A 64133-nucleotide genomic window follows, 5' to 3' on the forward strand; every position below is an offset into this window, starting at 1 on the left:
ATAAATGCATATACTCTAAATTCACAAATGATTATGGTGTTGTTATATGTTTATATGTCGATGACTTGCTAATTTTTTGTACAAACATGAAAGGTGTATCTGAAACTAAAGAGTATCTAAATTCAAAATTTAAGATGAAGGACTTGAATGAAGTAGATACTATCTTGGGAATTAAAGTAAAGAAACATAATAGGGGTTACGCTTTGTGTCAATCACATTATATAGAAAAATTGCTTGTTAAGTTTAAGTATCTACAAATAAAAGAAGCAAATACCCCTTATGACCCTAGTGAAACTTTGCTTAATAATTCTGGTAGGTCCGTTGCACAGCTTAAGTATGCTAGTGTGATCGGAAGTTTAATGTATGCCATGCATTGTACCAAGCCAGATATCGAATTTGCAGTAAGCAAATTTTCTAGATACACTAGTCATCCAAGTACTGCTCATTGGAAAGCAATAAATAGAATTTTTGGTTATCTTAAAAGAACTATAAACCTGAGTTTAACTTACTATAAGTTTCCAGCAGTACTTGAAGGATATTCAGATGCAAGTTGGATAACAAGTGCTAATGATAATAAGTCTACATCAGAATGGATTTTTACAATTGCCGGAGGAGCAATATCTTAGGCTTCGAAGAAGCAAACATGTATAACACATTCAACTATGGAATCTGAATTTATAGCATTAGCGGCAGCAAGTAAAGAAGCAGAATAGATTAGAAATTTGTTATTGGAAATAGAGTTGTGGCCACAACCAATGCCATCCATTTCTTTATACTACGATAGTGAGGCTACTTTGTCTAGAGCATACAATAAAGTATACAATGGAAAGTCTAGACATATTAGCTGGAGACATGAATATGTCAAGCAATTAATAACTGATGGAGTTATTAATACTATTTATGTTAAATCAAGTAATAACTTGGCGGATCTGTTAACGAAAGCACTTTCAAGAGCTTTGGTAGTTAGTACATCTTGTGGAATGGGGCTAAAACCCTTTACTGAACATTAGCCACCAATAATGGTAACCCGACTTTGTCTAGAACATCACTAGTTTAAAAGTTTAATGGGTAATAACAAGTTATTGATAAGTGGTTGTAAAAGCACTGAAAATTAATATATAGCTCATGCCAGGATGATCAATGCAAGTCTGCTACGTTTAGGAGGATGAGTTTTATCTCTTAATGAGGTTATTTGTAGTTATGTCTATAGTAGTAGGGACATGGGAAGGAACCTCACCTATATGAACATAAGTGGTATCGCTTCTACCAAGAGTTGGGTTTTCTCTTGTAAATGTTTATGAAATCAGGATGAAGCACAAAGCCATAATAGTGCTTAATTGGTTCAGAAATTTCTTTAACGAAATAAGACAGAATTATGTGAGAAGTGATTCCGGTTTTAACATAAGAATAGGTGGTCTAAACTTAGGTCACCATCACATTCATTATAACCTTGAATTACTTACACTAATTAAAGGTTTAATTTGAAAGACACATTTATTGTATGCATGATTATATCAGTATGCTTGTGATTAATTATAAAGAGAGAATTTTTATAATATAGTTTACCATATTATTGAAATTGGGAAGGATTGTTAGAGATTTCAATAATTATTATATATATATATATATATTAATATATAATATATGGATATATATGACCTAGCGCTGCTATGATCCGCAGCATGTGTGCGGCAACATATGTATAGAAAGGTTGGATTTAATTCAACCTTGTACCTTTTGATTGAATTGCAACTTTTGGTTAAAAGACATAATGATTACTCAAAATGTATGAGTAAAATTAAAAGATATAATTAGTCAAGTTTATTTTCTGAAAATTCTAAATAGAAGATATGTCTTTTGGGTAAACACTATTTAGAAGGGTTGTGTATCTTCAACTAAAATGAAAGGGCTCGATGAACGGGTACTTTGATGTCTATAAATACATGTTGTGGCATAATGTTTCATACACAAAATTTCAGAAATTTATTTCTACATTCCTTACTCTCTTCTCTCTCCATCACATTCATACAATTTCTTTCTAGTTATTTCTAAGGGAATATAATTCGGTTTTGCTAATTGAATATTCCATACTTTGTTGTATCCTGGAAGTGATTTGCCAAGAACCCTTTAGCAAACTCATTCGAGTGGGGGCAAATAACACTTTAAGGAAACGATTCAAGTCATAACTCAAAGTCAATCTTCGGATTATTCTCCATAATTCTACATTTTCTCTAACAGAAAACTCAAAATTTTCAGGCTTAATGGTCGATCTGGGTGAAATTTGGTGGCTTTTGTTTATGGTGGTGAGAGGAGTACCCTAGTGGTGGCATTGCTCAGGTCGAAAATGTGTTGAAATTTTGCCAAGCGAATCGGGCTAACGGGTTAACTCGCTAGCTGGGTTTCTAAAAATAATAAGCCCAGTTACAAATTGGTCGGGCTTTTTATGATAGACGATCCAAGTTATAATTTTTTTCCTTGCCTTTGTTTGTTATATCTTCCTCATTAAAACTTCGTTTTGCGAATGGTTTTTTGCTTTCACGCTCATGAGATCGAGCTCTATCCAACAAGTCCAAGAGTGACCCCCTAAAAGTTACAGATTTTTATTGGCTAACTACGAAAAATAAAAAATTTAACTTACCAACCAAAGATCCAACTTTAAAGAAACTAAAATAAAATCATGTAAATATGAAACGTGAAAATTGAATAATGAAACTCGATGGCGGGATTTTCATACTTCCTCACGCGCACGAGGACAATTTAGGCCAAGTTTTGGTGTGTCTCTACATGTTTTATGGTTAAATAATGTAATAGAGGCAGTTTAAATCTTGTAAATGATATGTTTATAACCAATTTATTCCTCCACCTTCAATTTATATCTTTTATAAAAAGAATTGTATAGTGTTTCAGAGTATCAGATTTTAAATCTTGTCTTTATCAACTAGAAGTGTTATGTCCAAAAGAATTTTTTTTAACAATAAACAAATCAACAATCTTGGTGGAGTTAGAATTGAACTTTTCATCTATAAGATTTGGACTTTTTCAATTAAAATTTATCTTAATACACCCCCACATGCTTTCCCATAATAATCTAAAGCCAAAAATGGTTAAAAAAATATTTAAAAAAACCCAAACTAAACACCCAACCGAAGCAAAAATAAGGAATTGAATTAAAAAAACCAAACCAAACCGAATTAAATGTATATTAATTTAATTATTTATTTATTTTGGGTATTCATTTTTTAAGCCAAATTCAAAGTAAAATATTAGTATAATTTAACAGAATTGTAGCGCAATTTCAAGCCCAAGTATAAAAGTCTAAAAGCAAATAAGAAACACTAGCCTATCCCAAGGGAAATTATATTTGAACCATATAACTTTTTTTACACCCAACTTACTTTTTACACCCACATTATTTTTAGGGAACTATTATTGGCACTCCAAAAATTTCATTTAACACGCCTCACAAATGTATTTTTCTTTCTAAATATAGAAAGTTTGGAGTGCTAAATGAAAATTTTGGAATGCTAATAACAATTTCCTATTTTTAGTTAAAGAATCAATCTCACTTTTAACCCAAATTTACTACCTAAACTACCCTCACAAACCCGATTTAATATGTAAATTTATCTTTGCACCCATTTAATTAGAAAATAAAATCCCAAATGAGTGAATTAAGAATTAAGATTTTGTCATGGCAACCAATTCTTATATATCGATTAACCAGCAGCATCAATTTGTTTTTATAAATTTGGCGACGCGGTTTGTAGTGCAAGGCGGTTAGGAAACGATGCCACCAGACTTCTCTCTCTCTTCAATATCTCTCCCTTCTTCCTTCTCTGGACACGGTGCAAACCTTGCATCCCCCCAATCCTCACAAACATCTCATCTTCTCTCTCTCACAGACCTACAACAAACATCGCTCAAATACAAACTCGACATCCCTCACTGGAACCCCCCTCAAAAGCTTCCCGAATTCTTCGTTCAGTTACTTAACCTCCTTTACTCCTCCAACATCTTCTTTCTTTGCAACTTCTCCCTTTCTTCTCTCTCTCTCTCTCTCTCTTCTTTCCTGCAATCGGTTTTCTGGGTTAGAGTAGATCTGGTATTGCTTTCAGGATTGGGTAGTTCAAAGAGATTTCTGGGTTTCATTCTTTGTTGTTAGTTAAGTCAATCATATACATTTGTATTTGATTTGATTGGGAGGGGACAGGCAAGGAAGAGGAAATGGATCATGCATCAGAATTTTCATAATTTTTTAAACCAAAATAAATAAATCTCAGGTTTTGTTAAAAAAAAAAAAGTAAGTTTTAACGAAAAGCCCACGATACTGTTCACTTTAACGAAAACCACATTTTTACACTAAAAAGTCAATCCTGGTGCTATTTCATTTACCCTTTATTTTGTCTTTATCGTTAAAAGTCAAAGTTTTCAAACCCTTTTTGTACGTTTTCCTTAAAAAAATTGAATCGAAACCAAATCAAACTGAAAAACCGAACTGATAACCAAACAAATAAAAAAAAAAAAAAAAAAACCAAACCGAACAATAATTTCGGTTTGGTTTTCGATTTTGACAAAAATCCGAATCAAACTAAACGTAACCTATGCCTAAAATCACAAACCCATTTGAACTTTAACAATAAAAAAAATAAAAATAAAATAAAAAAATTCCACACAATCCCAATCACTGTTCTAAAAATCCCCACCTATGCCACACTTAGGTGTTAGGCGTTTGAAAATTAAGAAAGGATGCCTAGACCTACTGAGGTGCCCATCTAGACCGCTTAGGCCGCCTAGACCCGCCTAGGTTGCGGCTCACTTAGATAGAAAATAAACTTGTTGAATACTTAAATGAACATACATTATATGTTTGTTCCCACGTTTTCATTATGTTCTAATAGCTCACAATAGATATGTCATTCCATTTTCTAGTTTATGATGAAAATTATATATATTTTAAGTATAAACATACACTTATTTACACGAAATATAATAGATTTATTTAAATCAGCCTATTCTGCCTAGGCGTCCGCCTAGGCGCTAGGCCCCAACCCGCCGTCCGACTAGCGCATAGCGTCTTTTAGAACCTTGATCCCAATACATACAGGCCATAGTGTCCCACATTTTCTTATGCAACCAAATATTTGTAATATGGTCTTAATTAAAAAAAAAATATATATATATATTATAATTAAAGGGAGGCGAATGATTTGAAAGTTATAATAATTTAAGAGAGATGAAGACACATAAATGAAAACTCAACATCTTATCTACTAAAATATTATACCAATGCAAAATAAAAAGGTCCCAATACATACAAGTCAGCCTCACAGTTTCCACGCTACAGCCTAACTTCATAGTCACAAGAATAGCCACCCCTATTGGCTATATGCCAAAAAGTATGTTAATGCCAATAATGCCATCACAACATGCGTGTACTCTAGGGTGGAATTCTTGCGTCGAGGTGCAAGGATATTCGTGGATAATGCTATTCAGTTACGGTCAAATTTTTTTTGTGGTCCTGTGATGACATGTCACTTTCAATTTGATCATTTTTGACGAAAAAACTGTTAATTCAACGTTTGTGGTGAGCTCTGTTAGCAATTGAGGTCCAAACCCAAATCCCCGTGGTGAAAGGCATTGCAAAATTAAAGGATTCAAGACAATGGGTGAAGGGCATTGCAGAAAATTCAATATTTACGTATGCCCTCCGCATATGAACTTCAAGAGCGTAAGAAATTTAAAGAATTAAAATTCAAAGAAGATTAGGAAAAAAAAATTGAAAGGTTGTGTGCTGGTCGACTATGGCCTGCATCAAACCATACTACAAATTGAAGATAAAATTGAAAGGCATATATGCAATCAGACTAATACAAATTATACAAGAATGAAAATTCAAGTGATGCTAAAACTCTAACTCATGATCAAAGACGTGTTGGCATTGAAAAAAAAACAATGGTTTATTAGAAGTATTAGGATTTTCAAAAGAAATTAAATCATACCTAAGAAATTAGGCACGACTTCACATTCACCTCTTCTCCTAGCCATTGGCGTGGTTTTGTAGGTTCAGTTTCACTCTTCGCGTTCAAGCTTTTTTTTTTTTTTTTTTTCTGTAAAATCTAATTTCAGTTAAACCCTAACTCATACTAGATGTCCATGGAATATGATGTAATTTGGATTGAAATGGCAAATTTGACCCTTCATGTGATAGTCACGTGAGTTTATTTAACAAAAGACTAATCAAAGTTTAGATTTGAACCTCAATGGCTAACAAGGCCCACCACGAGGGGTTAATTAAAAGCTTTTTCATCATAAGGGTCACATTAAAAATGTTGTGTCACCACAGGGACTACGAAAAAAATTTGGTGTTCGGTTAATTATACAAAAGTTGAGTTAAGTAGATAACCACATAGATATCGCTTCTAAAAACAAATATTTGGGGTGATCCTGGTACCATCAATATATAGAGTTATTTTTTTGACAAACAATATTATCTCTACTAAGACCATCTCCAATGGTGACCTAAAACCTAAAAATATTTAGCCCAGAAAATTTAGGTTTTAGCTCAGAAACAGCTTTAGAATTATTTACATATCATGACATCGGCGTCTATTCTTTAGATAATGGAAGATTTGAGAGATACTTTATCAAAATTCCAACAAGGCTTCGGACCATCAGTTGGATTGTTCCAAGTCTATGATACACAGACGATTTTGGGTTACATATCTAGGCATTAAGTACTTTGTAATTTTTATCATTTTATTAGCCAACTTGAATTACTTATCTACTAATTATTATTTTAAATATAATTATAGTTAAATTAAGTTGAAACTTTGACCCAACATCAATCACCACCACCCTTGCCCACCCCATCAATCACCCTCTCCAGTCAAACACCATTGACCATGAATCCTCTGGTTGTTTCAATGCTTACCATTGACCATGGTATTCTTTTAAAACCCTCTTATCATTCATCATCAAATCCTCACGCACAAGGTAATTTTCAATTATTCTTTTCAAATTAGAATTAATTACCAAATTAATTACAAAATATTATTTACATAATATTTTGCAATCAATCCCACAAATCAACCACATGTGGCCAGTCTCAATTATCCTAATAGGGTCAGTCACACTCCTATATATAGCCCCACATTTCTCCAAAAATATAAGTTCAATTAATTCCCAAAAATTCTTAAAACACTTTCTCTCAAATTCTACCTTTGGCATCGGAGATTCTTCAGCCAAAACCCCCTATTCATCATGAGCGTGTGAGGTTCTTGAACTTGATCTTAGGTGTTGATTATTTTGCAGATGCATTTTCGTCCAAGAAAAAGAAGACGGAAATTTACATCCACATGTGTGCAAATTGATTTATATATTTTCTGTCCAACATGGTAGTCGTCGTTGAAGATTCAAAGCAGTATTCTTCTTCTTCCTCTTATTGCCTTCTTTTCCACCATGTCCATCCCATAGATATTTTTTTGAGGGGTTGTCTACCAGTCTATACAATAGGTATGCATCCCACCTCCGCACGATCCTTTTTGTTTCAGGAGTCGGTTTCATATGTTCTTTATGATTTTGTTTTCCCAACATATGTTCTTTAATTTTACCTTTCAATTAGGTAACAAAAAAAAGGGCTGATTATAGCCATGATTATTATTATTGTTAGTTTTTTTTCTAACAAAATTGTTAGTCTTAATTTCTATGCTTTGCCATATGGATATAAATATATTACCTGGTAGCAACATATTTTAGTTAGGAGTTTCATGATATTATATAGACGTATTTAGATATCAATTGAATATCCATGCTGCGATTTTATGTGTTCATTGTGTTCGACTTTTTGTTTTTGTTTGTATAATAAACATTTTTGCTGAAACTAAATTTGTGCACCATCATGTGTGGAGGAGATGCACAAACTCATTTAAGATGTAAAAGAACAAACAACCGTAAGCAGCCAAGGACCAGGGGTGCAGGTCAAAGGCTCTCTGATGGCCAAGTTAGTAAGAAATATATGAAACTCAAGCTATAGGCAAGAGAATAATTGTGCATAACTATGTTATCATATATGAATCTAAGAATGGTGTATTTATACTAGTCGAGATAAAAGTCCTTTTAGAACATGGAATTCGTATTAAACTGGGACAATCTTAGATTATACCTTGGAGTAGATATTGCATCTTTTTAGGAGTATGATTACTTCCTGCCCAAGTCAATCCTTAGATTGTAAGGATTTCAAGAATATAGGAAACATGGCTGATTCCTTATTGGATCAGGTTTATGTGTCTTACGGAACAAGTATGGTCAATCTTAGCGAAGTTGACAGACTTCACTCACTGCTTTAAAACAGGATGATAGTGACAATGCTGCTCCATGATCCATATATGCAGCTTCGCTGCCGAAGTTGTTGAGTCCATGATCGGGCTTCTGAGGTATTAGTATTCCGATCTGCCTTACTCCAGCAATGAAAATTTATGAACCACAATTATGGTATTCCTAAATAGTAGGTTAACTTGCTGAGAAATTGATTTTTTAATGAATTCAGTGGGGGACCATGATTTTCCAAGGCCATATTGAGTCTAATCCGAATGTTGTTACCTTAAAACTTCGGTCATACACTCACCAACTCTAGCTTCGGGTGGAGCTGTATCAGACAAAACAGGGTGCTACCATCACTCTACTCTGGGGCACTTGGCGGAATCCTAATGACTCATTTGGATGACCATGCTTGTTCCATACGTGATCTGATCCGAATATGGATACAATCAAATCATATAAGTTTCTTGGAGTCCCTACAATCTAGGGATAGGCATGCGCTGCAAGTAATCACAACTCCTAAGAGGATGCAATATCTACTTATTAGATATCCTTTAGGATTTTGTGGCTTAGAACGAGGATTATATCCTTAAAAGGTCTCTCTCCCACACTATAAATACACCCACCTAGGGTTCATCCATGGTAACACAATCTATACACTTAAATTCTCTTGCTTACTGCTTGAGTCTAAAAATCATTCACTTACTTGACCGTTGGAAAGCTTTTGGCATGAACACCTATCTCTACCCCCACCCGGGTTTAAGGATTGCTCACTATTGTTTTACTGTTTTGCAGGTTGCTCAAGTTTACTCGGATTTGGTTCCAACATTCAGGTATTTGATGTTAGCAAGCATTCCATATTCAAAATACATAATTGGGTCAAATCAAGCATTAAAAAAAGATTTTTTTTTAATAATTTTCCTTAATTACCTTAAAGGCCAAATTTTTCCTCAGAGATTAAATAAGAGTGCTACTAGACCCACTCCAGTGTCTTATTTTCCCACCAACATGATAATCCCACCCACCATAGAAAATTTAAAAAGTAAAATGTTATTTCCCCACCCACCATTATTCCCAAAATAACCATAATATATATACTTTTTTAAAATAACTCTAATATATCTTTTAATAATATTATAAATAAATAAATAAAAATAGAAAAAACTGAAAGAAAATGCAAGACCTAAGACCCAGACATTCATCATCGCCCTACAGAGACCTCGAATCCCGAAACCACTATTCTTCCTTCTTTTTTGTCAAAACCTCAGATCTCATACCCAATTCTCTTTTCTCGCCTTCATCTAGCACACGCCCATTCCTTCCTCCAACCTTTCCGTCCATTCTAACCCAAATCTTTCCCAACCTCTTTTCACCAAAGATATCACACCCCACCCACCATTATTTATTTATTACTTTAAATTATTTTTTGTTTTTTCAAAATTTTAGTATTGAATTAAATAGGGGTTTAAGAGTCTTCTTTTAAAATGATAAATATGTTATTAACATTTTTATTAAATGGTGGGTGGGGAAATAAGATACCGGGGTGGGAATATCACCACTCTTAAATAATCGTCCAACCCTAAGTACATAAATACTCACCAATCTATGTACTCACTTTCTAAGTTTGGCTGATTCAAAAAATGTCATATGTTCTTTATTTTTTATTACCCAAGAAAAGTTAATAACATATGTACATTATTTTTCAAAACAATAAAACATGTGATAAAATATTATTGGACAAAATCAAAAGTTGAATAATCACAATCAAAATGTGAGTACTCACTATTGAGTACCCAAGTATAATCCTAAAAAAAAAAAATAGCAACAACATTGGTGGAAGTAGTGTGAAATCCCGCCGCCATATTTCACTATTTAAAATTACGTATTTCGTATTCTTAGTTTCGACGCGTTTATAATTACGGCATATAGTTTTTTTTTTCGATAAGTAAAAGGACAAAAGCAACCTTAATAAACTAAACGGACTTTTCGAGGATGTATTTAATTCCTATATGTTTTGTCACTTTTATTTACATATTTGGATAAAGCTCGACCTCACGAGTGCATACGCAAAAACTGTTCACCAAACAGAGCTATAACGAACGAGATATAAACAAGTAAAGAAAAGGGCAAAATGGTCATTTGACCATTATCTGGAAGGCTCCAGATTTGTTGGAGCAATGATTTTTTGCCACGTGTGTGGCTAGGATGGAAAGATGAGGAGAGAAAGGAGGGAAAGACAGACGAATTAGAGGAAAAGCAAGGAGGGGAAAGGAGAGATGAGAGAATGAGGGAATCAGATCCCTCCCTTTAATCCGAGACCCAACCTAGCGGTACCATGTTTTCCGATGCCTTTTCAGGCAGTTTTTCTGGTGACTCGTAGCCACCCATCACCTGGAAGCAACTCAACATTAAGTCTTCTTCCATTTCCACCCAAAACCTGAGTTGATTTGGTGTCTTTCCGTGTGAATCAAAGTCGAGGGCTTCGTGGGCGTAAGCGACAGCAAATCCGCCATTTCTGAAAGTTTTTCCATCGACCACCACCACCCTTAGGCACCTCTTGAGTCTAGGAACAAAGCCCAAACAAGTTTGGAGACGGCGGAGTTGTGAATTCAATGAATCAAGGAACACCCATTTCTAGGGTTCCAACAGATTGAGGGTGTTTTCAGGTGTTTCCTGCCCGAATTGAACTTCAGCCCAGGTATGAAAGTTGTTTTCCTTGTTGTGCTCTACAATCCTATAACATTTGGTAATTTTGAATTTCTAGGCTAAATTTGATATTCTAATTTCATATTTGACCTTCATTCGATGAAATTCTATCGTTTGGACCTAGTTCCATTTAGGGTCCGCCACTTGACTAATGTAGCAAACGAAGATCCAACCGTTAGATCGTCACTGAATATTAATATGTTATTAAACGTAATACTTGAGGACCTTAGGAACTTACGAATTGGAAATCCGATTACGGATCTTCCCAAATTGAATTTCTAAGTTTGTAAAACCAAACGTTGACCGCAATTTAATTTTAGAGATTGGCAAAAATCTGACCATTAGATAGTTCTGAAATTTTAGAATATTATTCTAGAAGATTAATAAGACTCTTGGGAGGTTACAGATCGGAAATTTGTCAAGATCGAATTATGTAGGGTTATGGAACCCACCGTTGACAGAGAGTTGACTTTTGGTCAACATGATTTGAATCATTCTTAAATACTAAAATTAGTATTACTAGAGACTAAGTGAAGTCTAGTGAGCCTACATTGGTTAGTGAGTGACTTTAAGATATGTGATATGATTATTACCCTGATTTCGTATTTAGTATCCTTTCTGGATATCACTTGATTTTATAAATGTGATTTCTATTGAAATGTGATTTTTTTTTTTTATATTTAGCCATTGATCTATGTTTATTAAATGTGATTTGACTTGTGTATTGATGATATTTATGAAATGTGATTCGAAGTGCTTGTTGAATTGTTTGATGAAATGTGAGGGCTCGTAGTGAACCGTTAACCCATTGTCATGGGGTTTGTTGCTTCGAAGCTTGTTTCATATCTCGTTTCATTGTCTCATTTCATTGAGCCATCCTAAATTGAGTAACTTGATTCATGTCTTGTTTCTTCGAGCCGTTGTTATGTTTCTTAGACTTCCACTTGATTCTGTTGAGTGGTTAGGAACCGGGTTCTGCTGGGATTCTGTTAAGTGGTTTGATTCCCTGCTCCATCTAGATTCCGTTGAGTGGTCTGAAATCGTATCCACTTGGATTCCGTTGAGAGGTCCAAAATCCCTTATACTCCACAATTCCGTTGAGTGGTCTGGAATCGTATCCTGATTTGGATTTCGTTGAGTGGTCCAGAATCCCGTTTGGTACTTCAGTTTCGTTGAGTGGTCCGAAACCCAATTTTTTAGAATTTCGTTGAGTGGTCCGAAATCACATCCTTGACTACGTTGATTTGTTGGATTTGGTCTAAATTGAGAAAATTTCAGGGATGTAGGCTTCTGTCGAACTATGTTGCTCTAACCCTGCATTTTGGTGTATTGTATGCGTTATTGATTGATGTGACTGATGAATGGTGTTGAAAAGCATATGTGAGTGTGAATGGTAAGATGACAACTCTTGTTTGGCTTATGGTTGATATGTAGTGTGGTACTCTATGTTGTGTGCTAGGAAGTGTTTGACGAATAGTTCAGAGTTTAACAAATGATGAACTACGAATGGCTTGATCTCATCGGAGGGTATGAAGGTAGTCTAACAAAGAGGTTAGATGTAACCATAGAGTATACGAAAAAGTACTACACAATTGGATCTTTCTTGTGCTTGTCCATATCCTGGAGGCGGGGTATGTTAGATATACGAGTACTGAGTGATGTCACGTGTCGATCCTAAACGTATGTTGGAATCGGGGCGTGACAAGCAGATTTGAACTCAAAGTTAAACTGAGACTTGCCCACTAACAAATGAAGAATAATTTCACTAAACAGTAATACTAATGACAACTAACGATATTACAACTGTAGTCGTACCTAAATCGATTCGGACATTAACAAAGCAAATTCTCTACAATATATCCCAATACATACTGGTGTAGTGTCCACATTTTCTTGCGTGATTAAAGACTGATCTAATATAGTTCCAATTTTTTGTAAATTATTATTATTAGGGGGAGGATGAATGATTCAAAATTATTACAATAATTTAAAAGAAAGAAGGGTCAGTCCCATATTTACCACACTTGCCTAATATATACAGGTCATGGTGTCCTACACTTTCGTATGGAACCAAAGACATACATGGTTCCAATTTTATTTTATTTTTTTAATTAAAAAAAAATTATGTGGACTTCAACAAAGCAACTACTTTTCCACACTATATCCCAATACATACAGGCCTTAAAAAAAATTATGTTGACTTCAACAAAGCAACTTTTCCACACTATATCCCAATACATACAGGTCATCGTGTTCCACATTTTCGTGCATCTCAAGATTGTTACCAAAGGTGACATTTGCCCTCTGACATAGGATGCTGACGTAGTAGCCTTTATGCCCAAAAGTATGCTAATGCTAATAATGCCATCACAATTAGGGTAAAAGTCTTGCGTTGAGGACATTCACGGATAACACTAAACCACGTACAATAGATATCCCTTTAAACATTCTCTCTGCAACCACATCTTTCATTCTCAGAAAATGCAATCCTTTGTTCTCTCAATTACTACAACGAAATTCATATACAAAAATCTTGAACCCTAACAATTGTGTGACTTAACTCAATTATTCTCCCCCATAATGTTAGGGAAAAAAAAAATAAGAGGTTCATAATATTCTATTTTATTTTAATTGAAAGAAGACTCATGCCTCTACTACTACAATATAGTGGTATTCTTTTTTTTTTAACTTGTAAGTTGAAAGTCTTAAATTCGGTTTTCCTAAAGAGGTGTTCAAAACCATAAATAATACCAAATTTATGGTTAGGTGATTGTGTAGTTTAGTTAGATTTCCACATCCAAAACATATTTGTTTCAAGAAAATAAAACGCGTTAATTACACAAACACCCCTTGAGGTTTTTTTGTGTTTTCACCCCCTCGGGTTCTCAACATATCACAAACACCCCCTGACATTTTAAAATCATTTCACAAAACCCCTTCAGTTAGAGTTCTGTAAGTTTTATGCATCAACAACAACAAAAAAAAAAATTAAATGACAAAATTAACCTTGTTTATATTCCAATTAGAAATATGATATTCCAGTTAGGAATATGATACACTTGCAGCCAAACACCTCAAACATAATATTTATCATATTATTCCAATTAGACTAGCCTAGTGGCTTTGTGTTTCACGATACAAAAAACTCCCCTCTATGTTTCTTGATCATCTTTTTCTTGTTCAAAATATTATTTCTTTCTACTAACAACCAATTCACTGAATGCAACTAACCCTATGACTGCGGGCTTCAAGCATTAAAGCAATATACAATCAAAATAAAACTTAACACGATAGATTTAAGAACAATTCAACAATCTAATATTTTCAACATGTTGCAACAATTCAAAATAAAACTTAACACGATAAATTTAAAAACAATGCACAACCAAACATAATATTATCATATTATAGCGAAAATATAAAATAAAAGTCATAATCCAATTGTAACAACTTCTTCAAAATGGTTGATTGCCAACAACTTGGTTTGTTGCATTGGCTTGGCTTCTAATTAATCTTTTGACTTGGTTCACGAGTTTGACTTCCAATTTCTTGGCTTGTTGTATGAGTGCCACCAATTTGAATTCCCTCGTTTAGCACTATCAACATAAATACCAAAATTAAATGAAATTGTGAAGAACGAATTCATATGTAAAAACAAAAACAAAATATCACATTGTAGTAGAAAAATAGATTCTGACCTCCTCTCCTAGTGTTACCAATCCTCCTTGGTGCATTGACTCATCTGCTTGCTCTTCCCGTTCCCCTTGCAACATTCACACCTCTTCTTTGAATCGTTTCAAGATTTCCATTTGGGCACCTTCTTCCATTTTGACCCAATGTACCTCAAATTTTGCATAATAATGCATAAGATCTCTTTCTCTTTCGCCCGTTCTTACGTTCATCCGCCTCTTTTCTCTTATTTTTTGTGGGCCTCCCACGAGATTTCCTTAAGGGTGGGGGATGAATGGCATCATAAGGGTCGTCCACCCAATATATATCCCAATACATCCCAATACATACAGGCCATCGTGTTCCAGATTTTCGTGCGTCTCAAGGCTGTTACCAAAGGTGACATTTGCCCTCTGACGTAGGATGCTGACGTAGCAGCCTTTATGCCCAAAAGAATGCCAATGCTAATAATGCCATCACAATTAGGGTAAAAGTCTTGCGTTGAGGACATTCGCAGATAACACTAAATCATGTACAATAGATGTCCCTTTAAACATTCTCTCTGTAACTACTGTTAGAGTGTGAGTGTGATTCTTGTAATACTTGTAATGATCATTAAAGTGTTTTGAATTAATATGAAGAAGTCTGTGCGTAATTGGAGTTGTTCTATTTTATAGAATTGAGACTCATCAACTTACTCGGATTAAGACTCATGCTTGGATAAGGATTATGGTTTAGTATTCCTTATAGGATTGTAATAGGGCAATCAAGTTGTTTTTCACAGTATAAATAACATGGGTTGCTGCTCTTACAAGATACTGACTCTATTGAGAATCAAATACCTATTGTTTGATTGAACATCGAGATCTTGCAAGAGAGAAGAAGTTTCTGTGTCAGGATGGTTTCTACATCATCTTCCTCATCTACAGGTTAGTCATGTTCTTCTCGTTCTTGATATAAACAGACTTGTTGTGGTTTGATTGCTAGAACAATTCCTAGTATTTTGAGTTTATTTTAACATGTGGTATCAGAGCCTTGTGGTTCTTGCAATTGAATTCGATGAATTTGTTTTGTTAATTAACAATTGTTAACTGCGTTGATCTTAAGAACAAAGGAGACGGTGAAAGATAGGAGAAAACTTAAAAAAAAAAAAAAAAAAACCGACGTCATTTTTTCTTAATTAGATATTTTAAACTTTTGACCGTTAGAACAAGGAGAGAGAAACATCAAAAAGGATTTTCGTTTTTGACCGTTGCATCAGTATGGTATTCTTTACATTTTCTGGTACTGAATGGCTTCGACCTGGAGAATTCTTTCTCTAATTCCTTTATTTCTTGACGACAGGTGATTCAATAACATTATATTTATGCTTCCGCTAACTATCATATTCTACAAAGGTAATCTCTTATTAAAATTTAGCATTTTGTTATCTGGGTGATTCACATCAGAAATTCTCTTCTTGAATTTTTTTAAATTTTCTGAGAAATCACATGATGGAATGAATATGACATTTTGTTATTTAAGATTCACTTGTTTATCTTTTTGTGAGTTCTTAAATTTCTCCTTCATCTGTGCTGATCAAATGTTGATTGATGACTATTGTTTTCTTGGATTCATGTCGGATATGGTATTGTGACTATCCTGATAATATGATGAGTTAATGATCGATGTTGAGTTATTTAATCTATGTATGCCTTTCATATATCATGAAGGGACTATATATATGACTAAATTGACTCCACATTGAAACATTCAGTGAGAGTAGATTGAAATCAGGAACTTTAAGTTCTATTTTGTGATTTCATTATTGTTCATCTACAGTTTCTCTGAAGACTCTAAATCTGGCTAGTATTCCCATCCTCACTGGAGGAAGCAATTACAAGAAGTAGAGAAGAGAAATAGGGTTGCTGTTGACTTTGAATGAATTTGACATTGCACTTGACATGCCTCAACCACCAAAATTGACAGATAAGAGTACTAAGTCCGAGAAAAATGAGCATGAAAGGTGGACAAGAGCTAACAAAATTGCTCTTTCTATCCTTGAAAGTGGGATGACAGATACTGTGAGAGGGGGAATTAAGAAACAAGATCTTGCAACTAACTACCTCAAGGCCATTGAAAATAAGTTCAAAGAATCCGAGAAGGCGGAAATTAGTCAGTATATGTCTATGCTAACAACCTACAAGATTGATGGGAATGCTTCCTTTAGGGACCACATCATGAAGATGACTGATGTTGCAGAGAAACTCAACTCTATGGACGTCAACATTGGGGAAAAACAACTAGTCTTCATGATACTACAGGCACTTCCTACAAAGTACAGCCAATTAAAGGTGTCCTACAATACTCAGGACAAAACATGGACTGTTGATGAGTTGATAGCCCAGTGTGTTCAAGAGGAGACTCGTCAGAAACAGGAAAAAGGCAAGGAGGTTGAAGCTATCAATTTTGTGCAAGCTAGGAACAAGGAGACCATTATTGCTTCTGGTAAGGCCTCTAAATCTTTTGGTAAGTCTGCTACAAATACTAAAGCCTTTAAATCTAACAATCTTAATGTCAAAATCAAGGATGTCTCTTAAATTAAGTGTCATCATTGCAAACTCAAGGGTCATTATAGAAAAGATTGTGAACAATTTAAGGACTGGCTGAAGAGTAAAGGTAGAACTGATGTCTATGTTTGTGTGGAGTCTAATACGATTGAAATCCCTATAGATTCCTGGTGGTTTGACACTGGATCATCTGTGCACATTATAAATACATTGCATGGTTTTCAAAAACAAAAACAACCAAGTAAAGATTCTTACAATGTTTTTGTAGGTGAAGGGACAAAAAAGTGAATGTAGAGGCCATTGGGGTCATAAGACTTAAACTAAAATCGGGTTTTATATTGAAATTAAGAGATGTGCTTTATGTTCCAGCTATGAGGAGAAACTTACTTTCAGCATCAAAATTAGTCAAACAAGGTTTTTCTTTTCTTGTTGATGATGACAGCATCAAATTTTTTAGAAAAAACAGATTGCATTCATTATTGGGATCAGCATTTATGCATGATGAATTGTGGAAATTGGAATGCATTGTTGATCAATCATCCTTACCTGTTATGAATGTTAATATTAAAAGGATGCATGAATCTAAAGTTTCTTATATTTTGTGGCATAAAAAGTTGGGACACATTTCAAAAGAAAGAGTTTTGCAGCTGTTTAAAACAAATTTGATCCCTTCACGTGATTTCAAAAATGCAAAACAATGTGTTGACTGTATGAAAGGTAAATTGACAAATGTGAGAAAATTTGAGTCAAAACAGAGTCAAAATCTTTTAGAAATTGTGCACACTGATGTATGTGGTCCTTTTCATGTTAAAACCATCTGTGGAAACTGCTATTTTGTGAATTTCATAGATGACTTCTCAAGATATGGTTATACTTTCCTCATTAGTGAAAAATCAGCAGTTCTTAATTGTTTCATAATTTTTAAGACTGAGGTTGAGAAGCAATTAAATAGGGACATTAAGATTGTTAGATCAAATAAGGGTGGTGAGTATTTTGGCAGGTATACAGAGGCCGAACAACAGAAGGGTCTATTTGCTCTTTATCTTGAACAGTAAGGCATAGTGGCACAGTACACAACACCTGGAACACCACAACAAAATGGTGTTTCAGAAATAAGAAATAGGACTCTGATTGGGATGGTTAGGAGCATGATCTCAAGGTCCAAATTGCCTGGTTTCCTATGGGGTGAGGCTCTTAAAACTGCCAACTATATATTGAACAGGGTTTCAACTAAAGCTGTGAATGTGACACCTTTTGAGGCATGGACTGGAAGAAAACCAAGTTTTAAGCATTTCCATATTTGGCGATATAAAGCTGAGGGGCGTTTCTACAATCCTAATGAAAAGAAGCTGGATGCTAGAACTTCAACTTGCTATTTTGTTGGATATTCAAAGAAATCCAAGGGATTTAAGTTCTATTGTCCACAATCTCACTCAAGTAATTACAGGGACAAACTGAAGTTACTTCCTCAACAAGTAATTACAGGGAAATTCCAATATTTCCTCAAGTACAGATACCAATCGAGGATGATGATACCCTTATGGCTGAAACTATTTTGCAAAATGAATCAGTAGATCACAATGATACAACTAATAATGAGGTACAACTACAAGATCTCCAATCACAGCAACAACCTTTGAGGCAATCATCGAGAATAAAAAAGCCAACCAGTTCCAATGATTATGTATATCTTCAAGAAAGTGAATTCGATCTGGGTGACATAGATGATCCATTATCTTATTCTCAAGCAATGTCAAGTCCTCAAGCTGCCTTATGGAAGAAAGCAATGGAAGAAGAATTGGAATCTATGTCTAAGGACAATGTATGGACCTTAGTTGAGTCAGGACCTAACACCAAACTCATTGGCTCCAAATGGGTTTACAAGACTAAAAGGGATGCTCAAGGAAGAATAAAGAGGTATAAAGCCAGGTTAGTGGCAAAGGGCTTTACTCAGTGAGAAGGAATTGATTTTAGTGACACTTTCTCTCCAGTTTCATCAAAGGATTCAATGAGGGTTATTATGGCTTTATCAGCTCATTTCGATTTGGAGTTTCATCAAATGGATGTCAAGACTGCCTTCTTGAATGGTGAATTAGAAGAAGACATTTTTAAAAGTCAACCAACTGGTTTTATTGAAAGGGGGAAGAATAATTTGATCTGTAAGCTTAACAAGTCAATCTATGGACTTAAACAAGCTTCTAGGCAGTGGTTTCTCAAATTTGACAAAGTTGTGACTGCACATGGTTTCATTGAAAACAAGTTGGATGATTGCATTTATCTCAGGGTCAAGGGATCAAAATTCATTTTCCTAGTGCTCTATGTAGATGATATTTTGATAGCGAGTTCGAATATGCAACTATTGCAGGAAACAAAGGCTATGCTTAGTTTAAACTTTGAAATGAAAGACTTGGGGGAAGCACACTATGTTCTAGGAATTGAGATCACTAGGGACAGAGAGAAAAAGCTTCTAGGTATTTCACAAAAGGGTTACATTGAGAGAGTTTTGGCAAGGTTTAACATGGAAGATTGTAATTGTGCTGATGTTCCTGTTAACAAAGGCGATAAGTTTTCTCGAGAACAATGTCCTAGGAACGAGCTGGAGAAAAGAAAAATGGATTCAAAGCCATATGCATCTCTGGTGGGAAGTCTTATGTATGCCAACATTTGCACGAGACCTGATCTTGCTTTTATAGTAGGATTACTTGGAAGGTTTCAATCTAATCCGAGAGAAGCTCATTGGGTGGCTGCTAAGAAAGTGTTGAGATACTTGCAAAAAACTAAGAGTTATATGTTGGTTTATGGCAGAGAAGATGCACTGGAAATTGTTGGTTACACTAATTCTGATTTTGCTGGAGATTTGGATGAAAGGAAGTCAACTGGGGGTTACATATTTATGCTTAATGGAGGTGCAGTTTCATGGAAGATTGCCAAGCAAACCATTGTGTCTACATCTAATATGGAAGCAGAATTTGTTGCTTGTTTTGAGGGAATGAAATAGGCAGTATGGCTTAGAAATTTTGTTGACGATTTAAAAGTGGTTGATTCTATTCAAAGACCAGTGAAGATGTTTTGTGATAATAGTGCAGCTGTGTTTTTCTCTAAAAAAAACAAGAGAACTTCAGCCTCTAGGGTGCTGGATGTGAAAATTTTAAAGTAAGAGAAAAGGTGAAGGCGGGAGAAATCATAGTGGAACACATGATTGCGGATCCTATGACTAAAACTCTGCCTAATGGAGTGTTTAAGACTCATGTTGCTCGAACGGGAGTGATAAGTTCTTTTGAAAAGTGGGAGTAATTGTTACAGTTCTCAAGATTTTGTTCAAGCCAATGGGAGTATGCTGTAGAAGACTTTTCAAAAGGGAAAGATTGCTGCAAAATGGTTCTGGAAGCTAAGTTTTTCTAGTTAATTTAGCTAGCTTTATTTTTCGTTTTTGCAGTTAGTTGATGTTTTTCTTTTGGTTCAATTTTTCCAGATAATTCTGTGATTTGTTGTTCAAAGATAAAACGATTTACATAATTCAATAAGACGGCTCTTGAGTCAAATTTATTTTGATAAAGCTATTAGATGAGTTATGGTTGAGTTATTCATATTTTTTGGAGTAACTGTTAATGTTAATAGATTTGCTGTTAACTTTAAACTGATATTTTTGATATCGGTAATGGCCTATATGAGCGGGAGTAAACTTTTGGTTTATTCATAAGTTGAGATGCATTGCTAAAAACATGAATTGGATATCTGTGATATACAAATTGATTATGTATTATGAGTTACAGAGGAGGTTGTAAATTCAGATGTCTTGAAACATGTGTGCTGGTTGTATCTATGGTATGGACATTATGTATCAGACTTGCGTGATCACCTTCATAATAATTCGAAGTGGTTATTTACAAGAATGAATTACACTCAAGTGGGAGAATGTTAGAGTGTGAGTGTGATTCTTGTAAGACTTGTAATGATCATTAAAGTGTTTTGAATTAATTTGAAGAAGTCTGTGCGTAATTGGAGTTGTTCTATTTTATAGAATTGAGACTCATCAACTTACTCGGATTAAGACTCATGCTTGGATAAGGATTATGGTTTAGTATTCCTTATAGGATTGTAATAGGGCAATCAAGTTGTTTTTCACAGTATAAATAACATGGGTTGCTGCTCTTACAAGATACTGACTCTATTGAGAATCAAATACCTATTGTTTGATTGAACATCGAGATCTTGCAAGAGAGAAGAAGTTTCTGTGTCAAGATGGTTTCTACATCATCTTCCTCATCTACAGGTTAGTCATGTTCTTCTCGTTCTTGATATAAACAGACTTGTTGTGGTTTGATTGCTAGAACAATTCCTAGTATTTTGAGTTTATTTTAACATGTGGTATCAGAGCCTTGTGGTTCTTGCAATTGAATTCGATGAATTTGTTTTGTTAATTAACAATTGTTAACTGCTTTGATCTTAAGAACAAAGGAGACGGTGAAAGATAGGAGAAAACTTAAAAAAAAAAAAAAAAAAACATAGGCTGCTGCTCTCACAAGATACTAACTCTATTGAGAATCAAATACCTATTGTTTGATTAAGCATCGATATCTTGCAAGAGAGGAGAAGTTTCTGTGTCAGGATGGTTTCTACATCATCTTCCTCATCTACAGGTTAGTCATGTTCTTCTCGTTCTTGATTTAAACAGACTTGTTGTGGTTTGATTGCTAGAACAATTCCTAGTATTTTGAGTTTAGTTTAACAACTACATCTTGCATTCTCAGAAAATGCAGTCCCTTTATTCTCTCAATTACTACAACGAAATTCATATAAAAAAATCTTGAACCCTAACAATTGTGTGACTTAACTCAATTATTCTCCTCTATAATGTTAGGGAAAAAAATGAGAGGTTCATTATATTCTATTTTATTTTAATTGAAAGAAGACTTGTGCCTCTACTATTACAATGTAGTGGTATTCATTTTTTCCTAACTTGTAAATTGAAAGTCTTAAATTCGGTTTTCCTAAAGAGGAGTTCAAAACCAATAATACCAAATTTATGGTTAGGTGATTGTGTAGTTTAGTTAGATTTCCACATCCAAAACATATTTGTTTCAAGAAAATAAAACTTCAGAGAAGACCCGTATGCCACACGTATTGCAACAGTGAATAGAATATGCTTTTCCACATCGTACTTAATTTTCTTTTTCAAAGTTTACTGCGTACATGAATCCAACAATTACGATCAATTTGTTCCCCGAAATTGACGGGAAGGCTTTGTAGACCTCTCCTTCAACAGATGAACATATACGTTTAAACTTTGGCGGCGTCGGTTTGTAATGCAAGGCTGTTAGGAAATGATGCCACCTGACTTCTCTCTCTCTTCAATATCTCCCCCTTCTTCTTTCTCTGGACACGATGCAAACCTTGCATCCCCACATCCCTCACAAACATCCCATCTTCTCTCTCTGGCTACAACAAGCATCGCTCACTTACAAACTCGACATCCCTCACTGGAAACCCACTCAAAAGCTTCCCCAATTCTCCGTTGAGTTACTTAACCTCCTTTGCTCCTCCAACATCTTCTTTCTTTGCAACTTCTCCCCTTCTTCTCTCTCTCTCTCTTCTTTCCTGCAATCGGTTTTCTATCGGATTTTGTTGCTAATTGGTTTTACATTTCTGGGTTTTCTTCCTTGTTAGTTAAGTCAATCATATACATTTGTATTTGATTTGATTGGGAAGCGACAGGCAAGGAAGAGGAAATGGATCTTGCATCAGAATTTTCAGAATTTTTTAAACCAAAATAAATAAATTTCGGGTTTTTTTTTTTAAAATAATTGAATCGAAACCAAACCAAACTGAAAAACTGAACCGATAACAAAACGAATTGAAAAAAAAAACCAAATCGAACCAAATAATAATTTCGGTTTGGTTTTCAATTTTGACAAAAATCAAAATCAAACTAAACGTAACCCACGCCTAAAATCACCAATCCATTTGGAGTTTAACAAAAAAAAAAAAAACTCCACACTATCCCAATACTACATACAGGCCATAGTGTCCACATTTTCTTACGCAACCAAAGATTTGTATTATGGTCTTAATTTTTTTTTTTTTTAATTATTATAATTAAAGGGAGGGGGAATGATTTGAAAGTTATAATAATTTAAGAAATGAAAGAGTTTCGAACTCAAGACATATCAATAAAAACTCAACACCTTATCTACTAAAATATTGGACCAATGCAAAATAAAAATGTCCCAATACATACAAGTCAACCTCACAATTTACGCACTATAGCCGCGATGACGTGCCACTTTTATCAATCTGACCTTTGTGGCGAAAAACCTATTAATTCAACCTTTGTGGTGAGCTCTGTTAGCAATTGAGATCCAAACCCAAATCCTCGTGGTGAAATGTATTGCAGAATTAGACAATTCAAGACAATGGGTGAAAGGCATTGCAAAAAATTCAATCTTCATGTCTGCCTTCCGCATGTGAACTTCAAGGGCGTAAGAAACTTAAAGAATCAAAATTCAAAGAAGTTAAGAAAAAAATTGAAAGGTTGTGTGCTGGCCAACTACGGCCTGCATCAAACCACACTACCAATTAAAGATAAAATTGAAAGGCATATATGCATTCAGACTGGTACAAATTGATACAAGAATGCAAATTCAAGTGAAACTAAGACTCTAACTCATGATCAAAGACGTGTTGACATTGACAAAAACAATGGTTTATTAGAAGTATTAGGATTTCCAAAAGAAATTAAATCATACCTTAAGAAATTAGGCACGACTTCACATTCACCTCTTCTCCTAGCCATTGATGTGGTTTTACAGGTTTAGTTTCACTATTTGCGTTCAAGCCTTTTTTTTTTTTTTTTTTTTTTGGTAAAATCTAATTTCAGTAAAACCCTAACTCATACTAGATGTCCATAGAATAGGATGTAATTTGGATTGAAATGACAAAATTGACAATCCATGTGATAGTCATGTGAGTCTATTTAACAGAAGACTAATGAAAGCTTGGAGTTGGACCTCAATTGCTAATAAGAGAATGATATAATTTGATACTTTAGAGACTATTAATAAAATTAAATAAATACATGTATTAAAATATTTCTGGTTAGGATTCAGGGACATGCGATTTTGACATCTATTTGAAACACTTTTTTTTGTGAGGCTTACTTCCGTAATGTATTTCAACAATCTAACCGTCAATTTTTTATGACCAAACCACAAAATCTTTGAATTTTGCTTACTCTTATCAAGGAGATCCAATCTTAGGTCGACCTTTATTATGCCCTATTTTAAATGTGTAAGGTTTGAACCTTGCATTTTAAGGTCTTATTACTTTTTCTTTTATTTAAATTATTGAAAGGCCGAAAGAGTAGAGTTTAGGGGCCCACTGATAGGCCTAAATTTTCTCGGCCCATGAGATGGGCTAGGGCCTTACATATTTGACATAGGGTGTGGCCGGCCCATTTTAAAGGACATAAAATAATGGTTATCTTGCGTTGCACCTTGTTAATTTATTGCTTGGTCTTGTAGTTGTGGGTAGGTAAGCAAGATATATGACTAATATTGAGAGGTAAGCTTTCTTTCATATATATATATAAGAGAAAATTGTAGCAATGGTCCTTCAACTTTAACCCAAATGGAGCAATGGTCACTCAACTAAAAATTCATAATCATTAGTCCTTTAACTCATCAAAACGTGCAGCTATGGTCTTTTTTGTCAACTCTGTCAAAATTCCGTCAAAATAAGTCATGTTGGAAAAACCATCGCTACAATTGGGTTAAAGTTGAGGGACCATTGCTCCAATTGAGTTAAAGTTAAGAGACTATTTCTCTCATTGAGATAAAGTTGAGGGATCATTACTACAATATTTCTCATTTGGATTTCCATATTAACCCTTGATTCAGCCTCACGTGCATGACATGTAACTCATTTTGACGAAAGTTCTAACCAAGTTGACAAGAAGGACCATAATTGCATGTTTTGATGAGTTAAGGGACTAATAGTCGTAGATTTTAGTTGAGGGACCATTACTCCAATTGCGTTAAAGTTGAGGGACCATTGCTACAATTTCCTCTATACATAATGCTTGAATTCTTTGTTATTTATATCTAATACTACGGTCTAGTGGTATTCCTCTTCACTTGTAAGTGAGAGATATTAGGTTCTATTTTCGTGAAAGATGAATTTGAACCACATTATCGCTTGTACAAAATAAATAAATAAAATTATTACAACTAAATCCCTTTGTTTATGGGGACGGGGATAGGGATGGCAAAATTTTTGTGGAGCCAGAGATGGCAGGGCAAATCCGACTCCGGCCCGACGCGTTGTCATCCTAGGGACGTCGATGTAGTTGCCCTTGTAACTTAAATTTTAAGTTTCCTCTATGTGGTATTTGCCAAATGCTTGAAATGTATACAGTTTGAGTGGGAGAATAACTTAGCAAAACTGATAAATTTGCAGTACAATTACCTTTCATCACAAAATTCATCGACAAACATCGTACTCAGAAGGATTCAGGTGAAACTGTGAAATTACATATGAAATCACGTTAACAATAGGGTTGTGATTTTCACACACCCTTAACTACTTTTCCTACACCCCTTCCTATTTTTTAATACTTAATTGGTATCCTACTATTTAATCTTCCATATATATCCTTCCTACTTTTTGATGGTAATTAATGAAAGATTAAATACGGAGGGATATATATATGGAAGATTAAATAGTAAGATACAAATTAAGTATTAAAAAATATGGAAGGGTGTGGGAAAAGTAATTAAGGGTGTGAAAATCACAACCATAACAATATAATGATATTTTGTACTCTTCATACAACTCGTTATCTCTTCCAGAGTCTCCCAGAATCATTCATCATATGCCCGTGTCACTCTGTGAAAGTCTTCAGAACTGCCCAACAAGTACAATAAATTGATAGTTCCATAAACATTAACTCTATATATAACTAGATCACACAAGACTTTCATGAGAGCTCAACAATTTTCGGTCGTTTTTGGGACCGATTGTTACCAGCATCTTCACTCAAAGAATTATCTTTATCCGACTTGCGTGTTTTGAGTCTTGCATGAGAGGTTGTTTTCTTATCCTCTTTATCAATTGTATCATCTTTGATTTCATCACTATCTTGGTCGTCATTATCATTGCTGCTACTATCATCGGAACTATCTTCATCGTCACTATCATCGCTGCTGCTGTCATCATCACTGCTATCCTCTGATTCCTCTCCGCTACTGTTTATGACCAATGGTATAACAGGCTGACAACCAACAATTGTAGATTCAGCAGCAGCCACAGCCTCAGGAGTTTGAAGATCAGCAACGCCCAGCATCAACTCCTGTCAATTTAGATCCACCCACAAATCAATTATTATCCAAGGGCATCAACAATCTGTGAGCGTGTATAAGTATGTGCGTGCATGCACGAGAGCAAGAGCGAAAGAGAGATAGGGACCATATTAACGACTTGAGATTCATTTCCAGTGAGCACTTCAATATCATAGTTTTCTGGATTATCCTACATATCAGTAAATGAGAAAACACAGGTTATGTGTTTTAAAGGATGTTAGAATTGGGATAAACAATCTAGATTTGGTTGCAAGATCAATACACCAACCTTTGCATCCTGCTTTAGTCGTTCGTTTGCTTCTGATATGACTCCCAAGAAGTCCCTTACCTGTCCCAAAACTGCAGCCCAAGCAAGCAAATAATGTGAACAAAATTTTGCAAGGTACTTCTAACAAAACAATACTACAAATAAAACAGAAGCAGAGAATCTCAAGTACATGAGAAATTGAAAACTTATGTCTGAGCAAAAAAAAGGGGCAAGGCAAAACAGTTTAGAACATCCGTCTCTTCGGCCTCAGATTTGATACTACAACATTCTCCAATCTATTTCAAATTTCTATCGTCACCATTTCTGATCATCAATGAAGACTTCAGTTGCCTAAAACAACTAAATGCTTGGGGCATAGGCTTGCCCAATTGCAGAAATCCTCTAACCTGAGATCATGCCACACATTCTAAGATCATGCCACACATTTGATTTTTCTCAACGCTAAACCATTCTTACGACCCCTTCACGACATACACAATCATCGGCTAGCGTATAAAGCATCACATTGACTACTAAACATTTGTGAAAATTCAGCTAGAACTAAGTAAAGCAAGTTCTCTAATGAAAGAGAGAACGAAAAACTAATTGACATGTAAAGGTAGAAATTCTCTACTGAACCGGAAAAATATGAATAAGGAAACAATGTATGAGAAACAGAATTCCAAGGTAAGGTATGTAATTGATTGTAGTGGATAGACATGAAAAGAGATTTCAAGCCAATCTCAAGCCGAGAATGAAGTACTTACTACCCTCTAGCTCAAGCAAGATTCTTGCCAATGAACCAAAAGAGGAAGAAAATAATAACACCAGGGGCTAAGAAAAGGTAAACAGCACAAAAATAATCCCATCTCGTCGAATTAAACTATGAAATTTCAGCGCAGGTTTATGAAGGATGAGACTAACCCAATGACAGGAGACTTGAGTCACACCCTTCTAAGTTATAAGTTATAACTCAAACCACTACAACTTAGTAACTTAGCAAGTTCGAACACAAAATATAAATACAGGAAATGTAAAAAGGAGACAAGCAGCACAGGCGTTATGCTGATTAACTGATTAGCGTCGAGACCTTGTATAAAAGAAATTAAGCATCCATCACCAAATTATAGACCCATTTGAGAATTAAACATTATTTAGCCGGCCAAGTAGAAACCAACAGAGAAAATTACCAGCTGGAAAATAAAAACATTCATATATGTGCCCATCATATCAAATCGATCTCAGATTCAATCTCTTACCAAGAACCCACAATTCAAATTCCTTTAAATTGAAGTTTTCACAATTGAAAAAAAAAAAACCCCAAATTTAAATGGGAAAAAATCGAGAACCTTGGCTTTTGGGAAGAGGAAGAGCAGGGCCGGGTTTCCCTTCGGGTTGAGCTTTCTTCGTTGAGGCATTTTTACAGACAAGTAGCGTGCTTTCTGCAAGAGAATACACCGAGTAAGCTACATGAGTTTCCACAGAAAGCGAGCGAGAGAGAGAGAGAGAGAGAGAGAGAGAGAGAGAGAGAGAGACCTAAAGGTGAAGTTGAAGCATTTTTGTGCTCGAATTGCAGAAGGTCCTTGCTTGTATTTCCCATCTTCCTCTCTGTCTGTGCACTCAAAGGGCTTAGGGTTTTTGGCTGCGACAACATTCTAACGAAACGGCAATTTTTATTTTCTTTAATTCTAATTTTGCTGCATTAGAATTTTAGATTATGTAATGGGCTTGATTAATCCGCAACACTAGGGCCTTCAGACCATTTAATCACTATGAGCCTTTTTTTCTTAAAATATGGGCCTTTCTTGATTGGGTCACTGTTCTGTCATCACATTTTTCAGGAAAAAGATTGTTTAGCGACGTTTCATGTTTTATCGTACTCGTGTCGGGTGAAAAAATTCCCACCACAAATTCAATCTCTTAACAAACGATATTTTCTACAATTAAAAGGAAGAGGTTAGGGTTAATCTCACAATGAGCTAGAAAAGGTCAATCTATTCATAAATTTAATCTTATGGTATTTGTCAATTTTACTCATTAATTTTTTTTTTTTTTTTGTCGATAGGATATAAAATTTTAAATATACCGCATTATGCAACATTTATAAAAACGTGTATTGGAGTGTTAAATGTCGTGAATAATCAAGAATCTGACCAATTAAGAAAGAAATGTATTCTTATCATGTCAACTCGTTACATATCTGACTTAATAAGGCCAAATACAAACCCTTCATGAAACATAATTTGTGTACTGTTATCGTCATATTTAATTTTGTTAGTCTAGTAGGATCACCCACCACTTCTTATGCAGAATACGGGATGAAAAGATCATTAATGATATATTTAAATCACTAATTAAAGATAACAAAATTCATTATGATCCGTTAATTTAATAGCATCTAATCTCCACTTTATTGTAAGTCTTGAGTTCAAATCTCATGCACAATAGGCACTCGTTGATTAATGAAGTATATAAAATCTCATTTACCATATTTAAACTAACAATCTGCATGATCAAAGTGGAAATTGGTGCCACTAAATTAGAATAATTATTGGAAAGCCCTTTAATTTTTTTCATGGAAATCAAAATAAAATAAAAAAACAAGGTTTTCTACCACTAGAGTAGTCAGAGGCCCTACGAATGCATCCTTTGCCTTTTCTTTTAAATTCAATATAACCAAAAAGTGAAGAAACATTTTGGCATCTTGCAAAGGAAAAACACGCCATATGCCAAAATTAATTAAGAGAGTTTATGAATATTGATCATGTACCGGATTCTTGATCAAGCTTTAAACTCCTTGTCTTGCCATCAGCTGAAGCGTTTACATGGCTAGGTGAAACAACGGAGGCATCTACGATGCGAATCGATATCAAGTAAGAAAAAGCCCAGTAAAGATGATAATCCTGTTATTGTCAGTCATGGTTTTGATTCTGGTTTCTTGGAGGTATTGAGTGCATGGAAGGCGGAGTGGAAAATGCATGGGAACAAAGAACATTCAATCATAAAAGAGAAAATGTGCTTTTCTATAAGGAAGAAAATGGGCAAGATAGCAATCGGCTCAATTGGATGTTGAGGAAAATTAGAGTACATACTCTAGCACAAGCAGAGACGGATCTACAGAGGGACCTGGGAGGTCCCAGGACCCCTCGGCGATTCTAAAATGCTGCTAGAAATTTTCCGGATGACCCCTCGTACTTGAACACGAGGTCTGTACTGCAGGCTGCAGCTTGAAGGTTGCAGCTTGCAACGAAGACGAAGACAGCGGGGCTGCGGGGGAGAAGAAAGAAAACAAATAGGCCTTTTGAAAAATTGGTCCAAAACGCAGTGTTTTGGCCAATTTGTTTAATTTGTTTATTTTTTATATTTTATATTTTTTTAAGCCTGAGATAAACGGTGTCGTTTGTCCATGATTCCATACTCTCTTTTTTAAGGCCTAGCCCCACACGGGCCATCTTTCCCAAGAGTCCTTTCCCTATTCCTCTGTTTTGCACCCCTAATCCCCCCATCTTTCTTATATTCACCCAATTCCAAAACCCTAAATTTCTAATCCCACCCAATCCCATATTATAATTACATTACTCTAATATCATACCTCCACTTGTTTCAATTCTCCAAGCCACCACTATTTGGTTCAAAATTCAAGTAAACTTTTTGGTATTCTAATCTAATCTCAATTAAATTATATTAGATATTGGTGGAGATTTTTAGTCTATTATTGATATGATTGTTGATATGTTTTATGTTTGTATACTCATTTTATCATTGAAATTTAGATGGAATTTTTGTTTATTGGTTGATTGGTATATGTTTTGTGTTTTTGGTTAAATGTGTAGTTTAGAAATAAAAAATATGGAAAGATTTTTCAAGCCAAAGCCAATAGCACCATCTACTTGTTCGGATAGTTCAAGCTCAAGACAAAATGAGTGTGACATTGATTTTAATAATCTTGAGAGAGACCCGGGAAAAAGAATTCGAATGAAAGACTATCCTTCTAATATTCAAGATGAGGTCCGAAGAGCATATTTGCAAATGGGACCTTGTAGGCCTACAAAGTATGAGTTCCCATTTTGTGTGTTTTGATAATGATTTTTCTCAATTGCAGAGGATTAATGAGCTTGCTAAGAAAATGGTGGAGAAAGGGTTGCATCTAACATTTGCATATGTATATTTGGTTGTTCAGTTGCCTTTGGTTTTACCAGTTGCAACTGCTTCAGTGGAGATGACATTTTCCATTATGAATATCATTAAGAGTCCACTTCGCAACAAAATAGGAGATCAATGGTTGAATGACAGCTTAGTTGTTTACATTGAGAAAGATGTTTTTTCATGTATTGGTAATGAAGCTATCATGGAACATTTTCAGACTATGAAACCTCGTCGTGGACGCTTTAATTAGGATTTTATAGCTTGCAATGTTGTTTTGCACATGATTTATGAATGAAATGTATTATATTTAACTTTTCGACGTTATTTTTGTCTATAAATTTTTTGACCTTTATTATTGGGACCCTCCGAGTTTAAAATTCTAGATCGGTCACTGAGCACAACTGTTGGAGAAACAAAACAAGTAAACAAATTACTTGTATTACACTCACAAAATATTACAACACAACAATTCTTAAAGACACAATTTAGAAGTTATGACACTCTCTCACTTTTTAAAGACAAACTCTAAATCACTCACTCCACACAAAACTACTCTTGCTTCTCACTCTCACTTGGTTTGCTTGCCTACTTGCTACTCTTACTTTCTTACTTAGTTGCTTTCTTCCTTCTTAGTTTTTAGTTTCTCTCTTCTTAGTTACTCTCTCTTGGCTCATTTCATCCTAGTAGCAATAAGTTGTTCTAGACTTTTCTACAAACAAAAACATTTTTCTAGATTTCTACTTCTTTACACAAACAGCCCACCAACATGCGCTTCACATTTTACTAACCTTCTAGTTATACTTTGGTGCTACAATTGTCTAGCATTTTCAATGCATGCACTGCCACCTCACATGCATATTTGAACTAGAACAATTTAGTTTCTTTGTACCGACTGATCTTAATAAACTGGTGTTAATCTTTAACATTGAAGTTTTGGTTCATGAACTAATTCATGAGTATTAGTCTTTGAATTACTCACAGTGTGGAGTAGTAGTCATTTTGAGTAGCTATTGAAAGTTCCATCCAAAATAAGAGTTTTAAAGGGGTAAAAAAAAAAATTGAAAGTTCTAATTATATTTCCCAAACTAGTGTTTTATATTGTAATAAGTTCAAGTACTATTGCTCACATGTTTATAACTCAAGCACTAAGACTTCAATTAGACTAAAATTTAGGACTGGTCCAATTATCTCTTTATTAGTGTAAAATATTGTTGTTGGATAAAAAATAATAATAATAACAAAAAAAAAAAAAAAAAAACAAATGCCAGCAACCGGAGTTGGACTCTTGGAGGCGAAGGAGCCCAAAAACTAATCTGATCTAGTTTATCGTCGCAACTTCTCCTAGGCGGGCGGTTCCAGCAATGACCTTGGAAAGGTGTTTCAGCTGTGGTGTTCTGTAAAAGGGGCGGAAGTTGTCTGAAAAGAGGGTCACAACATCGTCAATCTTATGGGTCTTTACGTCCGGTTCCATAGCTGCAACCGCGTCTTTCCAAACGAAAAGGTAGTCTTTCACTAGGACTAGGAAATTTGCTAAAATTAAGAGAGAAAAGAATAAAACACTGTACATAAAGGAATTTCATTCCTACACGGATATGAATAACCATAAGCTGCGGTCCTATAAATAGAGCATTGACATCCCAGAATTGAATATCGACCATTTATCTTTCTTTAATCTTTTGTGCATATAATTAAAGAGACGGATGAGTGATCTATTTTCGGTTTATCAAAATTTGGGTGACTACCTCTTTTTGAGAAGCTGGTTCCCTTTCTTCAACCTCAAGAAACTATTACCTCTTGAATTCTTCAAGACATCAGACGTTGAGTATTGTAGGTGGCAGAGAACACATGGTGATATCTTGGAGATTGTTGTAAGGCGCCTGAATTTAAGTGATCGAATACGCTTAGGCTTATCATGCAAGTCTTGGGCGTCAGTTTGTATGCCGGGAGACGTCCGTGGTGCTCAAGAGCTCCCCTGGTTATTGCTCCCTCGAATCTGTGACGACAGCATGAGGTTTCTCAGCCCTTTCGATGGCGGCAAATTTCACAAGTTGAGGGTGCCAAAGCCAATACAAAGAGGGAGGTTATTTGGTTCTAGTAAAGGGTGGTTATTTATGGTCAAAGAAAAGCAAAAAGATATGTTTCTATTCAACCCTATTTCGGGAGCCCAACGCCAACTTCCATCCTTGACAACAATTCCATCTTACCAAAATTTTGTAGAAACAAAAGCATGGAAACTTCATGGTGCCTCCAGTTTCTGCATTCATACTGTGTTATCTACCTCAGATGTCGATCATCCAGGATGCATGGTGGCGGCAATTTTTGATTCGCATGTATTGGGTTTATGTCGACCTGGGGACAAAACATGGAGTGTCTTTGAGGTATTAGATGAAAATGAGGGTCATGACCAGTTACTGTTTTCCAGTACAGGAAAGCTATACTCTCTGGTGACTAGTGAAACTAAGAATGAACTTATTGTAGCTCACAGCTTACAATTTGGAGATGATCATGCAGTGGAATTGATGTTGATATATGATAATATCGAACCGATTGAACCAGACATTTATCATCACGAGTGCTACACAGTGACGTACAATGGCGCATGGAAGTCCTTCTTATTGGAATCAACCAACAATGAAGTCCTGTTAATCCATAAATGGCATCATATTTTTCAAGCTCCAAGAAACGCGGACAATGAGGATGGTTTTGATCAGGTGGAACACAACTTTGATGATAATTATCAAGATGACCAGGATGATGAGGAGGAAGAAGAGGAGAATGGCAAATATTTCAGCGACAAAGAATTTGACATTGATACTGAAGAGGAGAATGTCATATATTCCAGCGACAATGAATTTGACATTGATAGCAAAGATGAGAATGCCATATATTCTAGCGACAATGAATCTGACATTGATGACGAAGATGAGAATCCCAGATATTATAGGGCAAGTTGCTTTCGAGTATTCAAAATTGACACTGAGAGTAGCAAATTTATTGTTGTACAAAGTTTGGAGGGCCAAGTATTATTTTTGACTGACTGTTCTTCCTTCTCTCTTCGGGCGAGTGATTTTAGAGAGTTAAACAGCAATTGCATTTACTTTGCTGATAATTCAACCCATTCAGTAGTTCCAAAATTATTTACATATCCTGACATCGGCGTCTTTTCTTTAGATAATGGAATTTCTTTAGATAATGGAAGATTTGAGAGATACTTTATCAAAATTCCAACAGGGCTTCGGACCATCAGTTGGATTGTTCCAAGTCTATGATACACAGACGATTTTGGGTTACATATCTAAGAATTAACTACTTTGTAATTTTTATCTTTTTATTAGCCAACTTGAATTATTTATCTACTAATTATTATTTTACATATAATTATAGTTAAATTAAGTTGAAACTTGAACCAAGTTTTATCAAGTAAATAATCATCTTCATCCTCAAGTTTCATGAATTCTTGATGAGTAGAACAAACTGCCCCCGTTTTACTAAAGTTTCATGAAATCTTTCTCCAGCCTTCGGATTCCTGAGAGTCAATCATGACCTTTTATTTCTTAGACTACTAATAGGCTAACCTATTAAAGAAAAATTGGACTAAAGGATAATAAATTTGACAGAGGAAGCAACTCCGTAATTAACTGTCGCGTAATCAGTGGAGAGCATGGTCAGCGAATCAGTTGGAATCTGTTATAATCCCAACACACCGCCCCATTTCTGTTCATTCGTCCTTTCATCTCCGAAAGCAAGCAAAGTAGAGCTCCCGATCAATTTCTTGATTTTTCAGCTTTTCACCACCGCCACCGCCACCACCACCGCCCACCCCATCAATCACCACCACCCTTGCCCACCCCATCAATCACCCTCTCGAGTCAAACACCTGGTTGTTTCAATTCCAATGACATGTGACTGCAAGGGCCCTCCAAAGATGAAGATGCCGTCACAAGGGAAACTGTTGAATAGGGTTGAAGAATGCGGCGAGAAGAGGGAAGCTGCAAGAAGAAAAAAAATTCAATCTGTAGTCAGGAAAAGAGAGAGACCAAGAAGATGAAAGAGAGTAGGATTCTCTCCCCTTTTTTTTTCCCTCCTTCCCTCGTTTTCTTATTTCCTATTTGAACGATTAGTCATGTTAATATTTTATATTATTTTAATAAAAAATAAAGACAAAATAAAAAATATGAAAGATGGAAATGGAAGAGAATGAAAAAATTAAAAAAAGGAAGAAAATCTTAATCCAAAGATGAATGCATGCAAGATGATCTTCCTAACAATAATTAAAAAAAAAAAAAGTAAGAATCCTAGTCCAAAGATGAATGCAAGCAAGATGATCTTCCTGACAATACGTTTCATGCTTTTACCAGTCAGTACATATAGTCTAGGCTTTAACGCCGAGCCCTAGCCCCTTATATCTTCTCTCATTAGCCTGTCCTTCCCATTTCTCTCTTCTTTCTTGGGAGAGGATCTTCTTCTGAGCTCAGGATATGGATCCTCCTAACTACAAAATTCAGGCTGTTCAAATTTAATCTAACGGTTGCAATTATTATAATTTTTAGAAGACCTTCCTGTTTAGAACCGTTGGATTAAATTTGAACGATCCGAATTTTATGGTCAGGACGATCCTCTCCTGAGCTCAGGAGAGGATCCTCTTCCTTCTTTCTTGACATGTCCAATCACTTTTCCACTCTCTCTCTTGCCAAACTCACAAATAAGTTTGACAAACAGGTTGTGTTTGTCATGTTTACGTTATTTTGTGTAACATATGTTATCATAAGGGGTCGTGTCATATCACACTCATAATCTTAACGAGTTCTTAACAAGTCGAATCACTTTACTCGTTAAAATTAATAGGCAAAATGATCCGATCCGTTTAACTCGTTAAGAATATATATATATATATATATATATATATATAATTTTATTTTAAATTTGCATATAACACATTGTCACATAAATATGTCTTCAAAACATAAAAACACATTTGTCATTAAGTACTACAAACTTTAAAATAAGAGCTTAATAAATTTAAAAAAAAAAAGCTATCAATACACTACTATAAAATATCAAATATGCAAGAATATACAAAATAAAGGAGTTTTTCTTTTCAAGGTTGTGGAACTTTTCTCAGAAGTTAAAACCTTGACAATGAAACTCAAAGCTTGCATGTTCTTTTTACAAAATCCTTCAATTTTCATTGTTCATCATGGAGAATGGTAGTGGAACTTTAGCTTGATCTATTGTCTTCAAGAGTTATATTAATGTCGTTTTCAATATAAACTAAGTATAGAAAAACCAAATAGTTTAAACCATTCAAATTATGAGAAGTTTATTAAAATAATTTACGATAAATAAATAAAACAATAGTACTATATCACATAACAATATATTACCTCAATTTGCCAAATAGGAAATTAGGTTTTGGGTTCTGGTAGTAACAGAATCCAGGAAGGAGAAGAACTCAAGCGAGACAGAGAGAAGGCTGGGATAGAATCGAATTGGGTGATAGAATAGAAGGTAATGCGATTGAGAATTAGGTTTTGTGCCTGTACTGTTGTTGTAATTGGATTTTATAATTCAATGGTAGGGAAGTGAGATTAAATCCAAGTGCTCTTAATTATAGTATTTTTTTAGTGGTATAAAATTATTAAATTAATAATTTCTTATCGTGTTTCGGATTACTCGCATGTATACCAGAACTGATTCGTTATGTTAACAGATGCTTATCGGGTTACTTGATAACGACTTGATTCGTTATTGTGTCAACCTGAAACTTGTTAATTTCATATTGTTACGGATCGGATTAACGAGTCGTGTAAGAAGTTATCAGGACCAGCAATATTGATTCCAAAAGTAACCTGCCATGTACCTAATAAGCTAGTAGGAAGCTAGCTTTGGTCCAAGAATATTCAATCTTAATCTATTGTTCTTGTCTTCCCGTAGCTTGCTTTAAGGCTTCTTCTTGTAAAGTTTGAAATTTGCTTGTAATTCATTTGGTGCATACAAATACAATGTCAATTTCAGACTAGTTGAGGCTTCGTCTTGTAAAGCTTGAAATTTGCTTGTAATTCATTTTGGTACATACGAGGCAATATCAAATTTGCTTCCACCTAATGCTCTAAAAAATATCTTTGTAGATGGATCCAAGCGCTACAAAAAACACCTTGTCAGGCGAAAAAAATTTGTTGCATAAAACATAAGTTCATGACCTAAAATTTTAGGCGATAAAACTCAATCGAGCACTGTTTGTTGCACAGAAGTCATCGCACTAAGGTTTGTTCGATGAAAATTAGAATCCATAGGGCAACATTTATCGACGACAATTTTGTCGCACAAAACTGCGTTGACCCACTAGGCTCAACGAAAGACACATGCCCAACCAAAGTTTAAATTTATGGGGAAAAATTATAAAATGTATTTAACCCAATGAAACTTTGGTCGGGTAAGCTTTATAAACAAAAAAAATTAAAAATTATTTCATTATTGAAAAAAAAATCAAAATATTCTTACAATTGTATAAAATTGTAAAACAAATTTATTCTCGATGGAAACGGTTTCATCCGTCCAACTGTTTCATCCTGGAAGACATCCATTTCTAGAATTTACAAATTCTGAAAATAACCGCAGAACCAATGTCATTCTTCCATCCTACTCTCAACACCATAGGATGGATGGGACAGAACTTCATCATCGTCCATTTCCACACTTTATTGTTTTCGAAGGTGGTGGTACAGTTTTGCTTGTGGATGAAATGAATACATATGAGATTTTGTTTTTTTTTTTTTTTTTATTTGGCTGGTATTAGTTATGTGGGTCGATGTATTTTGGCAAATCTTTCTGATTATGGGGTGTTCTACGACTTCTCTTTTTTATCACGAAAAAAATTGAGAATTTAGTTTTGATTTTCACTGTCATTTTCTTTTGTGTTATGAAATTAGTACTTGAGCGTCTGAAAATGAAACCTTAATTTGTATTCCAAACTTTTAATTTGACATCATCTGGTCGCTGCCACCAAATATATATATTTTTTAAATGTTTTTCTAGATGGACTCAAGCACTGCAAAAAAAAAAAATCTTGCCAGAAGAAAAAAATATTATTGCGGAAGACATGGTTTCAGCGATTGGTTAATTAGTAGCAGAGTCGGTGATAACTAATCAATTGGAGTTTCTGTTGTAATCCAAACATACACTACCTGATGATCGTTACTAACCTGTTTCTATTAATTTCGCCTTTTGATCTCCGAAAGCAAAGCAAAGCAGAGCTCTCAATTTCTTGATTTTCAGCACCGTGTTCATCAACACGGACACCACCAACACCCCCTTTCAATCAATCCCCACAACCACCGCCCTCTCCAGTCAAACGCCATTCACCATCACCAACACCATCCACAGGCCATACACATCAACACAATGAAATCTTTGGGCGATTAAATTGTCTCAATTCCTGACCTCTAACCGTAAGGGCAATCCAAAAATGAAGATTCCCTCTCAAGGCAAACTGTTGAAGAAGCTTGAAGATGACGATGAGAAGAGGAAGCTGGAAGAAGAAATAAAATTACAATCTGCCGTCAAGGGGAGAGGAAAGAAGTGGGTATTTAGTTTTGATTTTAAATTTTCACTTTTCCTAGTGTTATGAAATTAGTACTCGGTGTTTGAAAATGAAACCGTAATTTGTGTTCTAGACTTTTAATTTGACAAAATGCGGTTGCTTCCAGCTATTGTTCAAAAAAAAAAAATCTTTTCAGATGGATTCAAGCACTACAAAAAACACCTTGCTAGATGAAAAGAATTTGTTGCATGAAGCATGATCTTTTTAAATGGGTACTGTTTGTTACGCAAAAGCCGTCACACCAAGGTTTGCGCCGATGAAAATTAGAATTCATAGGGGAACATTGTTAAGCCCGACAAATTTATCGACGACCATTTCATCGCGCAAAATTACATTGACTTACTAGGCTCAACGAAAGACACATGCCTACAAATATTTTCCTGCAGAAAAGTTTAAATTTACGGGAAAAGAAATATATAATGTATTTAACCCGATGAAACTTTAGTCAGGTAAGCTTTATAAACAAAAAATAGTTAAAAATATTAAAAAAAAATTATTTCATTATTGAAATCAAAATATTCGTACAATTATACTAAAATTGAAGAGACTTGGAGTAACCATAAGCAACTCCAGGAATTTTCCATGCATCAGCTTTTCTAAGCGAACTAAAAGCTAACGTAAGATGAGAGGTGGGAGGGAGAGATGCACAAGGGTGAGAGGTGAAAGGGAACTACCCATCTCTCGGCCTTCCGGTAGGAATATGAGCTATAAACATTTATCCAAGGACTTCAAAGTTGAGCAAAAGGTCTTCATCTTACAAGTGGAAGACAAGTCTTTTGGTTAAAGGATCCAATTAATTGAGATAACTGGATTCAGAGGGTACCAGATCTCCTTCGACATGGATTGTGCTTCATGGCTCATTGCTCAGGTAAAGGCGGCAGTAGTAGATAACGGTCAGAGTTTTTTAGATAATATAGAGGCCATAACTACCAGTTTTGGGTGGAAAGATTCAACAACAAGAATGAGATTTTCGTTGTTCTCTCCAAAACGGAAAAAGATGTGCTTGTCAGGAATGTCATTGTTCCTAAATGAAGTAATTTTTTTGGCTAGAGAAGAATGGAGGAGCTACTATCTGAAATTCTACAAGGGGGAAAGAAAGCGGGGTATTCTCGTAGTAGTCTATTTAACTCAATAAGGAACGTGATGAGGGATATAACTGAGTCCATGAGAAGCCACTCGGGCGTTGTCCCTCAGTTATAGAGATGTAGTTCTTGGAGGCAAAAGTCAACAAGTTTGGCTCCACTTTTAAACGTAAAAGATAAATTATGGATCGAGGAAAGCTGGACCAAGAGAGACACCTCCCTGGAAATCTATAACTAGGGAAGTGTAATCGTCTGCGAGAGACAAGTGGTGCTTCAGCCTTGGAGAGAGGTGGAAGCCTCACTTCTAAATCTCATGGGAAAGAAAATTTGCCTTTCGCCCTTCCAGTGCAACAAGGCTTTGTTTGCTTGTCAGAATGTCGAGGAAGCAACAAAGATTGCTCAACTTGGCACTCTTTCCATGAGTGAGTTCTTAGATGTGGTGTTGTCTGGGTGGTGGGAAAGTATCAAATCGGGCGAGCGGAAGTTGGTTAGTTACGGCGGAGGACCGACGACGTTTTTTCAAAAAATTGGCAACGCCTACGGCGGTCTAGTAGAAATTGATCGCAGAACTGCTAATTTTGGATAGTTGGTTGAAGCAAAATTAAAAATCAAACAGAACACAATGAGGTTTATTCCAGAGTTCATTAAGATAGCAGAAGGAAACTTTGTTTTCAGGGTTAAAATCAGAAACTCTCGCTAACAAGGAGATCTAAGGTTTCGGTAGCCGATAGTGGTGATTCTCTTGACTCAAATGTGTCACAACGTCCCATGATGGCTGAACTGAAGACATAAAGGGTGACCAAAATCTTCTCTGCAATGAAAATAATTTCAAATACGAAACAACAGTCAGGCCCTATAGCGGGGACAAGTGTGTGCTTTCGAATTGGAGAATTTGAATGTCCTGTCACTACTGGTTCTGGCAGAAAGCAAGGTGTGCTACCAAGATTAGAAAAGTTGACAGAAGTTGGGAGTAACTCCCCAGAAAGAAAGCGTGTTCTGGAGGATGAAATGACGTCTTCAATAGGCGGCGGGTATTATTTTAATTTGCCAAAAAGGCAATTAGTAATATCCTAATTGGGTCTTTTAATTTTCTAAAAAGTAGGTTCTATAAGGATAAAGATAAGACTTGGGAGGCATGTGGGCCTTCCACTAATGAGGAGGATTTTAATATTAACTCTAAAAGGAAGGTGGGGTTTGGCCCACACAAACTTTTTGTTGGACCGCTTCAAGTTAGGTTGGCACTTAGGCCTCCTCAGGGCCCCATAACTTTAGAATTCAATGGGCTAAGTTTTCTGATCTCACAAGGAAAGGAAAGTTTAGTCAAGGAAAATAAGCAGGCAACTTTTTTGATAGAACCAAGGTGCACAGTTTGGACGCCAACAACAAGGAGCACTTCTCATATTCTGGATAAGGAAACCGACTTCATTCCAACTTATTTTAATCTAAAATTTCTTGCGAAATTTGGAGACACCACTACTGTTGACAAAAGATTTAAACATTTATTTCTAAAAGACTTTGGGTTACAACAATACCTTCTCGAAGAAGCTAAGCCAAAGGAAAGCGGTTCATCCAATCTCCAACTCTTAGACAATGGATCCGAACAAGACGAAGAGATGGAGGAGATTGTGGGTCATAACCCACGTTGTTCACCACCGGTCTCAGAGATAACGAAATTGGCCATTAATAATAGCTTCGCCAACAATTTTGGTTCAGCTGTGGATTTCGATTACTCTTGTCAGGTCCCACATGCAGATGAGGATAATTGGTCTCAGCTATCTGAATCAGAAGAAGAACTTAGGGATTCATCGCAAGATGAAAATGTAACTTTTGATGCTATTGATAGCTGTCAAGGTACACTTCACAATCTCTTTTCCGATGGAACCATATAAATGATCATGGTGCTCGAAGATAGAGGTTCTCTATAAGTTCACAGAGGAGACTCAGAGGTAGTAGAACATGTTCAAATCATGGCAACTGAAGAGAATAAGAAGTTGCTAAAATATAGCAAGAGCAAAAACTATGGTCTTGTCTTCGAAAAATGGGAGGTTGTAGGCCGATCCAGTGATTTTATGTCATACACGAAAATTTCGTTGTTGCCATTAAAAAAATCCTTATTCCCTAGAAAGAGTTCAGGGGTGCTGGTGGGAAGAGAGGATAGGAGAAAAAGCAAAAGGGGTACGGTCAAATTTAATAAAGATAATTAGCTGGAATATAAGAGGTTTAGGTAGTAGAAGGAAAATGGTACTTTAGAATGGGCACTTCCGTCGTGCACAGCCCGACATCATTATTTTGCAAGAAACAAAAACAGCCTCAATAGACAAAAAGCTAGTGGCAAATGTGTGGGGAAGCAGATTTAAAGAATGGGTTTTCGCCCCTGCACAAGGAAGATCAGGAGGCATAGCAGTAATTTGGAACATAAAACACATCTTAGTAGTTGAGTCTCTAGTAGGAGCATTTTCAGTTTCCATCAAAATTAGAGCTTCAACTAGCTTAGAGTGGTGGCTCTTGGGGGTCTATGGCCCTTGCAAAAATAAAGAGACAGGATTTTTAGGAAGAATCAGCAGGCCTTTATGGCCTTTGTGGTCCAAGATGGTGTGTGGGAGGAGATTTCAATGTGGTGAGGTTCAAAAATAAGAAGTCAAATGGGGGAAGGTCGACTACAAGTATGAGGATATTTAACTAGTTTATCTAAGATTCTAAACTCAAAGATCCAGAAATGCACAACGCTCAGTTCACTGGGTCAAATTTTTGAGAAAAAATAGTTTGTCGAAGATTAAACAGATTCTTATTCTCCGTTGGTTGGGAAGAGTTGTTTCCACATGTAAGACAAAAGGCTCTGGCAAGGGTAACCTCTGATCATTGCCCAATCGAACTAGATACCAACAAGGTGAAGTGAAGGCCAGTCCCTTTTAGGTTCGAAAACTCATGGCTACGACACCTAGACTTTAGAAACAATCTCAAATAGTGGTGGCATTCTAAGCTAGTGTAGGGTTGGGAGGGTTACAAATTCTTGAGTAAGTTGAAAGCTCTCAAAAAGAAGTTGCAATCTTCGAGCAATGAGGTCTTCGAGGACATTGAGAGAAATTTCAAGGAAGCTCAGGCCAAATTAGAGGAAATTAACATCAAGGAAGGGAGGGAAGGATTAGATTTTGATTCAAAAAGAAAGAGGGAAGAGCTACTTTTCCTAGTGGAAAACCTACCATTTAAAGAAGAAGTTAAGTGAAGGTAGAGAAGTAAAGCGGAGTGGCTAAAGATGGGGATGATAACGATAGCTTTTTCCATAAGATAGCAAGTGGGAGAAGGAAGAGAAATTATATAGATAGATTGGAAGTGGAAGATGGCGGAATGGTAGAGGGGGCAGAGGAGATCGAAAACGAAAGTATTAATTTTTTCAAGTCCTTGTATAGCAGCAATGAAGAGGCGTATTGGGGGCTGGAAGGAATTAATTGGTGCCCAATAAGTGTTATTGAGGTAGCCTGGCTTGAAAGGCTGTTTGAGGAAGCCGAAGTTCAAAAAGCAGTATTTGACTGTAGGAAAGATAAGTCCCCAAGCTTGGACGGTTTCTCTACACAAATGTTTCAAAGTACTTGGGATATTTTGAAGGTTGATATCTTAAAGGTAATGGAGGAATTTTTCGAGAAAGGAATTATAAATGCAGTGATAAACCAAACTTATATTTGCTTAATTCCAAAAAAGTCAGATTCTGTGAAATTGAGGGACTACATGCCTATAAGCTTAGTTACCAGCCTTTACAAGATTGTGGTGAAAGTCCTCGCTACAAGGCTAAATGAGGTCATGGGTAGTACAATATCTTTATCTCAAGGAACCTTTGTTAAAGGCAAACAAATTATGGATGCAGTCCTCATAGCAAATGAAGTGGTATATGATAGGAGCATATTCATGCGACTTAATTAGCTTGTTCTCGTGCATTTATGTTGTGTTTACTTAGTTATTTTAGTGTTTAAGGCCACTTTTGTGTATTTTCAGATTATAAGGCCAAAGTGTGCAAGAAGATGCAAATTGGAGTCTTTTAGAGCGAAAGAGGAATGAACGAGTTGAAGACTTGAAGAAATGATGAATTCCTACTCCAACGATGAATTCCTACCAAAACGAGGATTCCTACTCAAACAAGGATCCCTACTTGAAGTAGGAAAGTTAACCCTAGGTTTCCCGTTTTGGTAACCTTTCCTAATCTAAACGTCCATATTTTCTAGCCACTTATTAGGCCTCGTATGCACTTTAGGACACAAAACAAAGGCCCTAGCCCAAATTCCAGTCCTTGCCGTGCCTTTCCCCTTCTTTCCTTCCCTTGCCGTGCAAGGGGGGGCACTTTGGTCCCATTTTATGCACAAAATCCCTAACCCTAAACCCTAGCCGCACCTATTAAGCCATCCCTTTTAATTTCTGATTTAATTCCCTAATTCTAGCAGCCTTTGAATTAACTTTAATTTAATTTTAATAAGCTAGGGTTTATTTTCTAAAACCCTACACATTTTACAACCTAGCCGCACCCTATTCATCCATTCTTTTCATATTTTCAGCCACAAATCATCTCAGCCGCAATTCCCATCCAAGAACCCTAAGCTTTCTAATCTGAGCCGTACCATTTATTCTAAAACCCTAACTCTCTTCTCTCATTCATTCACTTTTCATTCTACACATCATTCAGCCACCATAAGACATTATTCACTCCCTAAGCCGTAACTCCCATTCATCAATCACCCTAATTCCCCCAAGCCGCAGCCACCATTCATTCTCCTTTCTAATCCGCAGCAACAACCACCATTCCAGCCAAAACCATTCAATCCGCAGCCTTCCCCCTTCATTCCAGCCATCTTCCACACCTCCACACACCTTCCACCAACCTTGCCGCACCACCAAACCTCCCTAAATCCATCCCCACCCCAAAATAACATCCAAAACACCCTTAGACCATCTCTGTCGTAGCAAGGAGAAGAAGAAAGAGGAGCTTGGATGCGCAGAAATTCAAGTGGATTCGTTGTGCGGTCTAGGTGTAATCAATCTTTTGTTCGTTATGTTTAAATTCAATTTTATTTCTCTTTTTGTGAACATGAGAGACTAATTCCCTAATTAGCTAGAGGGTGATTTGAAACCATGTTTATGCTTGCAATATGAATTGATTACATTTGGTTGGAATTTCATGAGTTGTGGATTCAATTTGTTTAACTGTTTGATTGATAACTTATTTATGTATGTTTATTGAGAGTGCACGCTTGATTTTCATGCATGAATATGACGCTAGAATATAAGTGAGTTTCACCTAATAGTTATGAACTTATATTCACAAGTAGTGGAGGTTGCTTATAAACAATCGCGTTAAATGAATTCTTGGCACTAGTTTCATGCTCATCATAGTAACGAATGCCTCGTCAACACTTATAGTTTTCATGATGCTTAATGATCTTTGATTGTATCTTTATTGTGCTTTTCATGTAAAGGACTTTTGGAGAATGTTTTGAATTGTGTATGCGCTAACCCATCCAATTCATTAACTTAAGGAGAACTTGACGGTTAATTTAAGCGGACCTAATTAACCCGGGGTGTTGAGTTTCATAATTCATCGAAATACCAACTGAAAATCATCTTGTATGCAAGTGTGCCATGTGTGGAGAAGAACATTCTAGCTAGCATTCCATCCATATTTTCATCACATTCATCTTTACAATCTGCCCTTAATTACAATCTGTGCATTTTATTTAATTTCGTCAAAAACTCAATCCCCCTTTACTTTAGTGTCCAATTTAGTTAGAAAGTGTCTTAGTTTGTGTTTCTAAGTGTTTTGAATCAATTTATTTCCCAAATTCGTCCAAAGTAGTCAAAGTGCTCAAAACTGCCCAGAAAGTGTTTTTAAGGCAGTTTTGAGTGTTTTGGTGCTGTTTTGAGTCTTTTGATTTGTTTTAGTGTTTTAAGTGTTAGTTTTGCATTCTTTGAGTCTAGTTTAGTGTTTTAACCTTTGTTTTAAGTTTTTGAGTCAGTTTCCAAGTGATTTAGTAATCCCTCCTAATCCCCGGTTTAGAACGATCTCTACTTATACATATACTACAATTGTCACAAGAGGGTTTTAATTTGTGTGCTTAATTATTCCGCATCAGTATAAGAGGTAAGGCAGAAGAATGAGGAGGGTTTGGTCCTTAAGATCGATTTCGAAAAGGCTTGTGACTATGTCGAATGGGGATTTTTGGAAGAAGTCTTACTTAGAAAAGGATTCGGGTATAAATGGAGGAAATTGGTGCTTGGCTGTTTAAGTTCAACAAACTTCTCAGTTATGATCAATGGGAGACCTATAGGAATATTCAAAGCTTCAAAAGGTTTGAGACAATGAGGCCCACTGTCACCTTTTCTGTTCACCCTAGTAGTAGATGTGTTGAGTAGATTGTTCGAGAAGGCACAAGAAAATCACTTGCTCAAAGGGTTGTGTATTGGGCAAGATAATGTGGAGATCTCTCATCTTCAATTCGCGGATTACACCATCTTCTTTTTAGCAAGGCCACAGGAGGGTTTGAACAATTTATTAGAATTGTTGCATCTTTTTGGCATGGTTTCAGATTTGAAGATTAACAAAGCAAAGTGTTCCTTGGTGGGAATTAACTCTGATTATGAGAAAATCACAAGGCTAGCAAGTTCTTAGGGTTGTGAGGTATCTGGGTCTTCCTCTTGGGGGAAGGCCAAGAACTATTAAGTTCTGGGACCCAATGGTAGAGAATGTGGAACTGAAACTTCAAGGTTGGAAGAAAGCGTTCTTATCTAGGGGCGGAAGATTAACCTTGATTGAAGCTGTCATAGGAAGCTTGCCAATCTACTGCATGTCTTTGTTCAAAGCTCCTTGCAAGGTCATTGGTATGTTAGAAAAGCTAATGAAAGGGTTTCTTTGGGAATGGGTAGAGGAAGGAAAGAAGAAGCACCTAGTCAAGTGGGAGGTAGTAAGCAAAAGTAAGGAGGAATAAGGCTTAGGTCTGGGAAACTTGAGAAATCGGAATGCAGCATTACTAGCCAAGTGGTTGTGGAGATTCCCACTGGAATTAAACTCTCTTTAGCATAAGGTGATAAGGAGCAAGTACGGTTTGGAGGCAAATGGTTAGGATGCTAATTCCCCGAGTTGAGGCTTGTGTCGAAGTCCTTGGTCAGATATCTCTGCTGGTTTTCCTTCTTTTCTACACTCTTGCAAATTTACGGTTGGCAACAGAGAGAGGTTGAGGTTTTAGAATAATGGTTTGTTGGAGGGCAGACCGTTGAAAGAGCAATTCCCAAGATTATTTTTGTTATCAAGGACAAAAAAACCAAAGCATTTCCAATTTTGTGGTTTCTTCTCTTCAGCCAGTCAGCTAGAATTTTGATTTTAGAAGAAATCTCAGTGAAACAGAGATAGAAGAGGCAGCTGGTTTACTACAAAAGATGAAGTCCATGCGGCTGAGTCAATCTAGAGAAGATATTGGAAGATGGAACTTAGAAGGATCAGGCTTGTTCATATGCAAATCCTATAACTCTTTTCTATGCAACAATGAAGATATGCAACACTTTCCTCCTTTCTCTCAGATCTGGAAAGCAAAAGTGCCTTCAAAAGTCAAAATTCTTGTGTGGTTAGTGGCGCTCATGAAGGTTAATACGTGCAATCAAGTCCAAAGGAAAATGCCTTTTACATGTTTTTCCCCACACTGGTGCGTTTTGTGTATGTCCGGGGAAGAGAGCGTCAATCATGTCTTCCTTTACTGTTCGTACAACATACAACTGAGGTGGAAAATGCTCAAGGAAGCTAGAGGTTGTTGGGTCCCTCCAAAGGGTTGTTTCAAGCTTCTAAGTACTAAATTTGACACCCTAGGAAAATGGAGGAAAGCCAAAGCCTTGTGGGGCTCTCTGCTGTTTGCAATTTTCTGGAATATTTGGTTGGAGCGTAATAAAAGAGTTTTTGAGGATTACAAGGGAATGGGGGTAGATGAGCTTTAGGATAGAGTAAGACATTGGGCAGCTCTTTGGGCTTCAGTTTCAGTTGAGTTTAGAGATTAACCTCTCTCTTCTATACTAAGGGATTTGTCAACAGTTGTTAACTGATACGGTTTAGCCTTACCATTGTTTAATTAGCATTACCTTACAGGTCCTTGCTACTTACTCCTTGTTCTAGGTGGAACTCTTTTCCACTTGTGTAAATTCTCTCTTTTATATAAAATTCTTTCGTTTCTTCTCAAAAAAAAAAAAAAAAAAAAAAAACTAAAATTAAAAAACAAATTTATTCTCGATGGGAAATTGCTTCTACCGTCCAACTGTTTCACTCCGGAAGATGTCTATTTGCAGAATTTATAAATTCTAAAAATAACCGCAAAGTCAATGCCATTCATCCATCCTACTCTCGACACCATAGGGTGGATGGGTCAGAGCTTCATCATCGTCCATTTCCGCAATTTACTGTTTTGGAAGATGCGAGTACGGTTTTGCTTGTGGTGAAATGAATATAGATGGGATTTTATTTTCTTTTCTTTTTTGGGGTGGGCTGTTAGTTATGTGAGTCGATATATTTTTCCAAATCTTTTTGATTGTGTGGTGTTCTAGGGTTTTCTTTGTCTTTTTCATCCGGAAAAAATTGGGAATTTAGTTTTGATTTTTACTGTCACTTTTCTTTTGTGTTATGAAATTATACTTGGGTGTCTAAAACTGAAACCTCGATTTGTGTTCTAGACTTTTAATTTGACATACATGTGGTCGCTAATGTTCCAAACACTACAGAAAGAAAAAAAAAAAAAAAAAAAAAAAACACATTGGCAAAGTCGATGATAACTAATCAGTTGGAGTTTCTGTTATAATCCAAACACACTACCTAATGATTGATACCAGCCCATTTTTGTTAATTTCACGCTTTTGATCTCCGAGGCCTTTTGTCGATGCCTTTTGTTAAAACCTCTTACCATTTAATCTCCCGAGCGGCTAAAGATATCGGCAATGTTAACTCGTGTGAGTGAGCCCCGCTACCATGTTTCCACACAAAATGCTCTACAAAAGAGACACATTTTCTGAATCAGAAACAGTCTATGGATATAGCAAAAGAAAATTGAAAATATGAAAAGTTCAATTAAAGTGAAAGAAATTTTACATTGTATCTGAAACACTAGTGATATACCACATGTTATTATATAAGTGGTGAAAAGTTTTATTTTTTAAGTTGTTAATTTTTTTAACACAAGTATTTCGTCACTTGTATAATGACACGTAGTATATTTCTCCCGTATTTGGAGCACACTAAAATATTTCTTCAAAGTGAGTGAAGTGAACCTTTCGTTTTTTTACCCAAACCATTTAAAGTAGTAGAGCCATTTTTTTGTCCTCTTTCTCCCCTCCTCTCGTATCCCTGTCCCTTTTTCACCCTATAAATTGCAAATGAATAATGTAACAAAATATTTAGCACCTTGATGGACTTTAAAATTTGACATATTCGCACATTTTCAATTCACGTACAAAAACTCCAATTAGACTAAAAATTAGGGATTATTGATCCAATTATCTCTTTATTTGGTGCAGAATATTTTGCGTATATAAATAAAAAATAAATAAATGCCAGCATCTAGTGATGGACCATTGGAGGCAAAGGAGCCCAAAAATTATTCTGATCTACTTTATCATTGCCCAACGACTACTGTAGAAATGGGGACATGTATGGGCCCTCCCACGTTGTAAGATTTGGCCCAAATACGAGGAAAATCGTATATAATATTTTTTCTTTTTAGTACATCGATATATTTTTACACTAAAGAGAATGAGAATTCGGCTAAGGTACATAATTTGGTATCGGATTTGTTAGCCAAGAGATTCAAACCTAAGACCTCTTATTTTCAAGTAAAGAAGAATATCACCAGACTGTAATAATTGAACAAAGAGTTGAGGAATACCACAAGGAGTATGCGATTGTGTTGCCATATATTGTCTTCTTCCAAGCTCACTACATTGTTCTTCTTTCTGAAATTCTAGCATGAATGCTACACGCCAACCCACCAAACATTGTCCACAAATTGCCACTTACCATGACGTTACTACATTTTTCTTTCCATAGTATATAATGTTGATGCCAAACTAGAGCAACCAGATTAGACCGCAAATCACATAAATATCCAATGATATACTGATTTATTCGAAGTCGGATTACATTCATATTAATGTAGTTACATTTGTATGGATGCATAAGAGCCTTTCAGGAAGTAAAAATGATAGCGAAAGAGCCCTAAAGAGAAATCCGTAATGATATATGTTTAGCCCAATCTATGGTACCGACATATGACATTTTAAAAATTGATTTGTTGCAACATTGATTTCATGATCAGTTATGCTTCAGAGCCTTATGATTTGAAACTTATAACTGTTTAATAGTGTATTTGAAAATTTGTAAAACGACCAGTGAAGTTAAAAACTCATTGCACTGGTGGTTCTTTTGTCCACTTGACCATCAAGTTAAACGCTACTTTTTATTAACATCAATATCATGCGTAAAGCTCTTTCCACATAAATTTATTATGATCTTCAAACACTAGGACAACGGGTCACTTAGTACTACATTCTAATATTATTCTTCTTCACTTGTAAGTGTGAGGTCTTAGCTTGGATTTTCGCCAAAGACGAATTTGAACTACATTATTGTTCGTCCGTTGTGAAGTTAAGCACATCTCCTTCTCCATTAATGAAAATAGTATCATTTGTTAAAATGAAATAAAAAAACCACGAGGGTGACAACATGAACGCTAATTACTAGTTACTACCTACAAATACAAGTTACTAGTTATTCGTTGCTTCATTGGAGCTAATGTTGACATTAGATCCGGTCATTCTCCACTGAAGTATAGAAACTCCTCTCTCTCTCTCTCTCCACCCGCGTGTGACAGAGAAGTGCTTTGACATCCACGACCCCTGCCTTTTACTTTGACTCCAACTGCGTGCTTCTCAGGTACTTCCTTCTTCTTCGTCTTCCTCCATTATCTCTCTCCTTCTTTACATCTTTTCCATTTTTTTTATTTCTCCAGTAAGTGTATGTTTTTTTAGTAATTAATCAGTAATTTCCGATATTTTCCATCTATTAGTGTAGAATAGCTTCTTGCTGCTCACAATTTACTAATTTGGAAGATGGGTTTTGCTTGTGGATTAATAAGATTGGATTTTTTGGGGGTATACGTGATTTAGGATCTTTCTGATTGATGGGGTGTTGTGGGGTTTGCTTGTGGGTTTACTTCGTTATCCAGTTATGATTTGGATGCTATCTTTCAGTTTCGTTGTTAATTTTCCACCATGTTTCTGGCTATGGGTTTTGCTTCTTCTAGTAAAGTTTGCCGCTTTCCTACGAGGAAGTGAATGGGTTAGTTTGGATTCTGAATTTCCCTTTTCTTTTGTGTAGTGAAATTAGCGTATTTGGGTGTATGTTGCTGGTGTTTTGAGTCAAAGTATGTAGAGAAGTAGGTGAATTTCTAAATTGGTGTCATCTTAATCGCGTCCTAAAACGTGCAGTTTGAGTGAGAGTTTAAACATAAAATGGGCACACAAGGGATCTGTTTCGACAATGTTTGGTTTTCTTTTAAAAATTTAAAGTTTTGGTGTTAAATTTGTATGATATGAAACCTAGATTTGTGTTCTAGACATTTAATTTGACTGATTTGCATTGGTTGAGTATTGTTTTTAAGTTTATTAGTTTTACAGTTTGGAGCATAGGCAGGTTTCTGACACTATATTTTTTATGTTTGCGAATAGGGAGACGTAAAGATAGGAGTAGGGTACTAGGGGGCGTACATCATGATCAAGCGGACACCGAGTAGGAACCAAAGAACCAAAGGAATCAGGGTGAAGCATGTTCTGCAGATTTGTCTGCTGCTTGGGGTCTGCTTTTGGTTACTCTATCAGGTCAAGCATTCCCACGATAAGAAAGTGGCATTAGATAAGAAAGATGAAAAAATCTCAACCGGAAGCCTGAGTGAGGGTGAGCTTCCAAAACTTGGGAGGAAAGACCTTCCAAAACTTGAAATCCCCAAAAATGAGAAACAAGAGGAAGAGGAGGAAGGCGAAGGAACAGGAGAGGAAGACGAGAAACCTGAAGTAGATGTGCATGAAGAAGAGGATCAGAAACATGAAGTAGACGCGCATGAAGAAGAGGATCAGAAGCATGAAGTAGGAGAGGGAGAAGAAGAGGATCCAAAGCATGAAATCGGAAAGCGAGAAGAAGAGGATCTGAAGCATGAGGCAGAAGAGCAAGAGGAGGAAGAAAACAAGAACGAGGAGACGGAAGATGACAGAAGAGGAGCTGGAGATGATGAGATAGATGAAAATGAGCAAGAGGGGAAAGAAGGGGAAGTGGAACATGATGAGGAATTTATAGATGAGGAGAAAGAAAGAGAAGATGATGGGAATGAGAAAGATGGTGATAAGAAGGACGGTGAAGAGAGAGAGGAACAAGAAGAACATGAGAATTCATCAGATGACCAAGATAATGATACCCATGATAAGAACGCTCATGAAGCACGAGAGGAGAATTACAAGGGGGATGATGCTTCTAGTGCAGTGACCCATGATAATCAAGTTATAAGCACTGAAACTGAGAAAGTAAGTTCGGAAAACTCAAATGAGAACCCCGAAACTACTACACTAGAAAAGGACAATTCAACAATGGTGGAAGAGAGAATGGCTGGAAATGGTACTATTTTAAATGTAGCTACAAGTGAAGAGAACGTTGATGGTAATATGTCCAATCCTGCCGAGAGCTCACTCTTAAATGCGATGGTGAAAACACAATCTAATGATCAATCAGAAGCAGCAGGAAATAACTCAACTGTGGTGAGTATCGAAGCTAAAGATAATTTGACAATGGTGAGTACAGAAGCAGGCAATAACTCAACAGATATCAATCAGGCAACTGGTTCATACCAGCAGAACTTAACAGAGACTGTATCTGAGTCAGCTCACTCTGAAAATGGAACGGTGGATGGTAGGACTACTGGAGAGGACGTGATCACACAAACCATGGTTGTGGAACAGGCTAACAACACAGTTGCTGAGAACAATGAATCTGTCTCAAATTCAACAATATCCATTAAAATTGAGAATGCAGATGGGGCATCGGGAGAATCATCTAACTCCTCTAATACAGTAGCGACTAATGTGTCAGAGAATATCGTAAGATCTGATGGAGCAGCTGAAACAGAGGATGGTTCTGGATCTTCATCGATAAAGGAAACCACAGATGCCGCTCAGAATGAAGAGTCTAATGGTACAAGTGAATCGGACAGGACAGGTGAAGGTTCAGACTCCACAAATGGGACAGAGGACACGACTCATCATGAGCCAATTGATTCTTCTGATTCCCATATCACCCAAGACGAGAAAGAGGCTCGCATTGATCTAACTACACTGCCAGAGATAACAACCGAGGGGGATGAGAATGGAGAGGTTGCAGCAGAATGATGATCATGGTTTTTGGTTTCTTCTGATGCTTCATGTTTTCATGCTTGCCTTTGCAAAGCAACTAGGTTAGTGTTTGTGAATTTTAATCCACGGCGAGAAAATCAATATAGCAGTTAAAAATTAAAATGTAGGCTAGTTTATATCAGCAGCAGGTTTAATCTGTATAACCAAATCCAACCGTCCACTATGCTGTTTATTTGCACCTTTTATCTTTCTTTTCATATATTCTTTTTGTTTGCTGTTTGTGTAAGTTGTAAGCTCCTGGGACGAAGCTCGTTATGCTTTAGAATGAAATTGAATTGTTGATCCAAGTTGAAAATTTGGATGTCATTTGAATGATTGAATCGGAAAAAAAATAAGGGAATTGTTTTGCTGAGTTTTGAACAGTTTGTGCTTTGTTTTGGAAGCAGTTTCCTTTGACCTGTTGGTGGTCTCTGGTGTGCTGGAAAACGTAGTTTCGCCAGACGCTATGAAACTAAAACTTCTTGGTATGTTGTATACTTGGTGGTACATATTGGCGTATAGATAAGTTTTGGCTTGACGTACGACAGTCACTATTTTGAAGTGTTAATAATAGCTCTTAAGTTTTACTTTCGCTTCGGCTTATAAAATGATGCTGTGGCACGTGAGCCCGCAGCACCAAATTCATAGAATGAGATTGCAGAGTTGTACGGCAAAAATATTCACCTCTCATGTCAAATTGTACACCAGCATGCACCACCTAGTATACAATAGACCAAGCAAAAGCCAGGCAAAGCATATGCTGGAGAATGATGTCGACTGCATCTCTTAGCTGTTAACAACATCCGCTTTCTTCCAAATCTTTATACACCTTTGAAACATGGGACTAAAGACCTTCCTTGAGCCGCTTTAAGTAAAGATGCCAAACCTCGCGAACATACAAACCTTCTTTGAAACAGGTTGTGCCTTGTTTTCGTCGTTGAAGACAACCAAACTCTCAAAACTCTGACAAGAACACAAGCCAAACTTCATCCAACCTTCTAACAAGCGGAACTTGCTCGCGTTGCTGCCCTTACAGCACGAGGTAACTCTGCGTCTTAAATGACAGCACAAATTTCAGGTGATAATTAAACCGAGGTAAATAACGTTACGCAATGGCAGCTTACAAAGAAAGTTAAAACTCAGTGCATTCTGAACAGTTCGGAGTTAGAATTTCAAATGTTACACCAAATTTCATTGCAATAGCAGATACAAAATTGAAATTACAGTTGCAGAAAAGTCAAGCATGATTGAGAAGACGCTTAATCAACGTGTGCAGAGAAAACCGAGGCAGAAATCAGACGCTTCATTCTGATTTCGATATAGGTTGAGCTTGATGTGCATTCCATTGCAATAGCATCCAGATTATCGACGTGCCTGATCATGATCAGAAGAAAATTCATCGGATATTGCTTATGCAATTCAGTTCAACATAAAATAAGCAATCAGAAAAAAGCACCATCACTGGAAAGGGAAATTCAGAACTATATGGTATTACCATAAGACAGTAATTCAAACATCAACTAAGGGTTTACGGGAAATCCAAACACTATTTGTCATCAGATATTATCACATAAAAATAGTTTGCAAACAGTTGAAAGACATACAGATTCATTTTCAATTAAAAATATACTCTGTAATAGACTATGAATACACCGTTTTCTCTACTTCCTTTTCCATCAAATGAGCGAGAATCGAGTCTTGTTCTCTTTTAAAAGTGCCGATGGAACAAAATTTTCTTCTCCGAATAACTTTACTTCAGAAAAGGTGGCATTAGCAAAGTAATTATAGATCCTCTAATTCTTTCTTCTTCTTTTTTTCTGATAAGTTTCATCAGATATACAAATATTTGTCTTTAGTCCCGACTAGTGCTTGCAGCCCAAATTTAAGTGTGATTTATGGCATTTAAAAGCAACAGCAACATTCTTATGCTTTGAAACAAGTAAGTTCACATATAACAGGCTGTAGAGTAGATTTTTTCGATATCAAAAACTAATTGCTGCACATTATTACCAGAACAACATAGGATGCAAAGTAATATTGATGTAATATAGCCAAGTGAATTGATACCTGCAAAAAAGCCGACAGTTGAGAGATTTGCAATGGCCATCGTCTGATATATTAGGTACTCGGTCAAGAAATGGCCGAGTGCATAGACAAACGACAGAAAGGTAGCTAGGTACAGAGGCTTGTTTTCAAGGTTAAAGGCACAGAGATAGCAGAGTGTGCAAGTTAAAAGAGTCCAGACACCAAATGTCCTCCCATGAACTTCAGTCACTACAGAAAAAAGAATCAGAAATAAAACACATGAAAAATTAGGACACAATAAAAGTGCAAAGCGAATAGCTAAGAACCAGAAGCAGAAACTAAAACCGAACTCTACATTCTGCATTAGAAACATAATAGTCTCATAAGTAACAAAAATCACAAGGTTGCAAATGCTGATTCAGCAATGAACAATTTAGGAGGATAACTCTATGAGATAAGGGAACTAAGGACTACGAAGATTACGTGCATCCCTTCCATGAATTAGACAAAGCAAGTGTCGGGTTTTTCTCAGCATGAAAGATAAACTTCGGTGTGATCTTGAGATCAAATCTCGAATACAGTAGTAATACCTAATGAAGCTAGTGATCTGAGTTTTGGGTTTTTCTCAATACGAGAGAGAAACATCGGGTGTGATCTTGACATCAAATCTCGAATGCAGTAACAGTACCTACTGCCTCATGAAAGCTAGTGATTTGAGGCATTTAACATATCTAAAATCTCAAACAATCTGAACATCCACACAACGCCTTCATCCCCAAAGCACATATAATTCAGGTAAAAACCACCCCATTACGGATTTGCATCAAAAGAGACGACTCTCAAACTTTCTCAAACTTTACTTAGGGATGAAATGTGACCCTTGGATCTCTCTGGATGTCCACAAAATCCATAAAATCAAATAGTTGAGAGCTTCCTTAACTTCCTCACACGATTAAGAACACAAGAGTTATAAATTCATATCCAACCAAACTCCCACATTGATCAACATTTGCTCTCTCTGCAGTGAAAGGTACCACAAAAAATGGACAAAGGGGTTGTTTTTCTCAACTTTCCAAGTACCAAGAGTAAACCAGACAATTTTCTCGGCAACCAAACAGGAAAATTAATGGGAGTGAGATTTAGGGGAGAGAGAGAGAGAGAGAGAAGTGTATGTACTGGGGGATTTGGAGAAGACGGCGAGGCGGAGAGCCCAAATGTCGAAGAACCCGAACCAGACGGAGACCAGCCGGAGCGAACCCACTAGCATCAGCCACCAGCTTAGAGCCTTCATTGCAAGAGAGCTTGAAACCCCTAGCGGCGGCGTCAAAACAAAGCAAACCAAAACAAAGCAAATGAAGTCAGCAGAGCGGCGAGCAGCACAGCACCGGCAAGTCAGCCTTGTGCCGTGGAGTTTCCAGTATGTTCGGGTTTTAAGCCTACACAATGCGTTTTGATGGACGAGTTGGGATGTGGGCTATAAGTTCATTATCATGAAATCATTCAGCCCAACCACCTGGTCACTGACCCTATTGTTTTTCTTTTTTATAAAAACTAACGAAAAGTTAAAAAAAAATTAATTTTAATGAACAGTATTATAAGTGTTTTATTAAAATTATTTTTTTTAAGTAATTCTTTTTCTTTAAATTGATAATTACAATTTTATCCTTTTATCTTTAAAGAAATACTAAGAAATTAAAAATTATGTCATACTGGGCACTTAGTACTACAGTCTGATCTTGGAAGTGAGAGGGTTTAGGTTTGAGAATTTGATACCAAATTAAGTTGTCCATTGTGCAGCTTAACCGAACTCTCCTTCCCCTTAGTGTAAAATATATCGTTGTACTCAAAAAAAAAAAAAAAATAAACTATGTCATTCTAGGTGTTTGGTCTAGTGGTATGAATAAAAAAGGATGAGCTGGAGGCTTCGCCAAGACAGCCCACTCTTTTGAAGGACAGAAAGACTAACAGAGACATTTCAGCGTCCCATAGCCACCATCGTACGATTCCCCATCGTCATGAATTGAACCTAGGATGTGCCGTGTGGAATACGAGTTTAAAATTCATCGCCAACCACTGAACCATCTCATGATTATTGGTATGATTTTTTCTTTAGATGTGAAGGGTCATGAGTTTGATTCTCGCAACATGTTTTTATTTCTTTTTCTTTTAAAAACAATCAAAGTTTATGTTTAGGCAGAACATGAGTGGGTGGACTGAGTAATATGATTCTTTTAATAAAAAAAGAGTTTAGTGGGAGATAAAAGAGGAAAGCGGTGAGCAATTCAGGAGTGATTAATAATCCCACCTTTTTTCATATTTTAAATTAGCTGGCCTAAAATAATTTAGAGTTTAATAATTGTGCACAATGCCTTTTGGCAGGAGAAATAGAATAGTGCATGGGTTTGGCATCTCAAGTCACATCACATATGTTTTAAGTTCGAAATCTCTCTCTCTTCTTTCATAGTTTGTAAAAAAATAAAATAATAATAATAATAATAATAATAATGCACATTTTAAATATTTCCTTAATGGCATCCAAAATCGTAACAACCAAAGCTTGACAATTTTCTTGTTTTACAGAGGCTGAAATTGCTACAAGACAACAATTATACATTACTCTATAATACCGAAAAAACCGATGTTGATGTATTCGTTTGGTTTTGTGAAATTTTTGGTATTAGTTGCATTGACGTGTCTAACTTTCACAAAACCAAAAATTTCTATAAAAAGAAAAAACATAATTGTCTACCAAAAAATTATGGAGGGGATTGTCTGCCCTTTCATTTTCATACTCTTCTCATGCCCTCGTATGTGATTACGATTAAGTTACGTCAACATTTTATATTAATTTTTTATAGAAATAGTAAAATAAAAAGTAATAGGAATATAAAATGTTAACGTGACTTAACTTGACTACACAACACACAAACAGAAGAGCATAAAAAGATTATGAAAATAAGATGACAGGCAATCCACCTCTAAAAATTATACAATTAGGATTACAATTACACACGTCCACGTACTAAATCAAATAATCAATCAACATATATCCACTCTGGACAGCCTGCATTTTTAATTTGTGCCATCCCATCAAAAATAATTTTATAAATTTCCCACCAAACATTGGATTCTTCTCAAACAAAAACTCAATCATGTATTAACAAAATAGCCCAATCAATTCACAAAAATTACAAGAAAAAAAAAATTGATCTAAAGATTTTAAATCCTGCCGACTCATTCCTCACTGTACACTCTCATCCAACAAAATTTTAAAATTTTAAAATTTTAAAAACGGCAGCCGAAAAAAATGCTGTGTTGGCAGTTAATCACCAAGAAAAAAAAGAATCCGATGCCTAGCCGACTCCGCAACGACAAACCCTTCCCTCTAAACGACAACCACCCCCCGGCGAATCTACTGCTGCCTCAGCTCCTTCCGGAGTTTCTGAGAAAACGGCCGGCAAGCATCCATGCTCAGATCCATTGCCGCCGCCAATGCCACGTAAGCAGCCGCATCTTCCGTGCAGGTCACGTGCTGTACCCCGACCTCCACCTCCGGCTTGCTACACTTCCCGACACCCTCCACCGTAGAGGACATCACAAATCCTCTCTGTACCAGGCTGGGAAGCAGCCCGAACCCGAAGTCTGATCCGGATCCCGATCCTGGTCTGGACGACGTCCCCGACCCTAAGTCGAAGCTGCTGTGGGAGCTGTTCGCCGGTGTCAGGCTCGAGGTCAGGTCGATCGAGAACTTCCCGCCATTTTTTGCGCCGAGGGTGGAGTTCGCGAGAGTCGAGTTCTGGAGCTCGAAACGGTACCCGACGTTGTCGGAGCCGCCGCGCTCGAGCCAAGCCTCTAGCCGGCCCCAAGGCTGCCACGTTCCCTCGTTCGGGCGGAGGATGAGCCACGCTCCCGGGTTGGACCGGCTCACGCGGTGTGAACCTGGCGAGGCTACGAACGGGGTCACCATCGACGCCGCCGCCACTGGCGAGCCGGATAGGTCGTGGATCGTGATCGACCACCCTTTCCGCTCCTTCGCGCTTTGCTCCTTGTGGGTCCCACCGAAAGGCAGCCAATTTCGCGGTGTGCCTGGCTGTGATGACATTGACCTATTGAAAAACAAAACGAAATTAAAAAGGAAAATTAGTAATTGAGTGGCGATTTATTTGTTTCCTATTGTGGAAATCCAATTTCGCACTAGGGCAAAACTGAGAGATTTTCTCGGCAACCAAACTTGTGATTAGGACTGGAAAGTGAAAACTAACCTCGATTGCAAATCGTTTCTGAAGCCGAACTTGCAAGTGAAGACCGGCTGCTTCACATTCCCTTGGACTTGAAATACTTGAGGGCTACATTCGGGCTCTCCGTCGAACTGAAAAACGAATCTCGGGTCGGGTTCGGCCCGGACGCTCAAATACAACTCCGCCGACGAGGAGCCATTGCCGTTACCCTTCTTCCCACCAATGGCGATCCACCCGTTCTGATACACAACGGGCCTGGACTCCGCCACACCCAGCTCTGACAGCGGCACATTAACCCGACCCAACAACTTCGCGCTGTTTAACCCGCAAGTGGAGCCCACCCGACCCGTGTAGACCGCGATTTTCAAGATGGGTCGCTTGGAGGATAAAGTCTCGATTTGGGTTTTGTTCAAATTGAAGCAAGCGGCGAGGGAGTGGTTGTGGGTGGCCGTCTGCGCGGCTTGGCCGTCGTTGGCGATGAGCGGGACCGTGGAGACCTGGTGGGGGAAGTTGGAGAGTTTGATTTTGCAGAAGCAGGGGGAGGAGGAGGGGTGGACGGTGGCGGAGGAGGGCCTGGAGGCCATGGGAAACTTGAGGGTCAAGTCCCCGACGAGGATCCGTACAAACGGGCACGGATCCATTGAAAGGGTTGGGAGGTTTGGTCAGGGTTTGATCTGGGAGGTTTGATCGTTGTGATTGTTGGGTTTTGGGTGGGATTAGGAATATAAGGGGAGAGAGGGGGAGAGAGGGGTAGAAGACTGGAAGAAGAAGATGGAGTATGAAGACGAGAGACAGGCTGTAAAAACAGCTAGAGTCTGATGTGCAGAGAATCTATAGGCTGCGGCCGAACTCAATGACCTAATCTTGGCCTCTCTTCCTTTTTTCTTCTTTCAGATTTTCATTTTTTTGGAAAATATTTAATATTTATTCATATTTAAATGGATTTTATGGTAGTTTGCTAACCAACTGCTCTTCCTAACATTTAACACATTAACGCTATAATTTGTCAAAATGTATTTTTAGACAAAAATAAATTACAGGCCGTAAAATGAAGATTTTGATAAAAAAAATAAATAAATTTTGATAAAAAAAAATTTTAATTAAAATTTGGAGAAATAAACAAATTAAATTTTGATAAAAAAATTCTTTTCACAAAGTTAATGATTTATGACTTAAAAGAGATAAATTATGGTGATGATAATACTCGAGAACTAGTTCGATAAAGAGACGAAATATGCTTAGTGTCTACTTCAAACTCTCGCCTTGTTGCGTATTACATTCTGGTGTGGAAACTTTTAAATGAGATTTTAATTGTAATATGTTTTGCCACAATAACTATTCAACATATAAAGGAATACGAGTTAATATTGTCTTAATACAATTTATATCTTCATTACCCCTCATTTAATATCCATAAGTTTTTATGATCAGAAATTTTAAATCCTGAACTGAAAGGGTAATAAAAATGTCTTGTTGGACGGCATTATGGCATGACAGTGAGGATATTTAATGATAAGAGTATTACAATTTAGTTTTTAATTAAATTAATTACATTCTAACAAAAATTCAATTCACATACTTACTACATATAATGGTCAAAACTGATGTGCATGTCAATACAACGACAATTTTCGAACAAAAAAAAAAAAAAAAAAAAAGTTATGATGACATTTCCTTATTTATAAGGAAATATTTTCCATGTTGAAAAACTTTGCATAATTGAAAAGTACGTATTAATAATAAATCATGTTTAACGTTCATAAAATGACACATGAAATATTTATTTGTTGACAAGTGTATATTTCATTCAGAATGCCAGCTGTCAATAGATTTTCATTTCGTCACATTCCTTACCATTCAATCAACAAATTATAAAATTACAATTTTCTACTTTATATTCTATTTAAATGTTGAAAAATTGCAAGTTAGGCTCAGCCAATACGATAGGGGCAACGGTGGACATGTGTCGCAATCAAAAGCCCAGCTCACGGAAACTGACAAAAAGCCGCAGATGATTCGGGCTCCTTTTAAAAACGTATCAGCGTGCGTGGATTGGAAGGAGGAAGCTGCGGAATTTTTTTAATTATGACGAAAATACAAGTGGTATATTACGTATTTTAATAAGAATGTTAGAAAATTTTATTTTTTAAATTATTAATTTTTTAGCATATATATTTTACCATTTATATAATAATACATGATATACCACCTCTCATGTACTGATCATACTGAAAAATCTCTCCTAGATCACAATGCACACGTACCCACCCATTTAGCTTTTTATAATTTGCCAGCGCCACTCATATAATATTCGGACCCTTCTCGGTTTTCAGGTTCTGGCGTACGAATTCGAGTATGGCCCACCAAAGAGCTTTATCGGAAATAAAATTGCACAACAGAGCTATCCGTTGGAGCCCTGTCGGAGCTCCAACTAACAGACAGCTGTGCCCAAAATTTACGCCAGAGAGGACTGTGGTTGGATGCCACTCTGACCAACCACATCCAATGTGGGTTCCACGGATTTGTCCATTAAGATTAATCAATTAAAATGAAAGCTAATTGCACTTTGGACTCTTGTAGTTGAGGGTATGTAACAAGTTGGTCCCAGTCTATGTGGGGATAGGATAAAGGTAACATATAGGTGTTTACCAAAAAGAAAAAAAAAAGAGATGACATAGATGTTATTGTTGGAGCATCAGAAAATAGAAAAGTTTATGGGATTTCAGGATTGTATTTTATTTTCTAAGATCTCTCTTTAAGTTAGATCGTTGGAAATGTTTGTTTGTACTTGTAACTCTGTTCGTTTGTTCAATTAGAATTGATTTATTTTCTACATTTTTGGCCGAATTGATTTTCGGCTCAATGGCGAAGGGCTTGGCTTAGAAGAAAAATGTAGTGCTGATAGAGTAGCCGAGTCCTAGGTAAGTTAGGATTCTTGAGGATTTAGATGTTTTCTGATAAGGATTAGAATATTCTAAGGATTGAAGATTGTGGCTGGTGGGATAGGAATGAATTAGTCGCATAATAAGTCTAGGTTCAGAGTTGTAATCGAAGAAATTGAGACTTGACGGCAATAAAGTTTCGGCGGAGAGTAATTGACCATATTCAGAAATTATGCCAAGGAATTAGAATATTATCAGAATTTTACAACTCAGTAGACCTGGGGATAAGGAAATTTGACCCTAAATTTATATTTTTAGGATTTTGTCCTACTTTTCTCTTGCCTTAGCCTTCATCTTACCTTAGTTTATTAAGCTTTTGCCTATGCCTTTACCTCTAAAATTTGTTAGGGTTTCCTTGTTTGTCTTGCCATCCTTGCGCCCATGTTGCTATTTTGTTGTGACAATGCCTTGCCTTACTATTACTTGTTGTTGGTTGTTCATAAACAATATTTGTCACTTCATCAGTCCAATTATCGAAAATAACTTTCATGCAACATGAATGTCATAATGGCACTATCACGAGTCACTTACACACTGTCATAAAAAGTATTTTCCACTTCATTAGTCTAATAATGACTATCATGCAACAAAAATGCTATAGTGGCTATCATAAGCCATTTATGCATTGTTTAGTGCGTAATTGGCTTGTGATACTTGTTAACACTCAAATATGGCGATATCAACAAAAGATCTATATGATTAACTATGATAAGTGCAATTGTACTTGACATTTAAAAGACAAACAGGTTTTTAAGTGGTTCATCCAAAGAGACGGGTTACATTCACTGACAATATGTAATATATGTGTTGGGTTATAAGGCTTTCAAGGAACATACAATGATACAATATTAAGCCTATTCTCTTTGCAGAATCCAGTGCCTTCTTTGGGTCTCTGCTCTTCCTTATATAGGCTATGCCTTCTTAGTCCAAAAGTTATTGTCATGCCCCAATCCCGACATACGTTCAGAATCGACATGTGACGTCACCAAGTATCCGTTTATCCAACAGACCCCACCTCCGGGATATGTACAAAGCATAATTCCAGATTCGAATTTCTTAGAAATTTTCGTATACTTTATGGCTGCATCTAACCTCCTCATTAGACTGCCTACGTATCCTAAATGGGGATCAAGTCATTCGTAGTTCACCATTTACTACAATTTGACAAATATCACAGTCCATTCAAGCCAAAAGGCATAAAATTCCTTAATCAATCATTAAAACTGGACAAGCATGAAATTACTAGACTCAGGGCTACATAACAAACCCACATGACAATCAAGATTTCCAATTTATCCATCATATAAATCACTACGTTTCACATAGTATCGCAATTCATAGTATGCAACATCTCAAAGAACAATCAACGAAGCACAATGTTATTCTCTAGCCACATTGGTCAACGAGTCTAATCATAATAATAGCAATCATATCCAACATCATTCCACAATCACTCCAATTAATCAGTCATAAGAATCAGAAATGCACTATATTAACATTTAACTACATTAATCAATCAGTAAGATCGCATTTCAATACATGAATTTAATAAAGGAATTCTACATAAATCCCTACCTGGATTCCAAGTAATAACATGATAATTCTAGTTTATAAACATAACGTCTACTATGAGCAATTCCTACTCACTCGAACCTAGGGTCGGACTAACTTTATGGAAATGAGCAAGAGTAGGGATTCCAGACCACTCAAAGGAATTCAACCAAAATATGATAGCCTATCGAAATGTACCAAGTACAACTAATCCTCATCACCCCTAGAATGTGTATGGTCCCCCATCGTGGATATACCAAGCAGAA

At 36.3% G+C, this 64133-nt stretch overlaps 6 protein-coding genes across 8 annotated transcripts; 3 read left to right on the forward strand and 3 right to left on the reverse strand.

The window, feature by feature from the left end:
- Window positions 1-26126: 26126 nt before the first annotated feature.
- LOC137726059 (uncharacterized) lies at window positions 26127-28508 on the reverse strand. The gene is made up of 5 exons (XM_068464919.1): window positions 28380-28508; window positions 28193-28285; window positions 26865-26935; window positions 26703-26765; window positions 26127-26586 (listed from the first exon to the last, which is right to left on the reverse strand). The coding sequence occupies exons 1-5, from the start codon at window positions 28495-28497 to the stop codon at window positions 26215-26217; spliced, it is 717 nt and encodes a 238-aa protein (XP_068321020.1). The 5' UTR covers window positions 28498-28508; the 3' UTR covers window positions 26127-26214.
- Window positions 28509-30692: 2184 nt separating this feature from the next.
- Window positions 30693-31239, forward strand: LOC137724898 (uncharacterized). Its single transcript, XM_068463549.1, has 2 exons — window positions 30693-30851; window positions 30946-31239. Exons 1-2 carry the CDS (start codon window positions 30693-30695, stop codon window positions 31237-31239), a joined length of 453 nt encoding a protein of 150 aa, XP_068319650.1.
- A 1450-nt stretch (window positions 31240-32689) lies between these two features.
- LOC137724899 (uncharacterized) lies at window positions 32690-34258 on the forward strand. Its single transcript, XM_068463550.1, has one exon. It carries the CDS (start codon window positions 32690-32692, stop codon window positions 34256-34258), a length of 1569 nt encoding a protein of 522 aa, XP_068319651.1.
- A 16213-nt stretch (window positions 34259-50471) lies between these two features.
- On the forward strand, window positions 50472-54488 carry LOC137725381 (uncharacterized). 3 transcript variants are annotated; one of them, XM_068464042.1, is made up of 2 exons: window positions 50472-50610; window positions 51405-54488. In XM_068464042.1, exon 2 carries the CDS (start codon window positions 51447-51449, stop codon window positions 53106-53108), a length of 1662 nt encoding a protein of 553 aa, XP_068320143.1. In that variant the 5' UTR covers window positions 50472-50610; window positions 51405-51446; the 3' UTR covers window positions 53109-54488. The 3 variants fall into 3 exon arrangements, with proteins under 3 accessions (XP_068320143.1, XP_068320144.1, XP_068320145.1); XM_068464043.1 differs by lacking the exon at window positions 50472-50610 and adding an exon at window positions 50623-50685; XM_068464044.1 differs by lacking the exon at window positions 50472-50610 and adding an exon at window positions 50704-51015.
- On the reverse strand, window positions 54232-56581 carry LOC137725382 (ergosterol biosynthetic protein 28). The gene is made up of 3 exons (XM_068464045.1): window positions 56313-56581; window positions 55179-55385; window positions 54232-54485 (listed from the first exon to the last, which is right to left on the reverse strand). The coding sequence occupies exons 1-3, from the start codon at window positions 56425-56427 to the stop codon at window positions 54415-54417; spliced, it is 393 nt and encodes a 130-aa protein (XP_068320146.1). The 5' UTR covers window positions 56428-56581; the 3' UTR covers window positions 54232-54414.
- Window positions 56582-58140: 1559 nt separating this feature from the next.
- Window positions 58141-60220, reverse strand: LOC137725958 (uncharacterized). Its single transcript, XM_068464804.1, has 2 exons — window positions 59399-60220; window positions 58141-59242 (listed from the first exon to the last, which is right to left on the reverse strand). The coding sequence occupies exons 1-2, from the start codon at window positions 60013-60015 to the stop codon at window positions 58549-58551; spliced, it is 1311 nt and encodes a 436-aa protein (XP_068320905.1). The 5' UTR covers window positions 60016-60220; the 3' UTR covers window positions 58141-58548.
- Between the last annotated feature and the right edge of the window lie 3913 nt (window positions 60221-64133).

This window comes from Pyrus communis, chromosome 2 (assembly GCF_963583255.1).
Source record: "Pyrus communis chromosome 2, drPyrComm1.1, whole genome shotgun sequence".
NCBI classification, from domain to species: domain Eukaryota; kingdom Viridiplantae; phylum Streptophyta; class Magnoliopsida; order Rosales; family Rosaceae; genus Pyrus; species Pyrus communis.

Bases quoted from the DNA above. Each gene is read 5' to 3' on its own strand.
- LOC137726059 (XM_068464919.1), bottom strand. From the start codon at position 28,497: ATGTTGTCGCAGCCAAAAACCCTAAGCCCTTTGAGTGCACAGACAGAG. The intron at 26,936-28,192 runs GTTCTCGATTTT...CTTGGGCTGCAG, and splicing joins TCCTCTTCCCAAAAGCCAAG to TTTTGGGACAGGTAAGGGAC. The intron at 26,587-26,702 runs GTCCCTATCTCT...CTAAATTGACAG, and splicing joins AATCTCAAGTCGTTAATATG to GAGTTGATGCTGGGCGTTGC.
- LOC137724898 (XM_068463549.1), top strand. From the start codon at position 30,693: ATGGAAAGATTTTTCAAGCCAAAGCCAATAGCACCATCTACTTGTTCG. The intron at 30,852-30,945 runs GTCCGAAGAGCA...TCTCAATTGCAG, and splicing joins CTTCTAATATTCAAGATGAG to AGGATTAATGAGCTTGCTAA.
- LOC137724899 (XM_068463550.1), top strand. From the start codon at position 32,690: ATGAGTGATCTATTTTCGGTTTATCAAAATTTGGGTGACTACCTCTTT.
- LOC137725381 (XM_068464042.1), top strand. From the start codon at position 51,447: ATGATCAAGCGGACACCGAGTAGGAACCAAAGAACCAAAGGAATCAGG.
- LOC137725382 (XM_068464045.1), bottom strand. From the start codon at position 56,427: ATGAAGGCTCTAAGCTGGTGGCTGATGCTAGTGGGTTCGCTCCGGCTG. The intron at 55,386-56,312 runs GTACATACACTT...TTTTTTCTGTAG, and splicing joins CGTCTTCTCCAAATCCCCCA to TGACTGAAGTTCATGGGAGG. The intron at 54,486-55,178 runs GTATCAATTCAC...GATCATGATCAG, and splicing joins AACTGTCGGCTTTTTTGCAG to GCACGTCGATAATCTGGATG.
- LOC137725958 (XM_068464804.1), bottom strand. From the start codon at position 60,015: ATGGATCCGTGCCCGTTTGTACGGATCCTCGTCGGGGACTTGACCCTC. The intron at 59,243-59,398 runs GTTAGTTTTCAC...GTTTTTCAATAG, and splicing joins AGAAACGATTTGCAATCGAG to GTCAATGTCATCACAGCCAG.